We start from the raw sequence: 72,089 nt of genomic DNA, 5'->3' as shown, positions 1-72,089 counted from the left end.
GAGGAGGAAGAGGAAGAGGAAGAGAAAGTGGAAGAAGGAGGAAAAGGAGGAGGAGGAGGAGGAGGAGGAGGAGGAGGAGGAGGAGGAGGAGGAGGAGGAGGCTGTAGTCCACAAGCACCATACCATTTTTGTTTCACACAATATTATTCAGCACTGAGTGAATGTCTGAGCAGTGCCAACCCCTGGCTTGCTTACTTCCAATGTGTCAGAAAGAGTATTATGTGACTTTACACTGCACTAAGAATGCTTGAGAAATTCAGTCTGTGCAAACTCTGATATAAACTATGCAAACGTAATATATACTCTCTTGAACTAACATGGAAATCAGAAATAATTTAGCCTACTATAGACTTCCTGAATGTGCTGATGGTGAATTCTGCCCAAGAGATGCAGGAGGTTATGTTTTCAAATGTTTTTAAAAACAGTAATAGCTATAGATGTATTATTTTGATAGAAAATGTTTTTGATGTGTGTATTTCAGTGTGAACTCTCTATTATAACTTTTTATTTTTTATTGCATTTATTTATGGCAGAAAGGGAAAGGAATGGATTTCATGGATAAAGAATAAGTCTGGGCAAAGCAGAATATTTGGGATCCTTGTCAGCTTCACATACAGTATTCTCCATCAAAGGTCTGTTCTGTCCAACCATGGCATCTGTCTGCCAATCCAAAGTTATATGCATATAAATTTGCATTTATTTTCAGGAGAAAAGTATGGGTAGTTCCTATCCATATAAACAACTGAAAACATTTTTTTTCCATCCAGACCTTTGTAACTTATCAATTGCTCCAAGCACAGCCTTCTTTCAGATTGCATTTTGACATTTGTATGGTTATTTTAATTGTTCTGATTTAAAATAGACACTTTTACTGTCCATTGTTCTTCTTTTGGACACCATTTTCAGCAGGAGATAGTATAATAAACATAGTATTACCTAACATTATAATGTTAGATAATGCTAAGAGAATGTGCTACTTTTATATATTCTCAGGCAATTTAGTTCCTTAACATTTGCACTGTATACTAGTTAACCTAATATATGCATTTGAGGATATATATTTTTTTGTACACAACATTCTCTAATACCCAGCTCCTTCCATTCAGCTTTCTAATCAAGAGCTACATCACAAACATTGATAGGATTGTTGATTCTGATAAATAATTTACATGTTTGCATAGCAATCTAGGACTCCTATTAAATATGTTCAATTAAAATTGAAGAAATAATAAAAATCTCTCCAAGTCAGAAATGAAACCGGACCCAAACCAACTTTTTCCAATCTAGCCTTTGCATCTAGGTGCATTGGTGCATTCCAGGAGAATCCTAATTTATTAATATTTATGTATCACACAAGGAAGATTTTCAAATGTGCTTCAGTGTTACCTTCGGGCATAATTCACTGACAGTCCAAGGATGGACTGAGCAGCTGTGAGAAAAGTAGTTGATTTTAGCAAAATTCTTTTGGCTTCTCTTGAAAGTTCACAGGTGTTTTGCCCAAGGAGACCTTTTTCTGTTCATCTCCTCAAAATTGGATCCTATCAAATTTCACTTCGGTTGAATGTTTTACGGCAATGTTATTCAAAGCCAATACATCATTCTAGGCAGGGACTAATCCTATATACCAAAAGAATCCTCTCTTTTTTTGCCTGTTAAATGAAACGCTTCAAATTAGCAGCTGTTCCCATACCAAAGACAAAATCTAGCATATTACATCTGGCAATTACTTTCTTCCTTCTTTGATAAAAATGAATTAAGATAAATCAAATGAAAGCAAATTGGGTGGAGAACCACTTCCCGGAAGGGTCTATGACAGTGGTTCTCAACCTTTGGGTTATGACCCCTTTGGGGGTCGAACGACCCTTTCACAGGGGTCGCCTAAGACCATCGGAAAACACATATTTCCGATGGTCTTAGGAACTGAGACACCGCTCCTCTATCCATCTCTGCACAGCTTTGAGCTGGGGGCCGTTGCAGTGCCGGATTCATTTCTGTCGACATCTCCTAAGGGAGGCTGCGCTGCTTCACGACCCTTTCCGCGGAACTAAGCTCTGCCGGTGCTGTCGCCCTCTTGGCTCTCTCTCTCGCTCGCTCTTTCTCTCCCTCTCCCCGCCTGGGTGCTTCTCCAACCAGGCTGGGCAGAGCCGGCGGAGTGGTCTTCCTGCACCCCCTCCCCAGCCAGCTGGAGCCGGGCAGGCCGGTAACCTTTTGGAAGTGAGGCGAGGACAGGCAAGGCATGCTGAGCCCTGGGGGGCAGTGGGTGAGTGGGCGGCATCGGTGCGCACTTGGAGAGCCCTTAGGGTTGGGGGTCACCACAACATGAGGAACTGTATTAAAGGGTCGCGGCATTAGGAAGGTTGAAAACCACTGGTCTGTGACAACCTGCCATGGCCAACTCCCCACAGCCAACTCACCAAAACCAACTCCCTACAGACAACCCCCCACAGACAACTCCCCACAGCCTATTCCCCACAGCCAACTCACCAAAACCAACTCACCACAGCCAACTCATCACAGACAACTCCCCACAGATAACTTTCTGTGACAAACTTGTCATGGCCAACTCACTGCAGGACAACTTGCCACAGGACAAGAGTTACACTAATATCGAAGAAATAGTGGAATAGAATCATTAAAGAAAGGATGCCAAAGGAGGGACAAAATTAAATGTGAATGACAAAAATTTAAATATTTTTTAAATTATTTTAAAGAATTAAATTAAATTGTTGAATTGTCCCACAGTGAGTTGCCCCAAGGTGAGTTGGCCGTGGCGAGTTGTCCCACAATGAATTGGGCAGGGTGTGTTGGCGGCGGCAAATTGGCTGTAGCAAGCTGACTGTGGTGAATTGGTTGTGATGAATCAGCTGCAGCAAATTGGCCCATTCCATTTCCAGAAGTCTCCAAAGGAACGAGGTTAAAAAAAAAAAAATCAAGATTGTGGCCACAATCACATGATTGCTTGTTCTTATCTGTGTTGCACATAAAAAAGGACTGAAGGTCTGAATGTATGATTTGCAACTGCCATCTTGTAAAAGGAAGTAGGAATAACCTTGAGGAACAGGAGGAAGAGCTGCAATCAAGGCATCAGTCAAATAAAGGAATCTGAATCTGGGACAAAAATGTAACCTAAGAAAGACAGTCAGACAAGACCCTCCCTAGTCCTCATGGATAAAACGAGGAGGGGAAAACTGCATTCAGACTTGGAAGATTCCATGACTATAACTTTACAGTAGAATAGTATTAGCATTAGAGCGGCGTGGTGGCCTAGTGGTGAAGATGCTTGCCTCTCACTCAGAAGGTTGAGAGTTCAATCCTAGGTAGCGGCACATGTTTCTGTCTCCTAGGGAGCAAAGAAAAAATATCTGCTGCGAACTCCCTGTAGGTGTCAGGAAGGGCATCCAGCCAGTAAAATGCTCAGCTCCATCCAGTTGCCCTGACTCTACCCCAAATTAAGGGATTACACAGTTAGGAAAAAGAGAGCTTTTAGAGTAGTATTGGCATTAAAACTAGTGGTTGTATTAATTCTGGCATCTTAGTATGGTCTCTCTTAGGGACGTCCAACCTTGGCAACTTTAAGACTTGTGGATTTCAACTTCCAGAATTTCCCAACCAGCACAGGTGTTAAAGTTGTCAAGGATGGACAACCCTGGTCTACCTTGAAAGGTTGACATCAGTCTTATAAGTCTGAATGTGTCTCCCCTCTCCCTCTCTTTATCTTCATGAGAAGTAGGGAGAAGTGTAAATCCTAATTCAGTTATATGCAGTGGTGGGATACAAATATGTGAACAACTGGTTCTCTGTGTGGATGCCACTTCCAGGAGTCCATTCTGGGCCTGGGCAACAAAAAATTAGCTACTGGTTTTGCCGAAGTGGTGCGACCTGGCTGAATCCCACCACTGGTTATATGCATTTATACATATACAAGACAGAATTACTGTTGGGAGAAAATTACAAAGTAGTTCCAAGAGGTTCTTTCCATTGACTGTGGCTGTTGCTTACTAGCGCATCATCCAGAATATTTATGTTATATATTGAAGAGGCTGGAAAATGGGGAGGGTAGAGAGAGGAGGAAGGTGGGAGGAAGGGAAAGAGGAGTGGGAGGAGGAGGGTGGGGGGGAGTGGGAGAGGGGGAGAGAGAGGGGGAAATACAACAGAAATAATTGTCAAAAATACAAGCTGATGTCCCTGACATTTAAAGGGTTCTTATCCCTTTTGTGACATTTAACTTCCTGGCTCATAATCAAGTGTCACAAGCACAATGTTACCATTTCTGAGAAAACAGTAGGAGTGAAAAAGTAGCTTCTATTCTTTGCAAACGTGCACATATATACATATACAAATTGCAAGTGGGAATAATAAATTCACCAGTACCATACTGTAAGTACTCTGCTAGCCTAAATGGTTGCAGGTGCCTCTGGGTATGTTTGTATGTGCGTATTTGTATATATTCCTATTATTCTTATTCCTTCTAAGCAGTATAACCCTTCTGATCCTTTTCACAGCAACACCTACGAGGCCTGTTTATTTGCAACTCCAGTATCAGCTGCCTCTTCTATTTCGGCACAAGGACGTACCATCTGCCAAGTGCAGACTCCCAGCCTGCCAAGGCTGAGCTCTTTATGCCTCTACGAGCTGCATTATCCCCCACTTTTACTCAATGGTGCTCTCTATTTTTTGTTTGTGTGTGTGTGTGTATGTTTTGTTTTTTAAAAAATACTTTTGTTTCCTCTGCAAAATGAGATCAAATAAATCCACTTTATTCCCAAGGAAAAGTTCAGGGCTTTGGATCCTTAAAAGCGTGAACATTTAAAGCGTAGGGATAAAAATCTATTTATATTCAATCTTTATGCCTGCTATCGTACACATCCATCAGGGGCCAAAGCTTGCCTTCTCATCAAAGATTGTTTTCCATTCAGCCATGGAGATTGTGGCAGTTGTTTTGTGAATGCACAAGCCTGTCATATTGTAATGTGCCCGTGACAAGCTCTCAAAACTCCTGAACTTGTCCACTGGTGCCAAATGGTTGCCTGCCTTTAGAGTAGAATACCAAGCGATGCAAAAAAAAAAAAAAAAATCCAGGCCCTAAGCAAAGCTAGATAAAGGAAGAGAGCTAGCTTCTTTAGCTGGCTAGAGAGAAATTCCCGGAAGATGGGCTACAGCATGTGTATGAATACTCCGAAGACTAAACCTCTGGTCCCAGTGACTGACCCAGATCGGATCCTGCAGCATTATCCTGGGACGTGTATATTCACCTTCATTCTTAAGCAAAACTCATTCTTTTTCAGCTATGTTCTCAGTATATAGAGCCATCATTATGTTGTAATAGTAATAGTAATAGTAGTAAAATTGGAAGGGATCTTGGAGGTCATCTAGTCCAACCCCCTGCTCAGGCAGGAAACCCTACACCATTTCGGACAAGTGGCTGTCCAGTCTCTTCTTAAAAACTTCCGGTGTTGGAGCATTTACTGCTTCTGGAGGCAGGCTGTTCCACTGATTAATTGTTCTCACTGTCAGGAAGTTTCTCCTTAGTTCTAGGTTGCTTCTCTCCTTGATTAGTTTCCACCCGTTGCTTCTTGTCCTGCCTTCAGGTGCTTTGGAAAATAGCTTCATTCCCTCTTCTTTATGGCAGTTCCCAATTCGGATCTGAGCCTGGTGCCGAAGCTAATGAAGAACACCAGATACAAGGTGCAGGTTTTGTTTTCTTTTATTGGAGCACTTCAGCAAAAGGGGTCCCAGCTAGCAAAATGCCAGGACAAAGGTTTCAACAAGCTTTTATACAGTTTTTCAAGGCGGGATAAAGAAACATTGTCTAATAGGCATTCTGAAAGAAAGGGTCCTCTATTGGCTCCATGCCATCCCTGTTTCTAAGTCTTAACTAATAAACACTTCAAAAGTTATCTAACTAGTATTCTACTGGCTCTATTTCAATCCTATTCCTAAAAGTTAACCAATAAGCATACTAGAAGACTTTTAGCAAGTCTTCTGTTGGTTCTGTCTTAGCATTATTCCTTATCTTAGCAGTGTATCTTGTATATGCCTGACAATCAGCTCTTGTTTTTTACATTGAAAGGGGGCCCCACTTGTCCACACTCCCTTTCCCTTTATCTTTGTTATGCAGGCCTTACAAATACGCATCTCCTCCCTTCCTTCTGAGTTCATACTATAAGTTCATACTTTTTACAGCAAATGGCCCATCAGTTGCATAGCCCAGGATTCTAGCCACCTTATGAATGGAGGAGACTGTCTTCTGTTTATTAAATTGAGCTCCAGATCTTTGTCCATGAAGTTGAGCCCTGATCCAGAGAATCAGCAATGGGAGGGGGTCAAAAGATCAAAATGATGGCTGTGTATGTAAAAAGGAGAATGGAGTTTGGAACGTGAGGTTGTGGTTGACCTTCCAGACATTGTAAAATGTTGCACTGTCCCCTCCTATTGTGGTCACATGATTGCTGATGCTTGGCAACCAGCTCGCATTTACAGCTGGTTGAAGCATCCTGGGTCATATGACTACAATTTGTTTTTGGCCAGTTTCCGGCCAAAAAGTGCCAACTTGGGAGAATGGGTTCAACCTTACAACTGCACGATTCACTTAACAACCATATGAGTCAGACCTATGACTGGATGATTATTTTAACAATCACCTTAGGTCAGGGCTGTCAAGCTGCCGGCCCGTGGGCCGGATGCGTCATGGCAAAACCATGCCCACCCCATTGCCAGCAATGGAAAAAAAGTTGCGATACATCGCGACACATCACATGACGTTGCGAGTTTGACACCCCTGCCTTAGGTCAGGGGTAGGCAACCTTGGCTCTTTTATGACTCATGGACTTCAACTCCCAGACTTCCTGAGCCAGCATAGCCTACTCCTGCCTTAGGCCATAAAATTGGGTCCACAATCACATGGGTCATGACTTACAGCTGAAATTCTGGTTCCCAGTTGCGATCATAAGTTGAGGACTCCCTGTATGTTTTTATGTCCTAGAGATACATAGAGATACAGAGTCTGAGTCCAAACAGCAAGGCTTGTTTTGCAGATATTTATTATTCTAGATTAAACTATCTAGCGTTAGATGCATCATCCCCATCCATCAGATTATTCTGTTCTTGGTGCAGAACAGAGAAGAGATCATATGGTGTCATCTCTGTTGTCTGTTAAACCTGGAGAAACCAAAGGCCCTTCCTTTTGGGCCTGGCCCTGTTAATTACCCACGGTTTTGTTTCTAGCAGCTCTGGGAAGTTCTGTGTCTTTTGATAGAGATATATTGAGGATGTAGATCATTGTTAATTAAGCCTCATACCTTTCATCTCATGCCTGTTGTTCCTGTCTCCCTCCCTGCCTGCTTTCATCTGTTTTTTTGTCCCATTTTGCCAATTAACTGTTTTTGATGTTTACTCATGTTCAATAAATAAACATCAAACTGTTTTTTTGTGTTTTTTTTTGTTTTTTTTTTTTGCTAGCTAAATTGACTGATGTTTGCGCTTGCTCTGATCTGGATCTGAGGATTGACTGGGAGTGCGCCGGATGCAAACTAAACTCAATTAGACACCGGGGTTTTCTAACATTTAGCAAAATCAGGTCTTCCAAGACATCAGCTTACTTTGATTCAGGATTTCTGGGTCCAAAGCACAACTTAGGCTGTGTAGTTATGGTCATCTCCCTACATTGAACGAGGACAACACAGCTTTCATGTTGAAAATGGCAGGACAACATAACATCATCATCATCATCATCATCATCATCATCATCGTAAAGTTGGAAGGGACCTTGGAGGTCATCTAGTCCAACTCCCTGTTTAAAGGTGGGGGAGAGCAAATTCACTCAATCTTTTAATCCACTGAATTATTTAATTGTTAAGTTCAAACTCATATGCAAATAGTCCTAGACTCACAACAGTTCATTTAGTAACTGTTTGAAGTTAGAATGGCACTGAAAAAAAGTGACTTCTGACCATTTTTCATATATACAACCATTGTAGAATCCCCGTGGTCACATGATCAAAATTTGGATGCTTGGCAAGTGGTTCATATTTATGACGGTTGCAGTGTCCTGGGGGCATGTGATCACTTTTTTGTGACCGTCTGACAAGCAAAGTCAATGAGGAAGCCAGATTCACTTAACAACTGTGGTACTAACATAACAACTTCAAATGGTCAGTAAACAAACTGTTGTAAGTTGAGGACTACATGTATAGTGAATGTGTCCAGTTTTTTGGATCCGATTTGTAAAATGCTACTTGTGGTTTGCCAAGGTGCCAAGCCATGGAGTAGCCAAACTCAATCCAGTTGGAATGGTTAGTATTGCACAGGAGTGTATTTGCAAAGGAGTCAAAAATGTCAAGATGATGGCCACAACATTTTGATCAAAGTCGTTTTAGACCACCATATTGATTTTTTTTTAACTCACTCCCTGTGGACACCCTTGCCAGTCTGAAAACTATCAGCTGGGATATTTGAGAAAAACATAGTTCATTTAAAACTATGGGTTAATACAATGTACAAACTTAACCATGGATGGGAACTAACTTTAAAAGCTATGCGTACACAGCACCTTAGGCAAGAATAGGGTTGGCTATATGACCATTAGGTTGTGTGAATACATGCAGTGTGTTTAGTTAGACAAACTCAGACATAAAAGTTCAACTTGCCATGTTTTTAATCAGAATGTAAAGAGGGAAAATGCTTGCCTTTATAATTACCTATTTCAGTTCTGTAATGACTTTGTTCCATTGTGGTAGAAATGACTGTAAACATTAGGTAGAAGATATTACATTTCTGTTCTGAAAGAATTTCTATAAATCCTATATTTTCTGAGCCTTTGTCAATACTTCTCTAGTCTTCACAACATTTTTCAGCAGTTATTTTCTTCCAGCTTTGGAAAAACAGGGAAGAGAGAATCACAGTGTATTTGCTTTCTCATATTTATAGCACACACCAAATTTTGCCTTTTGCAGATTATTTTTCTGATTGTGCTGGGCAACTCTGGTTAGGAAGAAGGATAAATTGCCTTCTGAAAATGAAAATATTTGGATGGAGGATGGTGGACAAGTATTGGTTGGTTTTGTTTTTATGGGGAAAAGTAGTCAGAGTGCCTTTGGAAGAAAAAAAAGAGTTTTGTCTGTTGAAGGAAAAATCTTCATTAGGGTCCAGTCCAAGCCGGGAATAAACATGGAGACTGCTTTAGAAAGAAGATAGTAATTTACTGAAGAGGAAAACCAGACAGAAAGATGGCTCTGGAAAAAAAGAATGGCCATATGTAGCAGGGAGTGGGTTTTTATGCCTTTTGGAGCTCTTGAGGTTGTTTCCTGTTCCTGCTTGAGGCTTTGTATTTCCCGGGTCATGTACTTTGACCCGAGTCTGAGTGTGCCCTTCTGGTATTCTGATGGTGGTGGGTTAATCCTATTATGTCCCAAAGGTCATATCCTGCTTCCCTGGGGTGGTGGCTGATGAGTGTTGGAATTTTTGGTGTGAGGGATTGTTTATTCTGGGGATCTTTCTTCCTAATCCCAGCTTCCTGACTCTAATCTTTTTGACAAGATTATCACATCTGCATTTCTGCAGACCTGGTTTCTGTCTGGGGCAGAGATACTTGGGAGGGGGTTGGTTTCTGCCTTTAAAATCTTTTGGGGAAATATATTTTGCCTTTTTAATATTTCCCCAAATATTTCTTTCTCTGGATTCTTCCCACATGTCTTTATCTCTTATCTGTATTGATGATGATGATGATGATGTATAATCAACCTTTGTGCCCATAAAAAAGGAGTCCCAGCAAATTTTACTCGGCTAATCGTTGCCGAATATAGGGAGTGGTGCTTATCTCTGTTTCAAGGCCTTTGAGATAGCACTGTCTGAAGATATTTCTGTGGCCATGTAGCCAGCATGATGTCACAGATTGCTGTTACCTTCCAACCAAAGTGGTACCTATTTATCTACTCATATTTGCATGCTTTTGTTAGGCAGGAGCTAGGACAAGGATGGGATTTCACCTTGTCACATGGTCTCGAACTGGGGCTGCAAGCTTTCCAGCCAACAAGCCCAGTATCTTAACAGCTGAGTCACTGCACCATCTTTTTGTGCCTATAAGAACCTCAAATCAATTAACAATAGCATTAAACAAAATGTAAAACAATTTAAATTCTGGGGAAATAAGGTAAAATTACTGTTCAAATTCAGCAAGCACCAGCTGAAGAGGAAGATCTCAACGTACATCTGCAGACAATCTTCTAAATGTGTACAAGGCATGGGCCAGGCCTTTTGTGGCAATTCGCAATCCTTGGCCATAGCAGCTTGTTCATATGACCCACTATATTGTGCTGTAGCTGCCCAAAATGCCAACACAGTCTTGAGTTGCCTCAACATAGTATCAACATCAAGATCATGGGAAGTCCTACTACTATTTTATAACATGCTGGTGAGGCCACATTTGGAATACTTCATCCACAAGACTTAACCACAAGATTTAAAAGATGCTGAGGTCCTAGAAAGAATGCAGAGAAGAGAAACAATAATAAGGAATCTGGAGGCTAAACCATAGTTAAGGGAACTAGGTATGTTCAGCCCAGGGGTCTTCAAACATGGCCCTTTTATGACTTGTGGACTTCAACTCCAACTCCCAGAATTCCTCAGCCAGGCACACTGGCTAGGAATTCTGAGAGTTGAAGTCCACAATTGATAAAAGGGCCAAGTTTGAAGATCCCTGATCTAAGATGATATGAGGACTCTTGCCTTCAAGGTCCCTTCCAGTCCTATAATTTTATATGATTCTATAAACTACCAACTAGTGACCTCCTCTTCTTTGTGACAACCCCTCAAGTACTGGAATACTGCTATCATGTCTCCCTTATTTTTTCTTTTCTTTAGACCAGCCAGACCCAGGTCCTGCAGCCATTCTTCGTATGTTTTAGTCTCCAGGCCTTTGATCATCTTAGTTGCTCTTTTCTGAATTTTTTCCAAACTCTCAACATCTTTTTTGAGATATCGTGACCAAAATTGGCTGCAGTATTCCAAGTGTGGTCTTACTAAGGTTTTATAAAGCGGTACTAATACCTCACGTGATCTTGATTCTATTCCTCTGTTTATACAACCCAGGATTTTATTAACTTTTTTTGGCTGCTGCTGCACACTGCTGGCTCATGATCAAGTGATCGTCCACTAGGACTCCAAAGACTCTCTCATGGTTCCTGTTTTTAAGCCAGATCTTGCCCAATCTGTATTTGTACCTTTGATTTTTTTCTGCCTAAATATAAAAATTTGCTTTTCTCCACATTGAAACTCATTTTGTTGGACAGTCCCATTGTTCAAGTTGTCAAGATCTTTTTGAATCCTGAGTTTATCTTCTGGGGTGTTGGCTACTCCTGCCAGTTTGGTGTCATCTGAAAATTTGATGAATTCTCCTTCAATGCCCTCATCTAAGTCATTGATGAAGATATTGAAGAGTACTGGGCCTAAGACGGAACCTTGTGGTACCCCACTGCTTACTTCTCTCCATGTGGATATAGATCCTTTTCCTTGCTTACCAAGGAGTGGATTGTGGTCCACTTTGTCAAATGCCTTACTGAAATCTAGGTATACTATGTCCACTGTGTTTCGCTGGTCTATTAGTTTAGTAATGTAAATTCAATTATTCTAGCTTCTAAATTATGATTGCAAGTAGCATGTGAACCCAGCCAACTGTTCCTTCTGCAATCAAGCATGCTCAAGGAAGCCATGACTTTCTGTGAAGTGCATGCCCAGCTGCTCAGTCTAACGTCTCAAAGGAATTCTTGAGATGCAGAGACTGAATACATGAGACTAGTCTGAAGCTGCCCTGCCTAAAGATGAAGCAGACATGTAAGCTGGGTGGACAAAAAACCAGGCGTCTTGTCTAAGGATCTCTCCGGGAGGGAGATAAGAAGAAACCAAGTTCTTAAGGAAACAAAGGAAAAAAATGTCACCTGAACCAGACAAAAGAAGTTGGGCCTGAACACAGAGAATAATCCCCCCCAAATCCCATCAACAGCTACCAGACATGAAAATCAAGAAGCTGTCAGTCCTATGAATCAACAAAGCAAGAATGTGGGGGATTGAAGGGGTCATTGAGTCATCTTTGGATCTAGACTTGGAAGATGATATATTTTTATCTAGTCGTGCCTAGTAGCCTAGTTAAGAAGAATGTGGATAAGAGTGGATGAGTGTGTGCATGAGTATGAGGATGAGCAAATATTCATTGGAACTAGTAAAGTTTTGCTACTAAATCAGGACAAACCTATGACATGTGTGTCATAGGTGACATGCCATGCCATTTTTGGTGACATGCCAGACCCCCAGACCCTCTGGAATTTGTGCGAGAAGGCCTTCCTCTCAAACAGCCTCTGAGGCATCCAAAAATCATGCAAGCATTCTCACGTAATTTTTGGAAGCTCCAGAAATCCTGCAAGAGCAGGTCCCTCTTAGACCAGAGGTCCCCAACCTTTTGAGCATCAGGGACCAGTTCTGTGAAGAGAGATTTTTCAGTGGACTGGAGAGTGCTTGGTTTTGTGTGCTGCCTGCATCTTGCGGATGGAGCTTTGCTTGTTTGTGTGGACCGATTGCTGGTATGCCATGGCCCGGTACTGGTCCATGGACTGGGGGTTGGGGACCCCTGTCTTAGACAACTTCCAGAGGTTCTGAAGAGGAGAGCCTAAAAGGCTTCTTTTGTCTGGGGTGGGTGGGGCTGTGACACACCAGCAGAGTGAAGGCAGGCATTTTCTGAATTTCACACACCAAGCCACAAAGATTCACCATCACTGCTTTAAATTCTCTGGGTCTTTGTTTATTTCAAAGAATCGTTTGTGCCATAATGCTTTGATTTGATGTGGTTGTTGTCCAGGGCGCTCTCTCTCTCTCTCTCTCTCTCTCTCTCTCTCTCTCTCTCTCTCTCTCTCTCTCTCTCTCTCTCCCTCTCTCCCTCCCTCTCTCCCTCTCTCCCTCTCCCCCTCTCCCTCTCTCTCTCTCTCTCTCTCTCTCTCTGTGTGTGTGCGTGTGTGTGTGTGTGTCTGTTTGAGAGAGAGAGAAAAGAATAACTAACAGAATAACAGAGTTGGAAGGGATCTTGTAGGTCTTCTAATCCAACCCCGTGGACAAGTAGGAGATCCTATACTATTCTGGATAAATGGCTATTCAATCTCTTTTTTAAAACCTCCAGTGATAGAAACCTGGGAATGTGTGTAACACAGCCAGGTTTAAAGAAGGCATGGATGCTGTCCACTTCTGCAAGACAGGGCTGAAATATATTCCTTCCAAAGGGCAGCATTTCGAACCACAAAGAACTCTGAAAGATTGGAAGCAACCAAACTGAAAAAAAAAAAAATCTCCTAGAGGGAATTTATGACTTCTCAGACGTTTGTTTTCCTGGCTGGTATAGTAATGGCATCATTTTATATAGAACAGTTTGAACAGCCTCACATTCAGCCATTCCAGATGATGTCGCGGCTCTTACTGATGTGATAAAGTGCACCAGGCACTGGGGACATCCATAATGCACTGATTATTATTATATACCTGTCTGGCAAAAAAAAAAAAAAACCTTTCTCGGTTTCATTACTTTGACAGGCAGATTCCATTCAAACTTTTATAATAATGGAGTGTTTGGATTGACTGGCTTGTTCAGAAGGATGGGGATTTTTTTTTTTTTCAAGATAAAAGAGAAGAAAATGAGATGCGGTCAAGAGAATTCCCTCTTTCTCAGCCATGCACCTTGTCTTCTCAGTAGCTTTTAGCCTGGAGATATTAGATCTTCTCAAAACAGCCATGGAAGCTGCAAGAAGGCTAGCTGTTTATGGATTGTGTTACTTTAGGCCACAAGGGAACAGCTGTGTCACAAGTGAATGCCCCTTTTGCCTAACCGGGCGGAGGGGAGAGGGAAATCCCTGTGCATAGGAGGAATACATATTATTCAGTACATATTTGGGATGTCAGAAAAATCCATCATGGATTTTTCCACCAGCAAAAGTGTGTGATACGCTAAAGCAGATTTTGTGAGAGTCTAAAGAGGCTGCTTAGGAAAAATATGAGAAAACTGTGTGCAAAAGTCCCATATGTGTGAGAAAACTTTGGATTCATGCAAGTATGCAAGATTTACTCAATAGGCATTTCTGTGAAGGATCCCAGACTAATTCATTCCATACAGAAATATACAAGTATTTTCTACATGCTATAGAATTACTCCTCTTTGCTTTCAAGTGGTGTGCTTCAGAGACAGGCTCCCTGTTGTATCTCTAGCCTGTGGAACTTCACTACAAAGCAACAGATTGGAGCCAGGAAATATACACAGCCTATCAAATCAAAACTGACCTAGGTTGAATTATTGATGGTTGGCTTGAGCATTGAGCACTAGCAGAGAAGCTAGGAGGATTCACTGTATTTTCCCTGTCTACTTCATACAAAATATATGATTGCAAGAAACTCAACTCCTGAATGGGAAAAGAAAATAAAGTGATGGTATCCCACTGATGTGTATATAGAAAGGGATGACACCCCACACAAGACTACATTGAAGTAAAGTTGGGTCATTTGTACTTCAGCAAGTTGTGGACACAGGCTGTCACATTAAGTTGTTATGTGGTTTCAATAGAAGATAATATTTGTAGCTTGAGGTTGAACCGTGGGGTCCTTGTCAACAACAGCCGAATCAAGGAACTGCCAAGAAGAAAACAACACTCCCACAAACACTTGATAGGGCAAGCTTCTGTATATAAAAAGAGAGGAAACCCTGCTCCCTTCTAGCACTGATGATGTTACCTAGTTGGGTAATGAGAGGTCGGCAAGAAAGCCAAGCTCAGAAAGCACCAAGGACTCCAGTGTACTATGGTTTATATGATACAATATGCGAGTGGCAGAGATGGTGTGTGGTTTTGCCTGAGCTTGGAAACTAAAGAGGGAAAGGGATGGTTAAAACTTGGATGGGAGGAACCATGGGAGGGCTACAGGCCAAATGAGAAAATCTGAAATGCATTTCAGAAGAAGATAGTTTGCTTGACCAGATGGTCCTAGAACAGGGGTCCCGCCACGGCATGCCAAAAACTGGTCCGCGCAAACAAGCAAAGCCCTATCCGCGGGATGCAGGCAGCACATGAAACCACGCCCCCTCTGGTCCATGGAAAAACTTCTCTCCATGGAACTGGTCCCTGGTGCCCAAAAGATTGGGGACCTCTGTCCTAGAAGGTGGCCCTGCAAGAATACAGGAGCTAAACTATAAAGGGTTTTGAAGGTTAAAACCAGCAGGCTGAATTAAAGTTAGAAGCACTATCTGAAATAGCGGCATTCACAGGAATTCATGACACAAGCTCCATCTATTTGGGATGCGCCTGTGACATCATGATGCATGTAGCAAAAGGGGTGGGGTTTGTGGAGCATTTAAAACATTCTCAACCTCGTACATTTTCAGATGTGTACAGGTAGCCTTCGACTTATTGCCACAATTGAGCCCAAACATTCTATTGCTAAGTGAGACTTTTGTTAAGTGAGTTTTGACCCATTTTACAAACTTCCTTGCCACGGTTGTTAAGTGGATCACTTCCATTTTTAAGTTAGCAAAACAGTTGTAAAATAAACCTGGCTTCCCCATTGACTTTGCTTGTCAGAAGGTTGCAAAAGGTGATCGCGTGACCCCAGGACACTGCAACACCCAACCGGTTTTTCTGCTGAAGGAGGAACTAGAACTTACAGACTCTTGGTGATTGCCTAAAAGTCACCCAACTAGCTTTCATGTCTAAAGCAGGACTATAGCTCACGGTTTCCTGGTGATTGGCCCAAAATCACCCAGTCAGCTTTCATGCCTAAGGTGGGTCTCTTGGTTTCTAGCCTGATTATCTTAACTACTAGAGCAAATTAGAATAGAATAGAGCTGGAGGGAACCTTGGAGGTCTTCTAGTCCAGTCCCCCACTCAAGCAGGAGAACCTATACTATCTCAGATAAGTGACTGTCTAGCCTCTTCTTAAAAATCTCCAGTAATAGAGCACCCATGATTTCTGGAGGCAAGCTATTCCACTGGTTAATTGTCCTCACTGTCAGTAGTTTAAATCCAGTTAAGAGAGAAATACCTGAATAACCAGTGAATAATAAATTGGATTGGTAGTCCATTCATGAGCAAACCTAAGTGGTTGTTTTAGTACAGTTTTTGACATTGTAGAATAACCAATTGTATGTACTTTGTCATAGGCCTAGGCAAGAAGTTCAGAATAGAATAGAATAGAATAGAATAGAATAGAATAGAATAGAACAGAACAGAGTAGAGCAGAGCAGAACAGAACAGAACAGAACAGAACAGAACAGAACAGAACAGAACAGAACAGAACAGAATAGAATAGAATAGAATAGAATAGAATAGAATAGAATAGAATAGAATAGAATAGAATAGAATAGAATCTGGAAGGGACTTTGGAGGTCTTCTAGTCCAGCCCCCTGCTCAAGCAGGTGAACCTACACCATTTCAGACAAGTGACTGTCTAGTCTCTTCTTAAAAAATCTCCAGTGATGGAGTGCCACACTTTCTGGAGGCAAGCTGTTCTACTGGTTAATTGTCCTCACTGTCAGGAAGTTCCTCCTTAATTCTAGATTGTTTCTCTCTTTGTTCAGTTTCCAACCACTGTTTCTTGTTCTGCCCTCTGGTGCTTTGGAGAATAACATGACCCCCTCTTCTTTGTGGCAGCCCCTCAAATACTGGAATACTGCTATCATGTCTCCCTTATTTCTTCTTTCCTTTAGATTAGCCAAAACCAAGTCCTGTAGCCGTTCTTTGTATATTTTAGTCTCCAAGCCTTTGATTAACTTAGTTCTATTTTGCACAGCTGCAGCTTCCAACCCTTGTCGAGCACATTGCAGTACTTCATTCTACAGCCAATAGTACACCACTGGATTTTGGTATATGTGCAGCTGGACTTTGAACCATTTGCATCAGAGAGAAAGCTCGGATACAATCTGTTCCTCATGCTCCTGCAGAACTAGCAAATGTCCATCCTCACACCTGATTTCCATCTTTACACACTGCTAAAGCATGTCGGATCCCGGCATATGGACACTGGTTAGAAAGGGTGACTGCATATGTTGACAGGACACTAATTAAATGCATGCACACTTTGTGATTACCGGTTTGGGATGACTAATTTTGGAAGAGTTGATAAGATGCTTTTATTCCCCTAATGACAAACAAAAAAACAGAGAGAGCCTTGTGAATCTGCAAGGAATGAGTGCCATCTACTGGGCAGCAAATGTGCCTCAATTTAGTAAACTAAATAAATTTTGCAAAATGATACACTATTAACTTATCTAACAACCCAAGCATCCCATTTCCCATTGTAATCAAAGCAGCTGCCATCTTGACTTTTTCACACACACACACACACACAAACAAACACACACACCATTCCTGTATGGGGTAATAGCAATTTTTTTCTCTCCCTTCTCAGAAAAACTAAAAACTTCCTATGCAAATAGGACAGTTGCATAATGCATTTATTCATTACCAATAAAGGAGAATATTTGTAGCTCAGGGTTGAAATGAGGGGTGCTAGGTGCTTTCTGAATTTGAAAAATGAAACATCTGCAAGAAATCAACCAAGCTCAGGCAGCACCAAGGACCCCGCATTTATTCATATTAAATTGTATCGTGCCTCACATCCTGCTCTCCCCAAATCCACCAAAATAGAGATTTTGGACTTCACACAGGCAGATTTAAGCAAACCAATTCAAAACAGTAAATAGAGTCAATCAAATAAAAATAAATAGGTTACAAGGACTGTTCTGTTAACATGAAACAAATCAGGAAAACTGAATATTGGACTAAAAAGGGCTTAAGAAAGATTGTGTAGCAAATAAAGAAAAATTTGATGGAAAGAAGTCAGTGAAAAATCAAGCACCCATCATATCCAGCTTGATTAATTTTAATCTTGTTGCTTGTTTTACGGCTTACCTTGTTGTATGAGCCCAGATCTTTGGGCCATTTAAATAAAAACTAAGAAGATTTTGCCCCAGTAAAAATCTGAATCATGAAAAAAAAACAGGAAGAGAAAGAATGTGATTCATTCCATACATTATTTTCTTTCCTAAATCCTTTTTTCTTCTAATTTGTAAATTGTACAATGAAAATCAGAGAAATGAGAATTCTGAAGGTGAATTGTGTAGGTAATCTTCAAATTATAACTCTAATTGAGTCTAGCAGTTATGATCGTAAGTTGTGACAGTCATAAAACGGGTCACCGCATGACTAGACTGGTTTTATTACTTTTTTTTATTGCAGTCATTAAGCAAACACAATAGTCAATAAAGCAAATGATGCAGTCATTAAGTGAATGCCACAGTCATTAAACAAACACCACGGTCATTAAGCAAACCCATTGTTGGCTGTAAGCTAGTTTTTGCCAAAAACTGGAATTAAATGCCTGTTTTCTGGCCCAGCCTGCTGTAAATCACGCTCACATGACTACAAAGCACCATAAATGACCATAAAGGCTGGTCAATTGCAAGTGCCCAAAATATGATCACATGACCATGGAGTGGGGGCCATCATCACAACTTTAAAACTGGCCCCTAAGTACCTTTGGAGGTATCCATTATAACTTTGACCGGTTGCTAGGCAACCAGTCATAAGTTAAGGATTACCTGCATAGTTCCTGCAGTGGTACAAAATATCAAATGCAATAAGCTCATATTCAAATGTAAATTAAATGAATTTCTCCCACAATCCTAGTCAGCAGCTGAGTGGAAACTGGAATTAAAGCTATGCCAACTCTTCTTCTATTAATTCATAGATGATTGCACCAAATTGGAGAGGGCTAGAAATGAAGGTTAAGCTACACACAGGAAGAATTTCTTCCAAGCAGCAGTCCTTTGGTGATTAATGTCACTACTCGGTGTAGGTTTCCCCACCTCATAATTAAACAGGAGGCATTTCGCTACACAACAGCAGAGCATTGCAACAGATGATGCCTTAGCTCTTTTTACCCTGCAATTTCTTATCCTGTTTGCATATTTTTGTTGTGGTTGGGAAGCGATCACGCAATCGCATAGTTGATAGCAAGAACTTGAGTAATGAAGTCCAAATGTTCCAGGAAGAAAGTAACTCTGTTCCTACTTATTGTTGCTTCGATCAACTTGATAAATTGAAATCACATTCTAGGAGTAAATTTTCAGTAGAGCATTATCCGTGAAATTCCCATTAGCAATGGCAGAAAGCTAGAAATTGTGCACTTTTCATTCTCCCCCTGTCCTTTGGACACAGGGTGCCAAAAAACACTCCGAGTTCCCACGTGAGCCATGAAAAATACTATAATAAAAGGAAGCTGGGTCAAGGAGTGGAATATAAAGGACTTGCTAAGTCTTTTCCCTATATGCCCTTGTAATTGCATAATTACAGGTAATTATTGACTTACAACCACAATGGGACCAAAATTTCCATTGCTAAACAAGGTGGTTGTTAAGTGAATCATGCCCACATTTATGCCTTTTTTACCATGGTTGTTAAGCAGATCATTGCTGTTGTTAAGTGAATCACAGGATCATTAAATGAATCCAGCTTTCCCAATTGACTTTGTTTATTGGAAGCTGGCTGGCAAAGTCACAAATGGTACAATCTGTCAGGTCCACCATCATTCTCTAGTGTCCTGCCATCATGTTTGAGGGGGAAGGGGGAATGGCATGCTTGGGATTTTTGCTTCTGCTGTTCACTTGGGAATTAGGGAGAGGGACTGTCTTTGGAGATGGGGTGGACTCCTTCTCAGCTGGTTTTTGCCAGATTCCAAGGCTGTCACACCCTGAGGGTGAACTGCTATCTGCCTAGCACCTCAGCTTTCTCAAAACATCAGCATCATATTGGCTGCCAGTGGACTGGTCGGGGCGGGGGGGGGATTGGGAAACTGAAAGAATTGCTTTATGCTTTGCACAGACCTTCAGATTCCACCTGACTTTTCTGTGTTCCAGTTTCTCTCAGTAAAAGTTATTTTGATTCAACTCAATGGATTCAAGAGTCTTACCTTCCTTAGGGAGCTGACTGTGGCAGGTCTGATACAGCCATCATAAGTACATGCTGGTTGCAGGTAACCAAATTTTGATCAGGTGACTGTGGGGATACTGGGATGGTATAAGTCATAAGTCACTTTTTTCACTGTTGTTGCAATTTGGAATGGTTGCTAAATGAATTATTCTAAGTCAGGGATTATGTGTAAAGCCATATTGATAGACTCATTCCAATGTCTATGGAGATTCTCTGTTATCCAGATCATGGTTGTCCCAAAGGTGCCATTCAAAACAAACAACAAACTCATCAGGACAGGATTCAGCAGTCCATCTTCATCTGAAAGACAAAAGTCACTCCTTTGAAGCCAGCAAAGTGCACATTCTGGACACAGAGGACCACTGGCTTGAAAGAGGGGTCAAAGAGCCCATCTATATTCAAACTGAACAGCCCTCTCAACAGAGGAGGAGAGATATGACACCACCTGTTGTCATGGTTCTGACAGATGAAACTCTTTAAAAGAACTTTGAGGTATTGTTTACCTTAAAGAATCTTTTATTTGAGAAACAGAGCATCGGCACTACATAGTTGAACCCAAAAACTGAATTCCCCCACCCTGGGCACAAAGTATCAAAGCACAATTCCCTCCTCCAATTAACAGTCATAAATCACATTCTCCAATTAGCTTGAAGTGCGGGCTTTCTCCCCAGCTCTCCAGCCCACCAAATCTTTATCAGCTCTGGGCCGCAATAACCTTGATTTCCACGGCTGAGTTATTGTTGTTATGACTAACTGGACTCTCATCCACATTCCCCCTCTCAGCATCATCTAATTCTAAAAGCGAAAGAGAAAAGATGGCTACATTTCCATCTGTTGTCAAAGCAAGAACATCCAATGTTAGCAGCATTGACACCTATCTCTTATCTACAAGACAGACCTACAGCAATACTAAGAAGGTTCCACACCCATTTGCAGTTTGATTCAGGTGACCCAGAGGATACAGATAAACCACCAAAGGTGGTTTATCAAATGACCTTCTGAGTGCTAATGATGGCTAAGAACATAAATCTTTCCATTCCCTACCAATCAGCCAGATTGGAAGACGATTCTTGGATGAGAAGCGAAACATTTTCAGGGAAAGAAACCAAGAAAGTCCAGTTGCCTTTTGGAAAAGCACCTTTGGGACAATCATTCCAATGTATAGTATTCAGAGGCAATATTGGGAAAAATGCACAGTCGTTAGGACTTCAGTGGTTCAAATACAATGTGCCTTCTCCAACCTTTCCCAGATATGTGGAGTTGCAATACCCATAATTCTATAATGCATAGAAATTAGCTGGGGAGGGTAGAAAGAAGATACCAGAATGTAAAAGGAAGATGATATTATTTGGCTGTCACTAGTAATTTTACTCTTAGAGGCTATAGAAATTCTGGCTGCTGCTTCTAAATGGATTTCAGGGGCTGATATAGCAGAAACACAAAATGTTAGGAATAACAGAGATATGCCTTTTCTTTGCATTTTAATGCAAACTTGCCCAATTGACACTTTCGAAGTGGAGATAGAGTGATGCTTCAATAGTTGCCATTTTCTAAATTGTGCAATTGTCATTCCCCTTTTAAAAAAAAATGTATGACAAATGCCTACATTATAAAGAAAAGCTGACAAAAAATGCCTGTGTTCCTGAAAACAAAATACAAAAATGTGTTTGCAAATTGGGTGATGCAATAGAAAAAATATAATACCCCCAAAAGGGATAATTAGGAAGGGACTCTAAAAGATAGAGACCTTTTCATATCTAAACTGTTTCTTGTTTTTAGGGAAAAAAATGCAAACAACAATGGAAAATCTATCCATTGTGCCTGAAAGGAATTCTAAATTTAGTGCTGGTTGTCACCTATTATTATTATGGGGCCACTTCTCCCCACTTGTTTCTACCCATCTCACAAAGTCCAACCAAATGGGCATGCTCCAGATCTCTTCAATTAAAGAATGTTGTCTTAAGTGAATTTGGAAGTGCGCCATTCTCTTTCAGCAGAGGTCCCCAACCTTTTGGGCACCAGGGACCGGTTCTGCGGAGAGAGGTTTTTCCGTGGACTGAGGGGGCATGGTTTTGTGTGCTGCCTGCACCCTGCAGATAAGGCTTTGCTTGTTTGTGCAGACCAGTTGCTGGTATGCCACGGCTCGGTACTGGTCCACAGACCAGGGGTTGGGGACCCCTGTCTTACAGCATTTCCCCTGTAGAACATCATGCACCCACCCACACACCAAGATCAAGTTGCCCCTGACTCTGTTTTTGCAAAGCATTTGGACCTGCAATGTGCTCCAAAACCTAGGGATAGACTCTCTTGAGTTTATCCTCAGTGACCTTTTTTTTTTTAATTCTTGCTAATATTGATTTTTTATTGTTTCAGAATCAGAATCAGAATAGAATTGGAAAGGACCTTTGAGGTCTTCTAATCCAGCCCCTTACTCAAGCAGGAGACCCTATATCATTTCAGAAAAGTGGTTGTCCAGTCTTTTGTTAAAAACTTCAAGTGATGAAACACCCACGACGTCTGAAGGCAGACTGTTCCACTGGTTAATTGTCCTCACTGACTCCAGCCAGAAGACCCCTGGTGGTGCACAGGTTAAAGTGCAGTATTTCAGGCAAACTCTGCCCACAGCCTGGAGTTCAATCCTAATGGGGCTCAAAATTGATTCAGCCTTCCATCCTTCAGAGGTCAGTAAAATGAGGATCCAGATTGTTGTGGACAATACGCTGCCATTGTAAACCACCCAGAGAGTGCAGTATATAAGCCTAAATATTATTGCTATTGTGTGCACAGTGATACAAGTGTCCCATTTGATTTAATTGTATTAATTTTTCAAATAAACCTCGAATGCACATTCATATATTTCTTCTCTCTCTCTCCATCTATCTGTGTGTGTGTGTGTGTGTGTGTGTGTGTGTGAGAGAGAGAGAGAGAGAGAGAGAGAGAGAGAGAGAGAGAGAATGTGTGTGTGTGTGTGTGTGTGTGTGTATAGACAGATAAAAATAAAAGTAAACATTCCTGTAATTACATTGTCATTTTAGTTTCCAGCTTTTAACTTGGCTGTTATTCATAGGTGGAAAGTATTTTGTCTTCCAGTTAAATGATTTGCTTTTGGCAACAGGCAGAAGGGTGGGTTGGTGTCTGCTGTAGGATTTAAAATGAAGTTCTTCTTCATCCTGTCTCTCCAGACTTGTCCCTGTGCTCTCATCCCCAAAATACCCTCATCTGCAATTTCATTTGCAAAGCTTCCAAACAACCAGGGAGAAACAGACTGGGGGAGATAGAGAATTTATTCTTTCCTCTATTTTCCCTGGGAGACTTCACAAAGCATTCTGGGGTATCACAAAAGGTTACTGGGAGGGCAAGTATCCCCCTGGAGTACATGAAATTCTGGACTCATCTGGAAGTCAAATAAATTAGTAGCATCCCGTGGACCCATAGGGAGTTTGGTTGAAGATTTAGCAATGGGATGCTAAATAATGGCTGAAAGCAAGAAGTCTATATAAATAACAGCTTAAATGTTCAGGTTCAGACAATTAAAATAATAGCAGAAAAGGGGCTGAAATAGCACCAGCTCACCAATTCAATATACAATTGCATCTTCCTAAAGCTGATCTCCTTAGCAACAGAGAACAGCATCCCATTCTTTCTTTTCTTTCCCTAAGGTCATCTTGTTCCCAAATGATACAAAATGGTTTGTTTGAAGTCAAAGCTTCAAGTTTATAGCCTGGTAACTATTTCACAATATGTAAGGCAGGTGAACTATCTTTGAACTCGTACAGCTGCCTGCAGATGCAATTCACAATGAATTGAATTCCATCCTGAGAAACTTGAGCCAAAGATCACTGAAGTCAATGGAACCAGATCCATTATAATCCAGCGCATAGATGATCATCATGTTTCCCAGGGAGAGCTGGTGGGTTAGAGAAGAAATTTGATTGGGCTGGGAGTTTTCCAATTAGCTGAGCAGCGCAAATATTGACTTGTGTATCTTTTCTCCTGCAGCCGGGTAGATGGCCTCCAGTGTGTGGTTTAAAAGAGATCAAAGGGAATTGAGCGAGTGGGATTTTGAACTGCAATCCAGCTGCTCCTCTTTATGAATTTTCCTCTCTGCCTCATTACATAGCAGCAGCATCCTGCTTCCTTGACAACTCCTGCCTTTCCTGGGTTAAAAAAAGAAACCACATATCTTTTCAGTTTGGAAACAGCCAACATCCATAATACGTATTCAGTAATTGGAAGCAAGAGAAAATATCATTTTATTTGATTCATAAACATTAATATTCCAAGAATGTGCAGAATCAGTACTTTGAACTGAGATACTCCCAGCAAGCCACTGAGTGTGGAGAAACTTCTTGAGAAGGTGTATATGGTTGCCAGGAGACTAGTAGACTTCTCTTTGACCCCAGATAAGGCTCTGGCCTTGATTTAAGAGCAAGTCTCCCACCAGGAAGAACAGATTGAAGAAGCATCATTTTTGCCACAAAGTTTCTAAGCATATGGTTAGCTGAAGAACAGAACAAAATCCCGAACATAAACAGGCTATTTTCAGAAGTAGCAAAATTATTGTTTTCGGCTTTTTATTGATAACAAGATCAGAAAAAGCAAATATCTCTGAACTAGGTTCTGAGAAAACAGGTTTCACAAATGAAATGCAGGTTTTAGAACTGGGGAAAACAAATATTTGTTCTGTGAGGAATCGATCCTAAAGATGGTTAAGTTTGCAGAAATACCTAAATTAATGTGATTGATCATTTGATTAAGGAACTATAATAACTTTTATAAAAGACTGGAAAGTATGGGATTTTTGCTGGAAAAGGATAAAAAATCAACTGATGATTTCAGGATTTATTAGTTAGAAAGATTTGTTTACGAGAATAAGAGAACCATGATATGCAATTTGAGAGAGGGAAGATAGTAATTTCTAAAGCTACTTTCTTTACTTTTTCTTTCTTTCTTTTTTGTTAACTTTTTATACTTTTTCCTTTTGCCTACCTTAGCTTTTAAAGTCTATATAAAATCTTATAATAAAATTACTTTAAAAGAACCAAATATTTGATCTGCAACATCTAATTGTCATTGATAAATCTATTTTTTATAGAAACATCGTCTGGGCTTTGTCTGGTCTCATATCCATCTCCTATTAACTATGGCCTGACGTTGACCCATTAAATGTTTTTAGAAATAGAGTCCTCATTACAGCTTTTCTCTCATTCCCGACCATTTGTCTCTAGTTGCTCTTTTTTAAGTGATGTTTTTCTTCTACAAAGAAAAGTCTCATCGTAGAAACAAGTCTCAACTGAGACCCACTTTGGTCTTGTGCTTGAGATACCAGGCTAGAAACCAGGAGACTGTGAATTCTTGTTGTTGTTAGTTGCGAAGTTGTGTCTGACCCATCGCGACCCCATGGACAACGTTCCTCCAGGCCTTCCTGTCCTCTACCATCTTCTGGAGTCCATTTAAGCTCACGCCTACTGCTTCAGTGACTCCCTCCAGCCACCTCATTCTCTGTCGTCCCCTTCTTCTATTGCCCTCAATCTTTCCTACATCCAGCCACCTCTGTCATCCCCTTCTTCTATTGCCCTCCATCTTTCCCAGCATCAGGCTCTTCTCCAGTGAGTCCTTCCTTCTCATTAGGTGGCCAAAGTACTTGAGTTTCAACTTCAGGATCTGGTCTTCTAAAGAGCAGTCAGGGCTGATCTCCTCTAGGACTGACCAGTTTGATCGACTTGCAGTCCATGTGAGTTCTAGTCCTGCCTTAGACACGAAAGGCAACTGGATGACTTTGGGCAGTCACCAGCAGGTACTGTGAATTCTAGTCCTACCTTGGGCACGAAAAACCAGCTGAGTGACTTTGGGCCCGTCACTCTCTCTCTCAGTCCAACCCACCTCACAGGGTTGCTGATGTAGGGGGAAACAACAGGAGAAAGGATAAGTAATTAGTTACAATTACCCTCTTGAGTTATTTATAACAAAATAATAAAGGTGGGATAAAAAAAATCTAAAAGTGAAATGAATGAATGAATGAATGAATTGATGATGTTCTATGATGACTTACTGAGTATGTTGGTGATGATGTGGTTGGGGATTGGGATCTGTTCAGCTCCCATTCAGCTATTTTGGACCACACAGGGATTTCTGCCTGCATTTCTTCTCTGTGCTCTATTTTCCATAGTTTAGCTTGGGCTGTAAGAGAAACTATATACCTAGGAAGCCTCTACCCATGGAGTGCCTGATGGGAACTGACAGAGTGCCAGTCAAACTTTATGCATGTTCCTTATATATATATAAAAACTCACATTCTTCTGGAAGGTCATTAGGAGAGAGATGTTCTGTATTCCTCTAAGTCTGGTCCCTCACAGAGAGCACTCATATGTTCAGATGCAACCATTGTCAAGGAAAATGTAGGCTATCAAAACTCTCTGAGAACATATTCACATAACTGTTTCCTTCAAAAATCAAATTAATCCATCAGTGCCTAGCAAGGGGCTTGCTAACACAAGGAACCACAGAGGTCAATCCTCACTGGAAATTACCTGGCCCAATATGGGGCTCCTTTTACAATTATTAATATTGCTGTTTCAAGCAGCCAGCACAAACCTACTCCTGAGATGCAGTTCCAGTCACAAATTGTTGAGAATGCATTCTCAGTTCGCTGAAGATCAACAATTTGCATCACTTCCTAGTTTCACTCTGAGCCACGCAGAACTTCAGTTCCTAAAGTAGCCCCAGCTGAGTTTCATCTTAAATTATTTAAAATCAAGTTACAGTCATTAAATACAGATAGCACAATTAAAATCCCATGCATTTAACAACCCCTTCTTTCTATCCCTTTGCAAAGGACTCTTTCGAGGCAACTTTGGGAGAACTCCTGTAGATGGAGGGGGTGGAGAATTGCTTCAAGATAGCAGATTGTGTGTCTTGATTTAAATCCATCCTCTCCTGAAGCTCCTCTTCTCAGCCACATTTCCCTGCGAAGATATTTCCTTTCAGCAAAACTCCATGCAGAGGCAAGAGTCTACCTGTTCATTTCTCATCAGCTGTAACAATGTGGTTGACAGTGAATGGGACAATCCTCAGAGGAGCTCTTTGAAAATGATGGTCATTTAGAAAAGCAGAGAGAACAATAGTTGAATTTCCACAAAGCAGTAGCTCCCCTCCCTTCCCCTCCATCTTTAGTAAATTAATGGCTGCCATCTTCTGGTCTAATGGTAGCATTGTCTAAACTCATGAAGTTGCCAGCTCAATCATTCTCTAGCAGGCAGTGTTTTCTCATTATGTAAAGGCACATTATAAATACTATGGTAGGATTTTCTCCACCTGTAAATATCTGTCTACTAGATGACCTACTATCCTTCTTCACCAACCAGTTCAGATATTCTGCTAGCACTGGTTGAGTCTGAGCTTTCTGAATTTCCTAGATCGATTTGTGTGACATCCTGAATTGCATGCCTATGAATCTATCCCATTTATCACTTGCATAAACCAAGGCTGATTATTTCTTCCCTTCTCAGAATTCTCTTCCTCCTTTGTGTTGAATTGAAATAATTTCATAATTATTTGAATAGGATTATATAATATTATTTAATAACTAGTTTTAGTAACAGTCATCATTTTATTTATTAAGCACTTATAACTAAGTGCAGTATGAATGTGGAATTATAGTGGGATGCTGTTATATCCTGTGTTTAATTCTAGGAGTTTGAAGTAGAATAGATACGGCAGCACTCCCCACAATAACAGCCTTGTGAGGTAACGTAGTTTGAACTGAAGGAAAGTTGCTGGTCTTAAGTGACAAACATTGCATATATGTGTGACTGAAGGGGACATGTGTTGTACTTGGATCTCCTAAGCAGTGGTGGGATTCAACCAGTTCGCACCACTTTGGCAGAACCGGTAGCTAATTTTTTGTTGCCTAAGCCCAGAATGGACTTCCGGAAGCGGCATCCACACAGAGATGTTGTTCACATATTTGAATCCCACCACTGCTCCTAAGTCTCAACCCAGTAACTAAGCCACGCTGCAACCCCCAGTGAATGAGGCACAGATGGATTGTTCAACAGAAATAATCTAATAGCCAGGACTTTGAGGTATTTTTCAACACAAGGCTCCAGACAACATTTCTGATGATCACATACAGAAGCCCACCAGAATGTTTGGAATGGATCATCTTTTGAAACAACTCCACATCTTAACCCATGACCTTATGCAAATGCAAGATCCAGACCCTCTTGCACAAATAAAATGTGTCATAAAGATTGAGTTCATAACACATGCTTAACCAGGTCAACTAAAGACTTTGTGGCTGCCAAAGATTGGCTTCCAGAGGCTCTATAACATCCAGGATGTTTCAGCATTGACCATGCTTCCCAGGTACACTGTCATTGGCGGCTTCATTTATACAACTTGCTAAGCTTGGTTAATGCTAACTTTGATTACTTGGTTTATAGTTCAGCAGGCAGTAGCAACCCAGTCTCTTGGTTCGGTTTATAGATTCAGTAGTGCAGTTTCTCAACTTTGGCAACTTTGTGATAAGTGGACTTCACTTCTCAGAATTTCACAGCCAGCTGGAGAATTTGGGTAGTTGAAGTCCACACATCATAAAGATATCAAGCTGAGAAACAAAATGTAGTGGGTGAACTCAGAAAATGGGTTTATTCTGAAATCATACTAAATGTGTTATAATAATAATAATAATGATAATAAAGTTGGAAGGGACCTTGGAGGTCATCTAGTCCAATCCCCTGCTCAGGCAGGAAACCCAATACCATTTTGGACAAATGGCTGTCAAGTTTCTTCTTACAAACTTCCAGTGTTGGTGCATTCACTGCTTCTGGAGGCAGGTTGTTCCACTGGTTAATTGTTCTAACTGTCAGGAAGTTTCTCCTTAGTTCTAAGTTGCTTCTCTCTTTGGTTAGTTTCCATCCATTGCTTCTTGTCCTGCCTTCAGGCACTTGGAAAATAGCTTGACTCCCTCTTCTTTGTGGCAGCCCCTGAGATATTGGAACACTGTTATCATGTCCCCCCTCATCCTTCTCTTTGTTAAACTAGACATACCCAATTCCAGCAGTCGCTCCTTATATGTTTTAGCCTCCAGTCCCCTAATCATCTTTGTTGCTCTTCTCTGTACTCTTTCTAGAGTCTCAACATCTTTTTTACATCGTGGTGACCAAAACTGGATGCAGTATTCCAAGTGTGGCCTTACCAAGGCATTGTAAAGTGGTATTAATACTTCACGTGATCTTGATTCTATCCCTCTGTTAATGCAGCCTAGCACTGTGTTGGCCTTTTTGGCAGCTGCAGCACACTGCTGGCTCATATTTAAATGATTGTCTACTAGGACTCCGAGATCCCTCTCACAGTTACTACTATTGTGTATACTATACCTGTACATTTGGTTTTTCTTGCCTAAATGTAGAACCTTACTTTTTTCACCATTGAATTTCATTTTGTTAGATAGCGCCCAGTGTTCAAGTCTGTCCAGATCTTCCTGTATCCTAAGCCTGTCTTCTGGAGTGTTGGCTATTCCTGCCAGTTTGGTGTCATCTGCAAATGTGATGATTTCCCCATCTATCCCCTTGTCCAAATCATTGATGAACATGTTGAAGAGCACTGGGCCCAGAACAGAGCCCTAGGGTACCCCACTACACACTTCCCTCCATGTAGATGCGGTTCCATTGAGGACCACAAGCTGAGTACGGCCAGTCAGCCAGCTACAAATCCATCTGGTGGTGATGTTGTCTAACCTGATTTTTTCTATCTTATCAAGTAGTAGGTTGTGGTCTACTTTGTCAAATGCCTTACTGAAGTCTAATGACAACAGCCCCAAAGTTACAGTGAAGCAATTATTTTTATTTTATATCCTCTTAAGTCCTAGATGAATGAGGTCATCTTTCCATCAAGGTTCCCATTCTGCCTTGGCATTCAACTATTCCAATGTGTTATTAAAAATAATTTGTTATCTGCCCCATTCATATTTGGAAGTACTAAGGGTTTTTTAGCCAATCAGCCTTTCTCTGTGAGGCATGATTATCATTTTCAACAAAATTATGTGGAGAAAAGCACTTGGAAAGCCACTTCTTTAACAAGGATACCCAAGTTATTTGCAAAGAGGGAGTAGCTACCCAAAGCTAAGACTAGCTACAATGATACTGCAGCATTAAAAGATAAATAAATGGTCCCATACATTCAATAGATTGAAAGTCTGATTATATTTATGAATAGATTGCATACAGAAATAGACTTTGTGTGGATAAATATAATGAAATATGGGACTCATTTATATAAAATTCAGTGGGTTAAAAAAAGCATGATTGTTATACAAGTGATATAGAGATGATAGATGGTAGAGATAGATGATGGAGAGAGAGAGAGAGAGAGAGAGAGAGAGAGAGAGAGAGAGAGAGAGAGAGAGAATGTTTGCATTAGATAATTGGCTATAGAATTGTAACTGTTTACTGTTGTAATGACTTATATTGTACATTTTTATTTTGTATTTTTCACTTTTTAAGGAGGTATGTGGTTTTTAAATAGCGTATGTATCTGTGTTTGTTCCTTTTTGTTTTTGTTATTATTTTAAAAGCAACAGAATATTAATTTTAAAAAGGTGACTAGTTAAATGTGCCACACGGAGGCAGCATAACACACTGCTAACTTGCCATCCTTATGGTCAGTCGTGGGAGTATGTTTTTCAAATAAACTAAGTGAATGAATGATTAATCCAACAGAGTTCTAAAAATGATTTGTTGGGGCTTTTTACTGCTGTTTTGTTTATTCTTCTTGGAAGGATGGCAGCTGAATTTCAGAACGTTTACCTTTTGTGCAAATTATACTAAACCAAAGCAATCATACATTTGCTTATTTTACAAACACATTCTGCTGCTTAAAATCTGGTGCAGGCAGCTGCTCACAATAAGAAAGAATGCTGTGAAACTTGAGAATGGTGCCAGAAAAAGACTAGTAACGGTAGTTTGCAATAAAACGGATGCCCTTTTACACATTTCCGCAATGACATAAAATTAGGAACAACCCATGGTGATGATGTTATCCATTCAGTGTGTCTGACTCTTGGTGATTTTATGGGCCAGGTCTCTCCACATCTTCCAATCTTGCACTACTTCTTTGAGTTTGTTCTATGCTCTGGCTGGTGTCAGCTTTGATGGTATCCAGACACTGTGTTTTTTGGCACTCTAGTTTCCTTTTACCACTAACTCTTCTAAATACAATTGCTTTCTCCAGTGAATTCCCCCCATCCCAGATGACATGGCCATAATAAGTGAGACAAACCCATAATATGCAACAACCCAAATCACAGAAGTGTAATATTGGAAGGGTCAACTAAGCCATTGGATCCAATACCTGCTTAATGTTAAATCAAAATCAAGACATTCCAGAGACATGGCTATTTAGCACCAGCCTGAACGTGCAAAGGGGAGCTTCCCAATTCTCTGGTTTGTTTCCACTTATCCAATCTACTCTTATGGTTCAATTGGGTTCTGTCTTTCTGTAACATCAATCCATGATTCTATGCCTGCATGCAGAATAAGATATTCATTTGTTCGTTCATTCATTCATTCGATTTCTATTCTGCCTTTATTACTTTATAAGTAACCCAAGGCAGCAAACATATCTAATACTCCTTTCCCCACAACTACAACCCTGTGAGGAAGGTTGAGCTAAGAGAGAAAGAGAGAGGGAGAGGGGGAGGAGGAGGGAGATGAAGAGGGAGAGGGAGAGAGAGGGAGAAAGAGAGAGGGAGAGAGGGAGGGGGAGGGGGATGAAGAGGGAGAGGGAGAGGGAGAGAGAGGGGGGATGAAGAAGGAGAGGGAGAGAGAGAGAGAGGAAGGGAGGGAGAGGGGGAGGGGAGGGGGAGGGGGATGAAGAGGGAGAGGGAGAGAGAGGGAGAAAGAGAGAGGGAGAAAGGGAGGGGGAGGGGAATGAAGAGGGAGAGGGAGAGGGAGAGAGAGGGGGGATGAAGAAGGAGAGGGAGAGAGAGAGGGAGAGGGGAGGGGGAGGGGATGAAGAGGGAGAGGGAGATGGAGAGGGAGAGGGAGAAAGAGAGAGGGGGAGGGGAGGGGGATGAAGAGGGAGATGGAGAGAGAAAGAGAGGGGGAGGGGAGGAGGAGGGGATGAAGAGGGAGAGGCAGAGAGAGACTGGCCCAAAGTCACCCAGCAAGTTTTCTAAGGAAACTTCTAATCAAAAAAGTCTTCTGCATAAATTAGAGCAATTCAAGGAACGGACATAATCACATCTCCTCAAAGATACTGCTACAGTTGCCATTCCTGATTTTAACATATAGAATTATTTATGTATTGACAGCACATTCATTTTTTAAAAAAATATTTATTAAAATTTATTTTAGGAGAAAAAGAAAGAATAGATCAAGTTCAGAAGCTAAGAGAAGGAAGAAGGCTGCAGAGAGAAAGGAAGAAAAAATGTATCTATGGAGATTCTCAATCATCCAGGCCTTTGGCAGAAAAAAATAGTAACTGTTGACGTTTTTCAGTGCAGTAAAATAATAAAAAAAAATTCAATCTTTTGTTTTACATTTCTCAACATTCCAAGCCATTTTTAAAACAACAAAGTCATTCTAACCATCAAAACCTAAAATCAAAGTAACCTTCTCCTCAAATTTGAAGGTAAAAGTCCAGAAGCGGTTTCCAAATAGAAATGAAACTAAATAAATTCTTCTCTTTAATCAAAACAGTCTCACCATCTCTGCCTACTTCCTCACCTTTACCATTCTATTTTTTAATGTAAGAACTGGTGCATACTTCCATCTTTTTGCTTATAAGATTCTCACTGCTGGTGTTGTCAGCACATAAATAATAGCACAAGATGTTTATGGGAAGTGACCAGACATGGAGGAGAAATGAAGGATGCAGCAACTGAACGGTCAAAACTGGAATTTATCTGCCTGTCCATAGACTCTTATCTGGCCTCAAGGAAATAAAAAAAGTTTTCTAATGACCTGAACTTGATAACCCCCCACAATGACCTTATTCTTTCACAGAAGGAGCCATAGACAGTACAATCTGAACCTTTCTAGAGCATTTTTTAATCATATAAAAGAAGTCCCAAAGGCAAATTAATTTAGGAAACTCTGCTAAGAACAGGCCAAAAATCATCCTCATTTACTGCAAATTTTTGCAAGGGGAATAAAGCTAGGTTCCAAGACACCCAGGAAATCCTCAGGCAGGCTGTTTTTGTCATCTTCCAGGATGGAAAGGGACCATAGAGATTCATTTTTTTCCAATACTCCTTCCTCTGCGTAAACACGTGGCACATAAGAAGCTACATTATCCTCTAGGTTGGCCATGTCTTCACATTTCTGCCAAAGAAAGGAAGAAAACATTTAGATGGTCACTTGTTTAGTGACCATTTGAATTTACAACAGCACTGAAAAAAGTGATTTATGATCATTTTTTCACACTTATGATCACTGCAGCATCCCCATGGTCACGTGACCAAAATTCAGATGCTTGCAACTGGCATGTATTTATGACAGTTGCAGTGTCCCGGGATCAGGTGGTCCCCTTTTGCTGCGAACTCTGCATAGGCGTCAGGAAGGACATCCAGCCAGTAAACGCTCAGCTTCACTCAGCCACCCCAACTCCAGCCCGAAACAAAGGGAATAAGGCGTGGTAAAAAGAAAAAAATGCTTTCAGAGTGGGGCCAGGGACGGTGCTGAGTGGCATTTCATATGGAGAACTGCAGATGGAAAGGAGTGAGCTCTGTAGGGCTCTACAGAAATTTTCTTATCTAGCAGCTGGAATCCTAACCTCCAAGCCCTGAATTTCTTCATGTGATAAATGAGCACTTCATTTCCAAAATAGCTATCTACTTTTACTTTTCACAACCTGAAAGAAATCACTCGTAATTTTATTGGGCAATGAAACCACTAGGAAATCTTAAATCTGTTGGTTGAGCCCATGCTCAAAATGTATCCTACATTTTATCATTCAAAGGATTTGGAAAAAGAAAGCCTCTGTTTGCCCTGCAGTTGCTTACTTGTTTCAAAGCAACAGCTACTATTTCTGAAATCTTCTCCTGTGGATTTTTCTGGTATGCTTTAATGTTCTGATGATTCACAGGCTCCAGCTACAGAAAGAAGGAAAAAAGGATGCTTCACAGTCAGAGCTTCACAGTCAACTCCAACTTAAAACCCATCCATCCATTTTATCACTTTGCTTTCAAACACATCTTTGTCTAGCCACCTGTTCTAAACTGATGCATTCAAAGCTATTAGAAATAGTGACAGGGAAGATTTCATTAATTGGGTAATACAGAACTGGGCAATTTCTTGGTCACTTGTCCAGCACTTCCAGAATCTGCTCCAACTTGGCAGCCAAATTCCAGTTTCCTCAGTTATGGGCCATTTTGAGGCAAAAAAGTATTTGGATTTGTAGCACAGGCTTACTGTCATTTTAAAAGAGATTGGTTTTTAAGAAGAGACTGGACAACCTTTAATCTGAAATGATAAAGGGTTTCCTGTTTGAACAGGGTGTTGGACTAGAACCGTGGTGGCGAACCTATGGCATACGTGCCACAGGTGGCACGCAGAGCCCTCTCTGTGGCCACGCGCGCCATCGCCCCAGTCCTAGGCCTTCAGCTGGGTTTAAAAAACCTTTTCGCTTTAGGCCTCCAACGCCATGTGCAAAAAAAAAAAAGGTTTAATCAATCAATCAATTTCAACTTCTCGCAAAGTTGGAATTGATTGATTGAACTTTTTAGTCCCACTCAGGCTGCTGTTATCACCGCAGCCACGCCCATCCAATGGGCCATGCCCCCTGCACCCGATGATACATAAGTGGGTTTTGGGTTGCAGTTTGGGCACTCAGTCTCTGAAAGGTTTGCCATCACTGGACTAGAACATCTCCAAGGTCCCTTCTAACTCTGTTATTAAAACAAAGAATCTATTCCACCATTGCACAAAGTGGTATTGCCAGCCCTAGTTCCTGTCTATTATACACTCCCACTTACTTTGCAGTCCACAAAGACTCAGAAAACCATTAACTGCCTACCCCTCTACCAATAAATTTTTAATCCCAATTCACATGATTCATCTAACCCAGTGGTTCTCAACCTGTGGGTCGGGACCGCATTTGGGGTCGAACGACCATTTCACGGGGGTCGCCAAACAACGCAGTCCGCCATTTTTTTCCCCCTTTTCCTTAACTGTGCTACTCCCTTTTATTCTATTGGCTTTTGAAAGCCAATAGAATAGACTCTCTTGAATAGAGTCTAATTCTATTGGCTTTCAAAAGCCAATAGGAATTGTCCAGGCTGTCTCTGCCCCGCTGAGCCCGCCAAAAGTCCTATTCTGCAAACAGTGCTGCACCAGTTGAGTAGTCCTCGACTTACGACCGGTTGAGTAGTCCTCGACTTACGACCGGTTAGGGGGTCGCGGCATTAAAAAGGTTGAGAATCACTGATCTAACCTGATTCCAAGCTTTGATAATATTGAAGGGTGACATTACACTTCCATTAGGATGTTGATGGTTTTCGGTAGATTTCACTTGCATCATTGCAGAGTCATTCTTTAGAGAGCAAGAAGGAACACAGAACATATAAATCATCAAGTTACACCTCACTTTGTATGTTTTGGAAATTTTAGGACAGTGTTTCTCAACCTTGACAATTTTAAGGCATGTGGACTTCAACTCCCAGAATTCCACAGCCAGCATTGCTGGCTGTGTAATTCTGGGAGTTGAAGTCCACATGCCTTAAAATTGTCAAGGTTGAGAAACACTGTTTTAGGATCTAGACTCATTAGAAGAATTCTCAATAAAATCTTTATCTTCCTGAAGCCCACTTTCCCGAGGTCAGTCCTTTCTGACATTTGTCTTCGTCTCACCCTCAGTCATTACCAGTCAGAGGAAAAGACATGGATATCTGCAGATGATACCTCTTAGTCATATCAAATGTTAGAAGCAGTGATACACCACAACATCACAAGCTCCACCACTTTGAGGCATACAAGTGATGTCCGAACCCATGTACCAAAGAATATGTCTTGCATCATGAAGGTATAATCCTAATTTTGTCCTTTTGTCTCTCTCTGACCACTTCTATGGTTACTGCTAAAAACCAAAGAAATTGTGCTTGACTTTGAACTGTCCTACCTCTTCTTGGTAATTAGAAAAGGAAAAAGAGTATAGAAAGAGTTTTGGTGGATAAACTATTCTTAGATAGAATTGCAGAATTAAAGGAATTATTCTACATGAAATAATCCTAATTCTGTCCCAAAGGTGCTTTTTCAAGAGGCAACTGGACTTTCTCATCCAAGCTTCTTGGATGCTTGGATGAGAAGCAAAACATTTTCAAAAAAAAACAAGAAAGTCCAGTTACCTTTTGAAAAAGCACCTTTGGGACAGCCATGATCTGGATGACTGAGAATCTCCATAGACAAAGCTTAATTCTGGTATATCTGTGCCTAATGACAGGTGAATTGAAGCATCTCGCTCACGCCTCTGTACTATATCTGCAAAAAGATTAGAACTACCTATGTCTGGGGCCATAAACCATTTTATTTGGTAAAACAATAATAATATTCAATGCTGTGGAATAGTTCAAGACTTGGTGAAAAATAAAACAGATGTTTCCTGGGTGATCAAATTCTCACAGTCATGTTCCCTACCCTAAAGCACACCAATGCATTTTTAAAGTCAAGATTAGGGGTGGGAAGGAGACACTAGCGTTGGAGTGGAAATCATCTTACTCATTTAATTCTGGCTGCTGAACATCACTCCTTATTGGATAATTTATGCAAGCTTTGGATCACCTGCAGAAAGAGTGACACTTTATTCCAGTTACCTCAAGAACTTGTTGTTTTTTCTTCACATTTTTTGCATGCACTGAGGATGGTGTTGCTTGGTTCCCTGAGTCAGGTGCATCCTAAAAGTGGCAACAAGGCAACAATGGATAAAGTAAAATAAAGTCTTTTGGGATAGTTGCAATTGACAAAATATTAAATCTGGAAGATTTGTACTAGTTTTGACATGTAGTATATTCCAATGAACTCAATGAAATGTCCTTTAGAGTACCTTGCCCAGGCTTATGCTAGAAATCTAGGACCTGTCCCTAAAATGTCACAGAAAGTAGCCAATGATATTATTTCTCACCAAAACACGTTCACTCTCCTCATTGTAGTGGACCAGGGATTGGGTGCCTGCTTCATATGGAATGAATGTAGGCTCTTTTTTCACTTTAGAGATGCAGGAACACAACACCAGGAGAGCCAGACACACTACATAAAAGGAAAGGGGAATCAAGCAACATCACCAACTCTTTTCAATATCCTTCTCAAGCATCTTATTAGCTGCTCACATTTTAGTTAAATCTGCCTGTTTCAGTTAAAGATTTGGGGGGGGGCATCACCTCCCTTTGGCTTCCTGCCTTTTCCTCCGACTTCTCTTCTCACAATAAAATATGCATTATGGTAATACAGGGGGAGAAGGCAGAATAGCAGCCTAAAGTGTTTTGATTGCTAATTCTAAACATTCTTGGAACCACAGAAGAATGATAAACCAAATTATTTCATAAGGAGATGGGACAGCACACTTTTAAATTCAGGCCAAGAGTCTTTGCCAATGGTTGCATCTAAGAAAGATGGCAGAACTGCTTTCACATGGCACAGAGTGAGAACATAGCCCACTCATATGCTTGACCCAAGCACCTAACTGCATAACCAAAATAGATGATTCTCAGATACTTCAAAAATTTCAGTCCAAGGATGTAACTGAACATACTAAAAAGTAAAATTGCCAACAAAAAAGATGATTGAAGAGCCATTTGGCTGTATTCTTTATATATTTGGACTAAATTTATACAACCTGCTTCCCTATCGTATGGTTTATTTGATTTTGCTTAACATGTACGGTGAATCCAAAACCTTATGATTTTTAAATCATAGGTTAAGGCCCAGCATGAGGGTTGGACCCTGCCACATATGGCTTATCTAGCAAACCAGTTAAACAAATTGTGATTTAATATGATCTATGTATCCAGTCACACCCAGACACTCAGTTCAGTGAAGGCCAAATACTTCCGTAAGAAAAAAATACCAGTAGTACTATGGGAACAAATATTGGAACTACAGTGATTTATTAACCATGGCTCGATAGCATTTCCCGTGAGCTGATGGTCTCACTGAAGTTGTGAGAACCAAGTGGAAATGTATCAAATCAGATGTCTTTACTCAAGTGTGGAATTTATACCCAGACCAGAAAGAAAAATATTCCACAAAGTTATGTATGTACAACCAACTGAAAAGAATCCTTAAGAAACATAGGTCAAGGGGAATAATAAAGAAGGGTTCTACCCATCTTGTTCAGTTGTATAGCAAATGATCTTTTTTACCTTTGGAATCAATCAACTTCTGGAAGCAAGTCACTTTCTCATACTACTGACAATCCATATGCAGGCCTGAGTTAAGCCATAATAGGTTTGTTTGCATTTAGCTTTGTATGGGTATCAACCCACTCTGTTCATCTATTATACTAGAATTATGTAAACTTTAATCAAGGTCATTACTGTTTGCTCAAAAGCCTAGGTTTCAAAACTGCCAGTTTACCATGACATGAGCTCAGCCAAGATTTATTTAACAGTTCATACGAACTCTGCATAGCACTACAACAATTCAAAAGCAGACTATAAAGTGATTTTAAGAACCATGTAGGACACAAAAGTTGGTCTATAGCAGTGGTTCTTAACCTTTTTGAACGAATTGCCCCCTTGAGCCAATGAGGAAGTTGTCATCGCCCCCCTCCCCCAACATAACCTCTCAATCACAACATAGGAAATAATTCTTCAATTTATGCAAACACTTTTTTTGTTTTCTTTAAAATTGTCATCAGGACATATCGATGCAAATAATTTCTTTCCAGTCTTTTCCCCATATCTCCCATATTCTGGCCAATGGCGCGCCACTGTATGGGTAGAGGCTGCTGCACAATGCACATGAAGATAAGCGATGCATCTTCACATATGTACGGCATTCTGTACTGAAGTTAGCTGGAGGAACATTTGAAAACATAATTCAATCCACTAATAGCGAGCGATCTGATGTTTTTGTACGACAGATATACAGCAATTCACTGTACGAAAAAGTCTCAAAAGTGTCCCCAAAACTTCTCGCTCCATCACCCCCATATCACCCCCTTTTTGTTCCTTCGCCCCCGTAGTCACCCCTTTTCATTCCATCGCCCCCCTGAAAAATGAAATCGCCCCCTCGGGGGCAATATCGCCCAGGTTAAGAACCACTGGTCTATAGGATTAGAGGGTGAAAATAAATTATAATTAAATAAAAGATGTGGTCCACTTTACATATCATAACCAATTACAATTCCTCTGAAATCTGGCTTAGTAAGATTAAATTTGATGGCAGACGATGACTGATCATTTCCAACTAGTAACTCCCAACAGTGGGAACGGCTAAACAAAGTAGGGAATACTCATCTATGGCTCATCTAGACTTCACACAAACCGTGATCCTTGGCTTTTTGTTCCCCCACGAGTCAAATAAAAATAACTGTCACATTACTCACATAAGAGTAATAAAAATGCAGCCACAATTATGCCAATTGCTCCTTCGCTGAGGCCCAGTGATGCAGTTTTCAATGACTGGCGTGGTTCACAAGTGATCCCATCAGGACAAGAGCATACATGGACATCCAGAATTTGTTGCCTGGAAAACCCTTGCAAATCTCGAATAAGGAGAGGCACAAAGTAATCGCCAGGAGGGAGACTTTTCAGCATAAAAAAATCAACAGAATTATCTACAAAACAGAGAGAAGGAAGAGAAATGGGCACCAATCTCCAACTATTACATCCTTGCTAAGATTGTTATGCTAATATAGGTAGACCTTGACTTGTGGTCTCAGTTGACCCCAAATTTCTGTTGCTAAGTGAGCTAGTTAACGGGTTTTGCCCCATTTTACGACCTTTCTTGACACAGTTGTTAAGTAAACCACTGCAGTTGTTAAGTTAGCAACACAAGTACATAGAGCTGGCTTCCCCCTTGACTTTGCTTCTCAGAAGGTTGCAAATGGCGATCACACATGACCCCGGGATATGTCCATAAATATGAACCAGTTACCAAGTGACCAAATTTTGATCATATGATCAAAATCATATGGAGGTGCTGCAATGGTTGTAAGTGTAAAAAATGGCCATAAGTCACTTTTTTCAGTGCCATTGTAACTTCGAACAGTCACTAAACAAATGGTTGTAAGCCAAGGACTACCTGTTGAAAAGACTAGCAGGTTTAGGCTAGTGCTACCCATTGGTGGAAGAAACCTTTAAATGTTTGCAGCTGGCTAGGTTTTTAATGAAAGATCCAGGAAAGACTTCTACAAGTTGAGTTAGCTGCCCACCTGCCTTGAATGCTTCTGAAGAAATGAAATTTAACACTCACTGCTTAGAAGCCTCCAAAGGAACTGCTGACAATAGCAAGAAAATGAAGGGTCATTATTAAAAAAGTATACTCAGCCTTAATTACTTATTTTTAAAGGGCTTCACCAGCAGGGCCCCGATACTGGATTTTTTTTAATTAAATATGTTGGGTGGGCCCAATATTGGATTTATTTACTGTTTAATGTATTTTATGAATCAAGAGTAGAGTAGAGTAGAGTAGAGTAGAGTAGAGTAGAGTAGAGTAGAGTAGAATAGAATAGAATAGAATAGAATAGAATAGAATAGAATAGAATAGAATAGAATAGAATAGAATAGAATAGAATAGAATAGAATAGAATAGAATAGAACTGGAAGGGACCAGCCCCCCTGCTCAAGCAGAAGAACCTATACCATCTAAGACAGATGATTGACAGATGAATTCATTCCTTAACATGTTGTGTGAATGGAGTTAAACATTCAGTCATGGCTTAGAAAATCCTGAGAATTCCATGAATAACTATGAAAATAAACAAATGGTTTACCACACCACAAAAAAAATCAACCCTGAGTTCTCACTCAAGGCACAAATGATCAGGCTCAAATTAACTAACTGTAAATATTTTATGTGAAGACCAGCTCTCTGAAGAAGATGGTAATGAAAAATAAAGAGATGACCATCAGAAAAGTGAATGGATTCAGTTACAGTGGTGTACTTTTGGGAGACCTGAAAGAAAAGGTTAGGAACATATCGTCTTGGTGAAAATCTATCTATACGGTTATTAGGAGCTGAAAATGATTGAAGGCACATAATCAATCAATTAAGTAATCAAAGGAACTTAAAGATCACCTTGAGGAAATATGCAAGATCTATTAGGAGAGATGTAGAGAAATTATTAAACAGTCCAGAAATTAAACCAAATATGAGAAAGAAACTCAAAATAATCCCACCTTGGTTTCATTCTATAATGGCAGACAGAGAAACTCAAAACAGATTTTCAAGATTCTGTTATTATAGCTTAAACCAGAAGTCCACAACCCCCAGGCCAGAGGTAGGCAACCTTGGCTCTTTTATGACTCATGGACTTCAACTCCCAGAATTCCTGACCCAGCCATGCTGGCTCAGGAATTCTGGGAGTTGAAGTCCACGAGTCAAAGAAGAACCACGGTTGCCTGCCTCTGCCCCAGGCTAAGATCTGGCAATGGTCCATGGCCTGCCAGGAACTGGGCCCTGCAAGCAAGCAAAGCCCCATCCATTCACACACGGGATCCAAGCAGCATGCAAAACCACGCTCCCCCTGGTCTATGGAAAAACCGCCTTCAGTCCTTGGCATCCAAAAGGTTTAGGGCAGCGGTTCTCAACCTGTGGGTTGCGACCCTTTGGGGGGGGGTCAAATGACCCTTTCACAGGGGTTGCCTAAGACCATCAGAAAGCACATATTTCCAATGGTCTTAGGAACCATTGCATCCATCTCCACATGGCCTCCTCTACCATTTGCAGAGACAGAAAGACAGAGAGGCACTTTTGCTTCCCTTCTCTCTCTCTCAGGTGGACTTACCTCCTGCAGGGCTCCTGATTGGCCCTGTGCCCAGTGCCCCACCCCCTGGGAGAAGCGCGGCCAGGGCCTTGTGGCCTTGGAGCCACCCAGGAAGCCCCTTGGAGCTGCCCAGGGAAGCCCCGGGATCCCTGCTGGGAACAGCCCACTGGAGGCTCTACTGAATGGAACAGCCCTCCAAACCGCAGCCCAGGGAGACCAGCCCCTGCAATCCCCAGCCAGTCCGACCATTGGCCCCGCTGGCCAGGAAGGCGTGCCGGAGTCCAGGCTTCCAGGAAGGAAGAAGGAGATGCAGCAATGGTAGGAGAGGAGAACCTCTTCCTGGGGCCCTTGCCCTCCTCTTCCTCCTCCCCTTCTTTCTCCTGCTGCCCCCCAGGTGGCTCAAGCAGGCACCGGGACAAGAGGGGTGCCTGGGGGGAGCAGCCAGGTTGGCAGAGGGGCTGGCAGGGGCCACGTGGCACCATCCCCCACCGCAGCTCCATCGATGGGTGGAGGGCAAGGCCAGGCAGCGCGGAGTCCCAGCTGGGGCAGCTGCTTCCTCGCCCTCCTCTCCTTCTTCCTCCTGCTGCCCCCCAGGTGGCTCAGGCAGGCGCTGTCCCCACCACAGCTCCATCAATGGGCGGAGGGCGAGGCCAGGCAGCACAAAGTCCCAGCAGGGGTGGCGACGGGGACCCCCAACGATGCAGCCGGGCTGCCACCACCACCAGAGCCGCTGCCTCTCGTCCTGCTCCCCCTCCCCGCCTGTTCAGCTGAGGACGCGGTGGAGGCCGGCCCGGGGGTGATGGGGACCCCCGATGATGCTGCCGTAAGAGAGAGAAAGAGAGAGAAACAGAGGAAAAGAGAGAGGAAAGAGAGAGAGAAAGAGAAAGAGAGAGGAAAGAGAGAGAGAAAGAGAAAGAGAGAGGAAAGAGAGAGAAAGAAAAAGTGGGAGGAAACAGAAAGAGAGAAAAAGAGAAAGCGAAAGAGGAAAGAGAGAAAGAGAGAGAAAGAGAGAAAGAGGGGGAGAGGAAATAGAAAAAGAGAGGAAAGAGGGAAAGAGAGGAAAGAGGGAGAGAGAGAAGAGAGATAGGAAAGAGAGAGAAAGACAGGAAAGAGAAAGAGAGAAAGAGAGGAAAGAAAGAGAAAGAGGGGGAGAGGAAAGAGAAAAAGAGAGGAAAGAGGGAAAGAAAGGAAAGAGGGAGAGAAAGAGAGAGAGGAAAGAGAGAAAGAGAAGAGAGAAAAAAAGAGAAAGAGAGGAAAGAGAGATGAAAGAGAGATGAAAGAGAAAGAGGGAGGAAAGAGAGAGAAAGAGAAAGAGGAAAGAGAGAGAAGAGAGAGAGGAAAGAGAAAGAAAGAGAGGAAAGAGAAAAAGAGAGGAAAGAGAGAGAGGAAAGAGAGAGAAAGAGAGAAAGAGGGAGAGGAATGGCATTTCTCCAACCAGGCTGGGCGGAGCTGGGGTGCGGCCTTTCTGCCCCCCTCCCCGGCCAGTTGGATAGGGGGTTGGGGTTCACCACAACATGAGGAACTGTATAAAGGGTCGTGGCATTAGGAAGGTTGAGAACCACTGGTTTAGGGACTGCTGTCTTAAACAATAAAGTATCAATTATGGTATGTGATTTGTTTGTTTTTTACCTGGCCTGCCTTAAAGGGCTGACGACCCTTGAGATTACAGTGCTTCTTCTCCATTCCCAGAAGAAACTTTGCCAAGTGGTGAAATCAAAGGATATGATAATCTCCAATTAGCAGTCATTTACCTGAGCTCTCTCCCAATCTCCATAAGTTTTCGGTACCCTCTAAGGCTTCTTCCAATTGGAACGTAAAAGGTTCTGCATATGGATAGGAATCTTTGTCCTCGGCTTTTATATGAAAAGGACCCAATCCTTTCCCTTCACAGGTGATCAAGGATGTCGTAACTAGCATTGGAGCATTGTCATTGAGGTCAGAAAGGTGAAGTTGGATGGTACCCGTGCCAGTTAATGGTGGAACACCTAGGAGAGAAAACAATATTTTGATTTTTTTTTAAAGAAAAATCTACAAAAGCAGGACAGAATCTTCAAACTAAGACTACATAATTTAGACATTTGGCTTGTATGCAATTCTCAAAAATTCTAGAAGAAGCTGTAGGTTGCCCCTAGTTACAATAAAGTACAAGAAGAAAAAGGTCAAATATATGGAGACATTCATCGTCGTCATCATTTTAGCCGTTGTCTATCCACTACAGCGTTGCTGGCTGTGGAATTCTGGGAGTTGAAGTCCTCATGCCTTAAAATTGTCAACTTTGGGAAACACTGCACTACAGGATGAAGGCCTCTTCCGCATGTTTCCAACCAATATGGTCTTCAGCTTTCCTTTGACATTTGGGCCCACAATACTTGCTGATGTCTTCAATTCATCTTGTTTTAGGTCTTTTTATCATGTGGGATGCTTTTTATCAAATGGGATCCATTCTATGACTGCCATGGTCCATCTGCCATCATTCTTCTTAATGGAGACATTATTCACACTTTAATTAATTTTCTCAGTGTAAATCCAACTATATCTGATACAGTTTCCACACACAGACACAGACACACACACACACACACACACACACACACACACACAAACTTTTTTTTTCTCTTTTGGTCTTATCTGTCTTTTGAAGCACAACCCACCACAAAACCTGAAAGATAAGAGTAGTTCTGAAAAAATGTAATGCACCACTGAATGTAATGATGGATTTTAACAATTACTGTAGACATCTGACCTCCTCAACAAACTTTCCACATCACTGTCTCTAATAGGCCACCTCTATTATCAATATAGAAATCCTAATCCATCATCCCAACTGGACATCTTTCAAAATAAATGGACAGATGAGTGGCTAGAGTTGAACTAGTTTCAGGAAATGGTTTATGACAGAAAAACATTTTAAGACAGATTCTCGTCATCTTAAAAATATATGGAAGAAACCCTTATCGTTTTGTTCATGTTTTCCTTTGTACTGTAGGTATTTAAAGCATCCTATTATTTTTAACAACTGCAATAAAAATAAACTCCTCCGTCATCATAAAAATAAAGTCAAACTGATTAAATGATTCAGATCCAAATAATAGACTAAATTTTAATTTTTTTGATCTATTACATACATTATATAAGGAAACATACATCAACATCGTACAAATAGGATCACAAACATCACAAATATAGTGATGTTTTCTATGGGCTAACTGAAACACTTGTATAATATCAAGAAAAGACTACCTATGAATAAAATACTAGCATTCCAACTTTTACAACACCCCTAGAGAAAAACAGTTCCGAAACTGAATTAGCTTAAAATGACTTTGAATTCTTGCTGAGCCTTTACCTTGCCCAAGCTTGAAAATTCACAACTAAACAAAGATAATGAATTTACCATCATCAATGGCGTGAATCACAATGGTGTACATGCTGTTGTTCACAAATGGGGATTCTCTATCAAGAGTTTTTGCAGCTGTTACAATTCCAGAATTTTCATCGATCGTCACCCAACCACCTGGATCTGACACTACTTTATATCTTTAAAAAAGCAAATGTTTTAAACATGAATGACAAATAAAGAATATAAAGAACAGATCAATAAACTTTTATAGCCTTAAAAAGAACAGATGAAAGTTCTTCTGAACAAGTCTACTGTGTAATTATGAGAGTTAATTTCCCTCACAAGAATTAGGGGAGTAGATTCTAGCAACAGCAAGAACATTTCCAGACTAGATTACAATGTTTGCTGACCTAATCAAATCTGAAATTTTTAGTGAAGTTATAAAGGATCCTTACATCTTACCCCAATATAAAACCGTGTAAGCCTAACAAGGTGGAATTGGCCAAATTCCTCTAGCTTTTAAATTATTAGGTCCACACAATTTGCTTTGAAAAGTTGGGTATCCCCCCCCCAAAAAATGCATTTTGTCTGATGTTTTATTTAAAAAAGTGATGGTGGTAGTGGTAATGATGTTTCTTCTTTCAAAAAGTAAAAAGTTTGGTAAAACTACCTGAAAAATGGATTCTGTGCTTGGATACTATCACTGAAAAAGCTATGATCTAGAACAGGGGTGTCAAACTACCGGCCCACAGGCCGGATGCGTCATGTGGAAGCTGCACCCACCCCAGCTCTGGCAAGGGAAAAAAAGTCATGCTATGTTGCAACACATCACACGGCGCAGAGAGTTTGAAACCCATGATCTAGAAGAAGTTTGTGCTAAGGAGTAAATGTAAGAAAGCTACTTCCAGAGATCTCAAGCAACGTTCACAGAGAAACACCAGCCATAAAGACTTACTTTATCTTGTGTTGTCCTGTGTCTGGATCCTGAGCTGCATACTGTACAAGTCTGGTTCCCGGCATCAACCCTTCTTGTTGTGGAAGATTAAAAATTGGAGGATTGAACTCAGGGGCATCGTTTTCATCTGTGATATTAATACTCACTGACACTTCAGACAATTGTGGAGAAGCATTGAAGCTCACGAAGCCTCTCTGGCATATAAAGAAGGACTCTTCATTCTTCACAACAATGAGAAGTTTCCTCTCAGAAGGTGTACTATAGACCAAAGGCTGAAAAAAACCACAAAGTTTCTATTAATACATTCTGACTTCTCTTCCATTGTCCCAAATCTGATACTATCTAGAGGAGTGGCATTGCAGGTCCCACAGTCAATATAGCCAGTGAAGTGACTCTAGAAATCTTATCTCTGTGTTTGTCAGCCTGCCTTACCTTGATAACACTTAAAACACCTTCATTAGTTTTAGGATCTGTCTCAATGGCAAAGTTTCCTCTTTCATTTCCTCTCTTTATGATATACTTGGCTCTCCAAGCAGTTGTATAAGGACTATCTTTGTCTTCCACCTTGAGGCGAAGGATATCGTTTTTGGTTCTACCTTCTGAGACATCTGCATGATACTTGGAAGACACAGAAAGAGTTTCTGACATAAGAGATAATTTCTGGCACTGTATCTGTTTTGCAATAGCATGTCCAAGAGACAAAAGCTAAATTGGGTTATGCAAGCAGAAGGTACATGGAGCTTCTCTAAAATGATCAAAAGCAAAAAGTAAAACCCAATAATATTTATCACTTTTCTTTTCTGGCACGGACAAATGGTAACATTCCTTTCTGAATGAAATGGATCCCTCTGACTCAGGAAAACCATGTACATGGGAATAATTTTACCAATGGCCTTCGCCCACTGGGAGAACTCAAAAGGACCTCCATGCCCTATGCCTTCATATTTGCATAAGTTAATAATGATGTCCCAGAAAGTTGTTAGTTGTCATTAAACATATGAAGAATGACTGCAGGTCTTGGGTTTGGCTAGTCTAAAGAAAAGAAGAAATAGGGGTGACATGATAGCAGTATTCCAGTATTCAAGGGAGTGCCGCAAAGAAGGAGTCAAATTATTCTCCAAAGCACCAGAAGGCAGGACAAGAAACAATGGTTGGAAACTGACCAAAAAGAGAAGCAATGTGGAATTAAGGAGAAACTTCTTAATAGTGAGGACAATTAACCAGTGGAACAGCTTGCCTTCAGAAATCGTGCACGCTCCATCACTGGAGATTTTTAAGAAGAGACTAGACAGTCACTTGTCTGAAATGTTATAGGTTCTCCTGCTTGAGCTGGGCTGGGCTAGTCCAGCTTGGGCTGGACTAGAAGACCTCCATGGTCCCTTCCAGCTTTATTCTATAGCAGAATTCTTATTCTGCTTAAGGAAGTGACAATAGGGTTACCATGCCTCATTTGTCACTTCCCAATCAAACTAATTCTATGTTCACTAATTATGTAGCATACCAAAGTAAGCAATATATAGCCTAAAAATGTTGCTGAATTATAGATCCCAGGACCTTTTCCCATGCCATATTGGCTGAATTGATGGAAGCTGCACTTTAGCAACATCTCAAAGAATGCAATTGCTCATAATCATCACAAAAAGAAGCACTTCAAAAAGAAAACATGCTTTATTACTAAAAAGCTTGTTCTGTGAACCTGCAAATGTGAGTTAAAGGAAGATACTTTTATTTTCCATGGCTGGGCCAAATAGTCTTTCATGTTGTCAGAAGTCATCTTAAGCATCTTACATTTTGGGGGGTGAATACAGGCAAATTGTTGTTAGAATCCTCCATGACAATATTGACTGTTGCAGTTGATGACAAGGATGGAGATCCACGGTCTGAAGCCCTGATCACAAGTCTGAAATTCCGATTGGCCTGAAAGACAGTAAAGTTTAAAAACAGGATCTTTTTATCAAAATAAATTTGACACTATCTTTAGCCTTTTAAAACATTGTAAAATAAAGGTGTGAATTTGTAATTTCTCCCTAAACATGCAGCCCTCCAAATAATAATAGTGACAGACTGGCAAAATGTAAGATCATGATTAAGTAGGCTGTATGAGATGGCTGAGTTTAATACACAAAATCACTCTTCTCTCAAATAGCTAAGAATCACTTAGATTCATCTATCAAACTATCTGTTTCATCCATTTACTCTGAAATATATCCCGTATCTGCATGATATTCTATAGCCACAAGTTAAAACTCAAATCAAGAACCGTTCTCTTAGGCAAACTGAAATGTTATCTTGTAACATCTGTACAAATAATATGCATTTTAGTCTCTTGTCTTGCGAAGAAATTTATATGCCAGACATTGGTATTTACCTCTTATTTTACCTTCCAACTCACATGTTGTGATGTTGTGTCAGCTAGGAGAAAATAGATCAATATAACTCTGTAATTTGCTAACATGCAGTTAAATTTAGCCAGTTTCCTGTCTCCAAACACCAGCCCTATCCACATTCTTTCAACTTACCATGCCACTAAACTGTTCATTTGCAATACTCCGAAAAGCTAAGATGAGCATTTAGTTTAAAATGATGGATTAAGGTTAGCAATTGACCTACCAGACTAGGAGACAGAATCAACAAGCACTGGTGACAGTCTAATTTTATTGGATGGTTTTACTGGAAAGTATGCATGCCAAGATACAGATCTCATGTAAGCATCATTATAACTTTGTTTTTAATGACGGTACCTCATAATCCAAGCATTGTGTAATGTGTATTAAGCCACTAGTGGAATCAATAGTGAAGAGAGGAGGCTTTAGGTCAGGTGTTTGTGAAACCAGGCAAAATATCACTTGCGAATTTGCAGTGCCTTCTTGGTCCTTATCCACTGCTATAACTTTGAAAACAGGTTCCTCTACAACAGGGAAAATTAAAGCACATTACAACAATATTGTGTATTTCACTGAGATCTAAGGACGGAATATGAATTTCCAAGGACATTACCCATGCCTAGAAAGGGTCACCCTCTACCAGTGGTGAGATTCAAATATGTGAACAACGGGTTCTCTGTGTGGATGCCACTTCCGGAAGTCCATTCTGGGCCTGGGCAACAAAAAATTAGCTGCCAGTTCTGCCAAAGTGGTGCAAACCGGCTGAATCCCACCACTGCCCTCTACCCATATGTGCAACTTACAGGATCACCTAGTCTTAGATTTTACTAGACAAGTACTAGACATATGATGTGAGGAACATAAAACACTAATCTCCTTTTCTCCATCTTTGGAGATGACTGCAAGGACAAATAAGTGGGCTTTATTACAACAAAAGCCCAACAGCTTAAATATATGGACTAAGTGTCCCAGAGGTAATATTCAATAAAATTAATTATAATTCATTTATTTATTTAATACCTTAAAAGAAAAAAAAAGAATGGAAGTAAGGTGCAATAATTGAAGATGGTAAATTCAGAGTATGAAAATTCCAACTAATTCTAGTGGCTTTTGATACCAACAGAAACAGGATTAGCTGTTTTAGCTATTTTCCTGGAAATGTTAAGTGTACTGAACACTTACTAAAAAGTGTGTTGTTGTTTGTTGGTGGCAATATGAATATGTTGCTATCAAAAGGGTTATTCAATTCTACTGTCCGGGGTGATCAATTGGACAAGCTGGGATATATCAGTAACTATCTTAGATTTAGTACTACGGCAGATTTGTACTTGATTGTGGAACCGAATTTGGTTGTGTCTCCTTGTTAAATCAGGAATTAAAATAGATGCATCTTTAAGCATGTATTTATATGATGCATTCAATTGCATATTTCCTACATTGCTTTCAATACTAATCATGTATTATTGTTGCATTTGCAACTGGAAGTGAAATGGGAGAAATACAAATTTCATTAAAAGGGGACTTTAAATTGTACTATGACAGTGAAAAAATCCTGGAAAATAAAAAAAAATGATTGAAGCAACAAAAAAGTTTCAAGAAACTATAAGGCTTGTACAATGGATAATACAGGATAGTAATTTCCTCTTCCAAGGTCTTCTTCCAAAGTGGAGTGGAATGGAGTGGAGTGAGAAGTGGAGAGGGGTGGGGTGCGGTGTATGCGGTGGGGCAGGGCAGAGAGAAGAGGAGAGGAGAGGAGAGGAGAGGAGGGGAGAGGAGAGGAGAGGAGGTTCAAATTGATATAAAGTTTTGTGAAGTGAGGTAAGATGATCTGAGGTGAAAAAAAGAAGAACATATTTTGGTTCTAAGCTGGAAAACTTTGTTCAACCCTCTCTCAGGGCAGCGCCATGACATAAGAAAGGGCTAGATTTATTATAAAACAAGAAGATACATGTAGTATATGTGAGGGTGAATCTATTCATTTATTTATGTATATTATGAGACATCTCCTCAACTTTTGTTCTGTATTTAGATGCCAAAATAACCAAGAAAATAAAAAAGTCTAAAATCTACATAAAGATAAAAACAGTGGACTCAGTTTTGCCTGATACTGCCCAGATTTTCAAGGATACTCACTTTTGTGATGATTTTCTGTTATATTAATGTTAAACTCCTTTTGGAGAAATTCAGGAGCATTGTCATTTATATCCTTAATCTCAATGTTGAAGAACAAGGAACTGTCTAGTATTGCTCCAGTCATTCTATCGTGAACATCAAAACGTATCTAAATAGTAGATAGTTGGTAAGAAAACTAGATTAAAACTGATGAGACAAAGCAAAAATTATTTTGTTGATAATAAAGGCAGACAAGCTGGAAACCATACTAAATAGTTCAAATGGAGGAGAGCCTTATATGTAGGTATGGCCTCGATTTGTTAAATGATGTTGAATTCTGAGGGGAGATTTTCTCTCTTAGGCTTTTAAAAATCTGTGTTAAGCCTCCAAACATGTCAGGTAACTGTACTTTAAAATATAATCAATAAATTAATTGAACTAACCAGTCCTAGCCCTCATGATTAAGTTTACAATCTCAAATACCTTGAAGCCATTAGCTTGGGGAAAACTATAATGAGTTTAAAAGCTCAGCAAACAAGGGCTGAAAGCTATGGGGTATAAACAAGGTATAGAAGGCTATGGGCAAGCTAGCAAGATTTTTCAATAATAGTTCCCATTCTATAGACTCATTATTCAATCAGAGGTATAAGTAACTCTTTCCCTCCTTGCTTTTCAGAAGCAGATAATCTATTATGCCTTTCACCCATCTTTATTAGGCATGTTGTGATGGACTGAAGAGAAAGGTACACTAGTTGGGATTGGTTTTCTTTGGAATCTTTTCACAATTAACTGAAGGATTTTGCTCAGAGTGCTACAAAACTGAACCAGATGAAAAATGCTATAAAATAAATAAGTACTGGAAAAGAGGGCGTCCTCTCCCGATCTATAGAACTATGCACATATACATGTCCGTGGGCATCATCCTTGATTGAAAACAATCCATACTCCGGAAATTCATCCACACCAGGTCCACTAATTGAATATTTTATGGATTTATTTTGGGATGCATTGTTGAAGAGCTACAAACAAAACAGATTGGAAATATTAGATAAGATTTCTAAGTATTCTTAAGTCTTCTAGTTAAAAACCATTATTATTATTATTATCGATCATCGCACAGTCAGCCAGATGTTCAGACTGGATTTGGCATTTTGTCTACCTATCGAGTCCTTACCCAGGACCTGGGATAGGCAGATGTGGATGTTTGATGGTATTACAGATATCGTCGCAGGATGGAAGCAGTTCCTAATAAGGCCGCCTTTTGCAATTGACTAATAGCGAATTTGTCAATGCCAATGGTGTTCAAGTGGTGCTCCAGTTGTTTTGGGATTGCACCCAAGGAGCCTATGACTATTGGTACTACCCTTGCTTGCTTTTGCCACAGTCTTTCTATTTCTATTTGTAGGTCTTTGTATTTTGTTATCTTCTCCAGTTCTTTCTCTTCTATTCTGCTATTGTTATTATTATTATTATTATTATTATTATTATTATTATTATTATTATTATTATTACCTATTGCTACTACTATTACCACCTCTGGGCACATTTAGGACTCAGAAATATTTTTGAAAGTAGAGATTATCCTTTTTGCTTTGCAGCTTGTTACCTTTTTGTTCATTTATTTTTTTAATTGAAAACATGCAAAATAAATGAATAAATCAGGTGAGTTGGATGGTCACAAAGAAAATGCCCACAAATATGCTGGAGATAATATATCCTACATGTGGGACTGAGTCATAAATTCCTATGTGCCTTTATTTGCTGCTTATTTACTTTGGCCTCACTATCAGCAAGGCTCAATAGTAGAGAAAAAAAATGTTGGTAATTCTAAGAAGTTAGCATTTTCGTTTTTACCTCTCCAATCAATTTGGGGAAGGGGCCTCTGCCTTCTTCTTCAAGTTCAAGAGTAGTAATCACCCATCTCCGTTTTGTGCGACGCAACGGACGCAGACTTCTGGAAGGATCCCAATCCTATGAATGATAGGATTCAATTATATGATATCTCTTGTGACATGCCCTTTTAGGCTTAAACACTCCTTTGTGCAACTGGATTCTTGATTTTCTTACCAACAGGCCCCAATATGTGCGAGTTGGAACAAATACCTCTAATACCATTTTCCTGAGCACAGGTTCTCCTCAGGGCTGTGTCTTAAGTTCGCTGCTGTTCACCCTGTTGACCCATGACTGTTGTGCTAGGTTTGCCATCAACCATATTGTGAAGTTTGCGGATGATACAACAGTAGTGGGCCTTATTCAGGATGACAAGGTGGAAGTTTACCGCAAGGAGGTTGAACGGTTGGTGAACTGGTATAAGGAAAACAGCCTAGTTTTAAATATCGGAAAAACCAGAGATCATTGTTGATTTCAGAAAAGGCAGCCACAGCCACACATCTCTGTGCATAAATGATTCACCTGTGGAGATGGTTACCAGCATCAAATTCCTGGGTGTGCAGCTAACAAGTAGGCTGACTTGGTCACTCAACAGTGAGAAACTGGTGAAACAGGCACAGCAGTGCCTGCATTTTCTGCACCACATGAGAAAAGCACATCTTCCTTCCCCTGTCCTGACCACTTTCTACAGGGAGACAATCGAGAGCATCCTGTCATACAGCATCATGGTCTGGTTTGGAGTCATCACTGCTTCAAACAGGAAGGCAGTGCAGAGAGTGGTGAGAATGGCCGAAAAGATCATTGGCAGTTCCCTCCCTCCCATCCAGGACATAGCACAGAAGCGCTGCTTGAGCAGGGTCTGTAAGATTATCTGGGACACTACACATCCTCTTCACGACCTGTTTTCCTTCTTACCTTCTGGGAGAAGGCTTTATGGTATCTGCAGCAGAACATCCAGATTCAGCCAGAGTTTCATTCCATACAGCATTAACCTTGCAAACTCTCAAGCTTCATCCTTCCGTTATATATTCAAGATGGACAATATTTAATATTTATTTGCTACGTATATGTAGGGATGTGGATCTATACATATGTTGTTCATAGTATGTGTGTTATGTATATGTTTCACTTTGAGAGCAAGCAACTAAATTTCATTTTTGATGTGTGCCATTGTGCCCACAGTATAAAAATGACAATAAAGGTTATCTTATCTTATCTTATCTTATCTTATCTTATCTTATCTTTAGAAACAAAGGAGATCTTCACATTATGTTTGGAAGCAATTCTGAAAGTCATCTGTGATACAGTTCTTCAGAGGTGTTATTGAGTCTGTTATTTGCACCTCTATAACTGTTTGGTTTGGCATAGCAATCAAACATACCAGAAACAGACTTCAACAGATAGTTAGAATTGTTAGAAAAAACAATTGCAACCAGCCTGCCTTCCGTTGAGGACCTGTATATTTGTATTTGTATTTTGTATTTAATTTTATTTATATGCCGCCCAATCCCAAAGGACTCAGGGCGGCGTACAGAGTTAAAACCTGTATACTACACAAGCTAGAAAAAGGACTGTGAAAATGTCTACAGACCTCACATATCTTGTTTCAACTTCTTCCTCAAGACAATGTTATAGGGCATTGCATGCAAAAACAAGTAGACACAAGGACAATTTTTCCCCCATACCATCACTTTGCTAAACTAATTCCCACAACACTGTCTTATGCCCTGGGGCCTGGGATATCAAACCACATAGTAGGGCTGTATGAATATTACCCATGTTATCTTTCTAATTACCTATTCCTTTAGCATCTTATGACTATAACTTTGTTGTTTGTATTTTGTGATTTATGTTGGTTGTTTTTATTTAGTATCCTATGACTATCACTGAATGTTGTAGCTTATGATTTATGATTATTGTATTTTATGATTATGATAATGATTTACTACTTGTTGCTTGTATGTACACTGAGAGCTTATGCACTGGAGACAAATTCCTTGTGTATCCAATTACACTTGTCCAATAACGAATTTCTATTCTATTCTATTCTATTCTATTCTATTCTATTCTATTCTATTCCATTCCATTCCATTCCATTCCATTCCATTCCATTCTATAAGCAACAGAGAACACGATATCACTCTGGGCAGAATGTCTGCTGCTCAGAAAGAAGGCTGCAGGATAAGTCCTCCACATCACCAGGTAAGGATGGGGAGGATTCTGCCTGTAAACCTGCAGAGATGCTTCCAATAGTGTCCACAGTACTGAGCTAGACAGAACAACCCATCAGTTTCTACACTGATACACAGTCACCATTTCATGATATATTCTAAATTAGTCACGTGATGTCACACGACATATTGCGTCCTTTTCCCCATTGCCGGCAATGGGGTGGGTGCGGTTTTAGTATGATGCATCCAGTCCACGGGCCGGCAGTTTGACATGCCTGCTCTAAATGATCTGTCCATGTATAACTGGGGGTCTGAAACAAGAGCAGGTATGGACAGCCTCCTTCAAATTGAACTTGGAGACATCATTCATGCAGTTTTCCAGGCAACAGTGCAGAAGGCTTCTGTTATTGCCTTCTTCTAGGATAGTTCTTGACTCCCCTGGCTAGCCTAGTCTTGGGATTCCCTGATGACCTCCAGATATTAACTAGGTCCAACCCTTCTCACCACTAAAGCCCAAACAAGGCCAGGCAAGTACAACCACCTCCTAAGAGAGAAAAAGAAATGGTATTGTTCTTTCGGATGAAGGAAAGGAATTTAAAAACAGCTTCCAAGAGTGATAAAAGGGTGTGTCCCTCAGCAAGATGGCATAACTGAGGGATGGAGCTAGCAACATTCAATCTATTTTAAAAAATAAACTCCCAAAGTTTAAAAATGCAAAATAAATATGTGAAATCAGCTAAGCCTCCATTTTTTAACTTTTGTTAGAGAGCAGATGGGATGAAATGAAGACCAAAAAAAAAAAAAAATCAAACTTCCCCAAATCAGTGGGGTTTGACTCTGAATTTTGAAAATAGAAATTAGAGGGTTAGGTGTAAATCACAGATCACAGACCTGAAATCTTCTTAAGCTTATCAGCATACTGCCAGGGATTCACTGGCTGTAGTCACGGTTATGCTAAAACAGGTAGTTTAGAAAGTCATGAGAAATCAGCCATGATTAGTGAACCAACCATCATGTTTGTTTCAGAAGAATAGAACAAATTGCATTTTATTGATCCAAGTTTCAGATTAAGTTCATCTTTGAGTGAATCTAATCCATACTGCACTTCAGACTACAATGAGTATTCCAATTCAAAGAAACAATAATGAAATTTAACTTTACAATGAATTTTATTTTACCTTTCAAATGAATGTGCTTCACTGAAGAATTTAATACCATAGTGTACCCACCTGTTTGCTTCTCTTGGGTTGATCTTTATTTACAATGATGTCATTGCCCATGGCATAATGGAAGTTATGGATGGCAAGAACCTTCATGGACAGGAAAAAGAATTAAGGTAAACATGCTACTATAACAAAGGTGAGTCTAACATTAAGACGAATGAGAAAATAAACAAGCCAAGACCATACATGACACTACATCACAAGTGTATCTCTATTTCTCTCTTCAATTGAGTCTCCTTACTGAACCAACCCAGGATATTTTACTTGTAATTTGTTGTTCTAGTAACTCATCACCATATGAAGTCAAACATAATACAGCTTTCACACATAGTAAAACAAAAGGATGCAAACTATGTTATCATTTAACACCATGCTGTTTATATGAAGACTAAAGCTTCTGGCTAAATATTACATGAGAATTCAACCACAATCCTGTAACCCACAGTTGCCTAGTGTTTGATTAAATATTCATTTAATAAAGATAATGGCCACTCTTGGGTTGAATTGGACTCCTAGAGATTACATGGATACGACCATATAGTATTATGGAGCTTGTTTGATTGCCAGTGTTGGAATTTATTGTTGGAATGTATTTCTATGCAGCAACTACAGTAGTATTCAGCCAGTAGATTGCAATGTTTATAAATTTGGATCTATCGTAGATACTCTATGCTCTATTGTTCTAAGTAGAGTTTCCTGTAACAGTTGAGCAGTAAAACACATGGTGACTGTACTCTTTGTTTGCTCTGTGGTGCTATATACAAACAGAATTTCTATCAGCTAGGATGTCTTTCAGAATTCCCAGTCCCACCTATAGCCCTACTATACCCCAGTGTCTCCTAGACTATTATTAACTACGCCAAACTGCTTAGGATCCAATCTGAATCGGTCACTGGGACCAGAGGTTTGTTCTTCCAAGCTTTTGGACCTGTGCCAGAGCCCATCCTCAGGGAACTTCTCAGTCTCCAGGATGTGTGCACTGAGCTGTTCTATATGTAATATTTATGTGATGCCTTGATAGCCCAGTGCACTTTGGTGGGAACTTTCCATACTTTCATGCAGGTCACATGATTGGTAAGCCACTCTCGGACAACACAGGCTCCCAAGGCTGAGAATCAGAGATGAGCACCACCCTCTTGAGTTGGTCACAACTGGACAGGGGAAACCTTTAACCTTTAATTACCTTCACATGTCTACTAACCATAATAAATGCTTGAATACTTTCAAGCTTTGGCTTAAAATCCTCATTGCAAGGATATGGTTGATTAGTGGCATTAATTTTAACTTGTACCACTGAAGACTCAATGTTATACTACCATCAAATGAATGCATAGAAGGAGATAAGAAGGGGAAAGAGGTAGAAGATAGAAGAAGCAAGGTGATTCATTCTATTTCCCTAAACTCAAACATGTTATAAATTGACACCCAACTTCCTTGTAAATGTAATGCCCTAAGCACTTCACAGGAAAAAAATTACTTTAGAAATAACCTATAATCAAGTATTGTATTACCCAACAGGACCTACAACATGACACAACAGAGCTTGTTGAAAAAAAGAAAACAAATCTGCTTCAGATCATTGATTATTATGTATTTTATTTATTTAACTCAAAGCAGAAATGATGTTTAAAAGACTGGAATCCTTATTTCTCAACCATGAATAAGAACAAAACCTATTTATTTACTTCCTTCTCAATATTTGTGGCATGTATTGTGTTTCTATTATTTTAGCAAGTAGCGTCAGGTCTGTTCACATTTCCAGCTTTTCCTGTTCTGCGTCAGTCCCCCAACAATCTCCCTTGGCATGAAAGGCTTAGTTAGGACTATACATTTCTTAAAAGGATTATATAAACTAAAATGTAATTGTTAATTAGCAACGAACTCTGTCTAACTGAGCACAATAAGCTTGTTTAACTTGTTGTATTACTACACCGTTGACCTTGTACTTCTAAATCAGATGTTGAAGCACTTATCTACTTGTTTCTAAAATATTAATAAGAAAGAAAGACACTGTACACAATTTAGCACCCATTCCAGTGAAAGAAAGGCTAAGAATAGTTATTTAATGTATTTTGGTAGACAATTAAGTTATATTTTTAATGGAAAATGTTTGGTACATTTCTATTTCCCATATAATGTTTTTCCCAATAGATAATTGAGGTGTATTTTCCTTCAGCTGTTTTCCCACCAGTGACTTATAGAAACTTTACACATCATCCAACCATTGTTGACATTTTATCAAACTATCACCATTACTGATAACTCTAAAATATGCTGTAAGCCACTGGTAAGAAAATGATTTTAATCATTTTTATAGGTAGATGTTGCTTAGTCCTTTAAATACTGTACCACCTGCCCGATCTAACAATTTAAGGGGGGCAAGAATCCTATCACAAATCTCTACATTAAATTTTCTGAAAGCCCAAGGAACAGACTGAATTGTTGACAAATGTGTTTAACCAAATATTGAGATTTGAATTCTCAGAGCAACAACTGAATAATTACAAAAGAACTAATCCCTTTGAAAAATTGATGATTGTACCCTCTCCCTTGATTCAAGTGATAAGTGTAGGAATGAAGGGAGACCTATTTGATGATCTAGAGGCTCTGTTATGGAAACCCGCTTGGCACAAAAAGAAAGCCAGAGTCAGATTTAAGGGATTTAAAATTCTACTTAATGGGTTAAAAAGGCTTTTAAGAAATATTGACTGATTTAATACTTGGGATTAAGATTTATAATTGAGATGAAAACTATTGGTTAGATTATAGTTCGAAATTGTAATATGGAAAAGGTTTTAAATGAGGAATTATTAGGATAAGAAATATAATATATATGTGAAATAGAGTAAGAATATTTTTGGAACAATATGTTTATTTTAGAAATGATAATCACTCTGTAATGGAATGAGAACAAGGGACAGGATTGTGATAATGGAAGATATGGTATTAGCATATTATTATTAGGATAAGAAATAGAACATAGTTGGGAAAAGTAAGAATTTTTGGAACAATATAATTACTTTAGATATCTTAATTATTATGTCACAAAATGAGGGAAATGAGGAATACCCAAAGTATAAACAACATGATTATTCAAGGCTAAACTGGAATATGGTAATTGGAATTAAGCAAAGCGTAAAAACAGGATTTGGATTTGGATTAGTAAAATTTTCTTGATAATTGCATTGATTGACTGAACTCTATTTAGAAATGTATTAATTGGAATATGTCATATTAACTGAGGGAAACAGAGAGGGAACTTTTAAGAAGTTAATCTGAACTATATACATATGACTTTGTTTTGGGGTAATTGATTACCCCATCACCACGTTGTTTCCTAAGCACCTTGATGTAAATATTGAAAAGTTAATAAAACTTGATTAAAAAAAAAGAATAAGGAACCATCCCCAACTAAAACAGGGGTGATAACTTACTCCATGGAATTACTATCTTTTAGCTCCCAACAAAAGGATTTTCCCCTAGGTGAAAGATTTCCAGAAACAGCACTTAACCGAGGTTCTATATGCTTTCTTAGACTTTCCAAACATCTCCAGGTTTCTATACTTATGGCTGAAAATCCCTATGAATTGGGATTTACATATTTAACAAAGCACTTATGTTCATCAGGGTGACCTTGAACATGTCCCCTATCTTGTACCAAACCAGTCCCATTTTACCCACCTGAGGCCTAAAGTCAAACTGAGTAACCAGGTCATTGGCTATCTTAGCTTTCTTCTCAAGGCTCAGTATGCAGTTCCGAGTTCCTTGGATGGAAAATAAAGTTTTGAAAAAGGACATGGATAAATAATTCTTAGCCATTTAACATAAAGTTAATGGCAATAGATTTAGGTTCTCACCACTGACCTTTTTTGTGAAACAGAAAAAGTGAAGTCTCTCTTGAGTTAATGCTCCCCTCTAGTATTAGGTTTCATTCATTCATTCATTCATTCATTCATTCATTCATTCATTCGGCTATGGTATGGAAGTGCCACAGCCTTCTTCCAATATGTCAACTTCCTACTAGTCCTAGTATAGCCTTAGTTTTTTTTTTAGATTTATTATTTTTATAAGAAAATGAGGTGGCTGGATGGAGTCACTGAAGCAGTAGGTGTGAGCTTAAATGGACTCCAGAAGATGGTAGAGGACAGGAAGGCCTGGAGGAACGTTGTCCATGGGGTTGCAATGGGTCGGACACAACTTCGCAACTAACAACAACAATACTCATTCCTCCTCCTATTTTCCCTCTAACAATCCTATGAGGTAGTTTGGGTTGAGAAACAATGACAGGCCCAAAGTCACCCAACTGACTTTCATGCCTAAGGCCAGACTACAATACTTCTGGTTTCTAGGCTAGTATCTTAACCACAACACTAAACTAGCTCTCATTTATTTTATTTTCCTGGTGTTTTTCATCCAAGTACTCACCTGCTCAGTATTTTCAAGCTCAATCAAGGAAAAACAACTCACTTCTCTTAAGGCCCTGGACATATTCTACAATGTTCTTTTTTCTGAGTTTTAAAAAGGAATGGTTGTTTATATGAGATAAATCCTGGGTTGATACCAAATGATGAAATGGAGGTGCTGAGGTGCATTTAAAACCTTAGGAATGTAAGATTTCATCATGCCAAACAGAAACAGAACAGAAAACTGCATGACCAAAGTTCCTGAAACTTAATCCAAGCATCAGTCCTCTCCCAAGAAGGAATGTAAAATCACTTACAGCAACTTTTTGATATAGCTTGAAAAACTGAGCTCACTGATACATAATAATAATATAATAATACAATAAAGGTCATATCTGATTGTATCTTCGCTCTGTCCAGACATTATCTTCCTACTGTGTAATTAATCCCCAAATAGGAAGAGCAGATCCTTCCCACTTTTAGTTGAGCCGTTGATATAAAGGAATACTTTCATTTCTTGTTTAAAGTCTCTGTTTTAATTCAGTATGAAGAACTGCAATGCGCTCTACATGGGGCTACCCTTGAAAAGTGTTCAGAGACTGCAGTTGGTCCAGAATGCAGCCGCGCGAGTGATAGTGGGTGCTCCTCGATACACCCACGTTACACCTATCCTCCATGAGCTGCACGGGTTGCCTATTGGTCTCCGGGTCCAATTCAAGGTGTTGGTCATTACCTTTAAAGCCCTATATGGCTCAGGGCCAGGCTATTTGTGAGACCGCCTACTACCTCATAGTTCTCTACGTCTGGTTAGATCCCACAGGCTGGGAGTCCTTCAGTCCCGTCGGCCAAGCAGTGCTATTTGGCAGGGCCGCGGAGGAGGGCTTTCTCTGTGATGGCGCCCATGTTTTGGAACCAGCTCCCCCTGGAGATTAGGACCGCTCCCACCCTGTTGGTTTTCCGTAAGCTGCTTAAGACCTGGCTTTTCCGGCAGGCCTGGGGTTTATAAAATCTGACCCCTGGATGACTGTTCTTGTACTGTTTGTTTTGTTATGTTTTATGTGTTTTTTATTGTTAGCCGCCCAGAGTCCTCCGGGAGTGGGGCGGCTTATAAATTTTAAAAATTAAATAAATAAATAAATAAATAAATAAATAAACTCTTGAATAAAAAAAATCAGTATTCCAATATTACAATATTATGTTGATAATGCTAGCTTTTAGGCATTTTTAAATGTTTCATGGGTTTCATTGTTATTATTGAAATGGTTATAATTCTTACGGATGTTATTTTATACTGATTTATGATAGAAATAAAGACCTGCACGTGGAGATGTAAAAGAACAGGTGACCTTCTTGCTTACAACAGCAGAGGATCTACAGGTAGTCCTCAACATACAATCATTCATTGAGTGACTGTTCAAAGTTAGAACAGCGCTGAAAAAAGTGACATGGCTATTGTTCACACTTGCAACTGTTTATGTGGAAAGCAGAAGACAGAAACATTGACTATGTATGTTGACTTGAGGTGAACAAAATAAAAACGAGAATATAAAAATACATTCTTTTTAGTTCTTTTTAGTTCATTTTAGTTCATTTTACTCTCTTACCAGTTAATATTTATCTTAATTTCTCTCTTTTTTGTTTTGGTTTTATTATTAAGATTACCCTTTATTATTATGACCTGTTACCTCGGATATTTTCTTGTATGTCCTCTTTTATTTCCTTTAATCCTATAGGTAGCCTTCAATTTATATGATCCCACAATGGGATCACAATTTCCATTGCTAAGCAAGGCAGTTGTTAAGTGATGTTTGCCTTGTCATAAAACAGGAAGCGAATGTTGAGTAATGTATTAATATTTATTCTCTGGAGCCTTTTCCTGCAAGTTGCCATCATTTTCTAGCTAGTGTTAGGTAGTTCAGGTAATCCTCAATTTACAATCCCAATTGGGAGCAGAAATTCTGCTGTTAAGCAAGTCAGTTGTTAAGTGAGTTGTGCCTGATTTTACAACCTTTTTTCTCACGGTTGTTAACTGAATGACATGGTCACTAAGCAAATATGGTGTGCTTATTGGAAGCTGGCTGGGAAGGTCGCAAATGATGATAACAGGATCCCCAGATGTTGCAACCATGCCGATTGCTAAATTCCTGAATTTTGATCACTTGGCCATCGGGACACTACAATGGTTGTAAATGTGAGCACTGGTTGTAAGTCACTTCTTTCAGTGCCAATGTAACTTTGAACAGTCACTAAACAAATGGCTGTAAATTGAGGATTACCGCTAGTCCAAGATTTCATGAAAGCATCAGATCATGGATTAAGGCTGAGATCTGCACCACTCAACAGGCTACACAAAGCTTGGTAAACTCCTACTCTGGTTCCACTTCAAATGCCCTAGTGGTATGAATTGGGGTCAATAATTGGCAGAAAGTGAAGAGGAACTAAAGAGCCTCTTGATGCGGGTGAAGAAGGAGAGTGCAAAAGTTAGCTTGAAACTCAACATTAAGAAAACCAAAATCATGGCATCCGGCCCTCTCAATTCCTGGCAAATAGATGGGGAAGAAATGGAGGTAGTGACAGATTTTATTTTTCTGGGCTCCAAGATCACCTCAGATGGGGACTGCAGCCAAGAAATTAAAAGACGCTTGCTCCTGGGGAGGAAAACTATGGCAAATCTAGACAGCATACTAAAAAGCAGAGACATCACCCTGCCAACAAAAGTGCGTATAGTCCAGGCCATGGTTTTCCCAGTTGCAATGTATGGCTGTGAAAGTTGGACCATAAGAAAGGCTGAGCGCCAAAGAATTGAGGCCTTTGAACTATGGTGCTGGAGAAGACTCCTGCGAGTCCCTTGGACTGCAAGGCGTTCAAACCGGTCAGTCCTAGAAGAGATCAACCCCGACTGCTCTTTAGAAGGCCAGATCCTGAAGTTGAAACTCAAATACTTTGGCCACCTAATGAGAAGGAAGGACTCACTGGAGAAGGGCCTAATGCTGGGAAAGATTGAGGGCAATAGAAGAAGGGGACGACAGAGAATGAGATGGCTGGATGGAGTCACTGAAGCAGTAGGTGTGAACTTAAATGGACTCCAGAAGATGGTAGAGGACAGGAAGACCTGGAGGAACATTGTCCATGGGGTCGCGATGGGTCGGACACAACTTCGCAATTAACAACAATTATGAACTCTGACATCATAAGAACTTAGTTGTTCTTATCCATTTTTCCACTTATAGTGTCAGTGTACAATTTTTAATCTGGCTGATCTTGCAAGATTGACCATCATGAATTGCCCTAATATTTCAAGAAGAATTCTGCTGCATAAGAAGACTACAAAATCCTATTTTGATCATCACCACATCACCCAAATTTGCCAGCGTTGACCTCTGTGAAATAAAATGCAAACCATGTTCAAGAACAACAGGACAAGGACCTTATCAAACACTCTCATTCCAGGTTGCCAAGGTCAACAGCGCACAATCTGAAAGAAGAGACGCCACCTACAGGTAGCTGGGATTTTTGCCTAGAAAACGGGGACAAAGTCTGGTGTGTCCCACAGGGGAACCCCAGGCTGTTGTTGCTGCTGCTCCTGCCCATAACACAACCGGCTGCGGTGGGCAAACTGCCAATCATGGAGGTCCAGCATCAGCACCAGCTCTCCGGTTCCCTCCCCGCCTCCCCATCCCTTTCCCTTCCATACCGCCAGGAGGAAACGGGCGGCGATAGAGCCCCTCTTGCGCCCGGGCGAAGCCGGCATCGTGGTCCCGCTCGGCTTTGGCTGGCTGCTGAGGCTCCCGCCGGTCTGTTTACGGAGCTTGGGAGGACGATCCCGCCGCCTTCTCCCCGACAGAGGCTGGCGGATGCTCCGGGGCAGCGCGTTCGACTGGAGAGCCGCCGAAGGTGCGCTGAGATTATAAACTAGCCACCTGCTAAACAGAGGGCGGGGAAGAAAGAGAGAGAGCAAACGCTGCTAAACAGAGGCTCGAGGATCGTGCGTAACTCCACCCTGCCCTTTCGCCGAATTGCCTTGACATCAGCTACGGTTTGCAGTGTTTCCCAAACTTGACAATTTTAAGGCATGTGGACTTCAACTCCCAGAATTCCACAGCCAGCATTGTCAAGTTTGGGAAACACTGGAAGGAAACATTTTTACCCCGCCTTCCCATTCAGGAATCCACTACGGCTGTTGTCTACTGTGTTTAAAGCAAGAATAAAAGTAAAATTTGAAAGTAAGTAAAAGCAAGTTTTTTTTTTAAAAAAAAGTATCTTCTTTTTCTTTAATCTTAAGCGTAAATCTATCCATTTCTGCACAATCCAGTATTTTCTTGAAGATACAGCATATTTTCAAATATGGGACATATTGTATCAACGGCTGGAGAAACGGGATAGAAATTAGGAATTTAATGTGTATTATTAAGTAAAACAAATGGACCCAGACAACACGTTGTTTACCATGAATTGTAAATATAGAAAACTAATAAAATATATATTTTTTTAAAAAAAAAAGAAAAAAGAAAAACCAAAGTGGAAATTAGCAAATTATTGGGAACAGCTTTTTTGGGTTTTTTTTACAGGGAAAAAAAGCATGCAGTCTTTCCATACTACTAAACAGTAGTAATTTAGTTCTCAGGTACTTATCCACGCAAGACTGAACTTTTTTTGGTTGATTGATTATATGCCATCAAGTCATTTTTGACTCCTAGCGACCACGTAAAATAGATTGATGCTCTACAAATGCTCTATTCCCAACTTGGTTTTTCATGTCTTCCAGTGGTGTATTCATCACCACTGTAACATGTTGCTGCAGTCATCTTCTCTCTTTTCCTTCATCTTTGGCATCATTACAGCCTTTTCCGGAGATTTTGGGTCTTCTCCAATACCAAGTTAAAACTGTCAATACTATAGTCTAACGTTTGCTTCCATAAAGTGATACAGAGATGGCTTGCACAGTTTTGATTTTTGTAAGCATAAATACATCAAGGCATTTGAATATCTTTTCCAAGGCCTTTGTGGCTGCAGTACTAGGTGCTGGCTTGCAATGTATTTCTTGACTACTTGTTCCTTCACTGTTGATGGTTGATCCTAATTATAAAAAATAACATCTCATTACAGTTGCAGTATACAGTACTGTAATGTCACATAACAAATAACTCTGTTGAGAAACACCTTGTTTTTAATATTCTTAAAAAGTGTCTTGTGTCATTCTTCAAACAAAATGGGATAATTTTATATATTGAACTAAGTAAAATGATTTTGGGAATGGGGGAAATAAAGCAGGGTTCCGTCTCTTTTGTAATTTGTCTTCACTGCTTCTATAAAAAATAATAAATCTATTCAGAAGATTTAAGGTAAGACAAATGCAACCAATTCATTCAATTGCTTGGATAAAATCTGGATTACTCAAGATAAGGAGGATACAGCTATTTAACTGGAATAAGCAATAAATGTAATACAACTCAAACCTTCACAGTTAGGCTGAGAGAAGTAAACAAGACACACACACACACACACACAGAGAGAGAGAGAGAGAGAGAGAGAGAGAGAGAGAGAGAGAGAGAGAGAGAGAGACAGACCATAGATCAAATGTAAGATTAATTGTGGATTCAAAGCAGCCATAAGGAAAAACCAGATACAGTGATTAGGTGTTAGTATGTTAGCACAACAGATTTTTGAAAGCTTGTGAACACCAAGTAAAACAGTCACATCTGAACTCATCTGTTACAAACCTGTGTATTCATATAATTCTGGCTGGTCCCTGTCTCTTTCTCCAGTGTACCAGCAATCTCATCCAAATTTAGGATTGAACATTAAGTAGAAAAAAAGTGGAAATATTTGTTCCCAAATCAGAATGACTCTAAGGGCCAGGCTGTTTTGAACACCATATGTTGGAAAGATAGATTATATACTTTACTGGAATTTATATCTGTTATTTTCAGTGTATAGCATAGGTATTTTGGGTTGTTTATGTTGATCATTTTATCTTTACAGATGAATTACTCATGTAAAATTTAAAGACTGTCACTCCAATCACAGGGTGGAGTTGAAAGATGAAAAGAGAAACTCTTAGTTTTACCAATTGCCTCACTTCATTGTTTTCTAGTGGCTCATCCTAAACCATTTTGTGGTGATTTGCTAAACAAGGTAGATCACATCTCTTTGTAGTGCTAAGTAGTTTGCCAAGTTGAATGGTGCCAAAATCTGGCAGCACAGGCTTTGGGTCTTTTTTCAGGCACCAAGAGTAGTCTACCTATAATTTATCATAAATACCATACTCAAACTTGTCACTCTAGCCTTCTCAAAGCAATGGCTGACATTAGCAATTAGAAAGTAATAATTTTCCACTCCAGACTAAATAATAATAATAATAATAATAATAATAATAATAATAATAATAATAGGCGCCTTGGGTGCAATCCCAAAAGAACTGGAGGACCATTGGCATTGACAAATCTGAACACCATTGACATTGACAAATCTGCCATTAGTCAATTGCAAAAGGCGGTCTTACTAGGAACTGCTTCCATCCTGCGACGATATCTGTAATAACATCAAACATCCACATCTGCCTATCCCAGGTCCTAGGTAAGGACTCGATAGGAAGACAAAATGCCAAATCCAGTCTGAACATCTGGCTGACTGTGTGATGATCCATAATAATAATAATAATAATAATAATAATAATAATAATAATAATAATAATACCTGTAATACCATCAAACATCCACATCTGCCTATCCCAGGTCCTGGGTAAGAACTCAATAGGTAGAGAAAATGCCAAATCCAGTCTGAACATCTGGCTGACTGTGCGATGATCCATAATAATAATAATAATAAAGTTGGAAGCGATCTTGGAGTCATCTAGTCCAACCCCCTGCTCAGGAAGGAAACCCTACACCATTTCGGTCAAATGGCTGTCCAGTCTCTTCTTAACAGTGCGGGAGCATTCACCACTTCTGGAGGCAGGTTGTTCCACTAGTTAATTGTACTAATTGTCAGGAAGTTTCTCCTTAGTTCTAGGTTGCTTCTCTCCTTGATTAGTTTCCATCCGTTGCTTCTTGTCCTGCCTTCAGGCGCCTTGGAAAATAGCTTGACTCCCTCTTCTTTGTGGCAGCCCCTGAGATATTGGAACAATGCTATCATGTCCCCCCTCGCACTTCTCTTCATTAAACTAGACATACCCAATTCCAGCAACCGTTCCTTATATGTTTTAGCTTCCAGTCCCCTGATTGTCTTTGTTACTCTTCTCTGTACTCTTTCTAGACTCTCAACATCTTTTTTACATCGTGGTGATCAAAACTGGATGCAGTATTTCAAGGGTGGCCTTACGAAGGCATTGTAAAGTGGTATTAATACTTCACATGATCTTGATTCTCTCTGTTAATGCAGCCTAGTACTATGTTGGCTTTTTTGGCAGCTGCAGCACACTGCTGGCTCATATTTAAGTGATTGTCCACTAGGACTCTGAGGTCCCTCTCATAGTTACTACTATTGAGCAAGTACCCACTATACTATACTGTACATTTGGTTTTTCTTGCCTAAATGTAGAACCTTAGAAAAAATCAAAATTGTTTGATTAGATGTCCCCAACTTGAGGTTGAAAGTAAAATGGCCTGTTGGTTTTTCAAATTATTGTTATTCCTTTCTTCTGTTGTTATCATCACTAATCTTCTTTATTAGTGTAAAAATTCCTTAAGTCTGTAAGGCTACATAACTGAGTAGAACGTGAAGATAGAGACCTTTGGTTTAGCATAGAAACCAAGGGACAAATTGACGTATTTAATAACATAACATGAATTCTGAACAGATTCACTTAATTTCACAAATTGGCTAAATCCCTTCAATTCAAGCATATCCAAATATTCTTCATCTGGCTCCCTGAGAAGGAAAAGACAGTGTTCTGAACCTCCCTTGGACCTATCCTTCCACCTACATGTTCAAAATCCATTTCCTTGGGGGTTTTTTTCTCCTGGAATTTAATTGAGAGGAGATTCTCTCATTGCCATCTTTTAATAGGTGGCTCCACCACTTAAGTATCATGCAGCTAAAATTCCATTGATTTAAAAGGATGGAAGAAAACACTTAAGAAAACACCTAGGTGAGGGGTCTTCAAACTTGGTCCTTTTATGACTTGTAGACTTCAACTCCCAGAATTCCTCAGCCAGGTATGCTTGGGTCCCATGTTCTGCACTCAGAAGGTCTTCTGTCTATAGAAGACTTCATTCCTGACTTCAGAAAAGCAACAAATCTAGCAGTGCTGAACCAAAGAAGCTTCTGCTGCTATTTAGTTCCTAAATGTTGAATTGAGTTTTTGGAATAATATTGGTTTGCAAACATGCCTGGCCCGAATAACTGAATAATAGTAGTAGTTGTAATATTTACCATGGGAAGAGTTGCAGTCCAAATGCATCTGAAAACAGCTAACATGGTGTAACTTGCTATAGGGTGGTACATTCCCCAAGCATTGAGATAGTAAGGTTGGACTTTGGGGAGACCATAGAGGGGTTGATGAAGATGATGGATTAAGCACCTGAATTGTTTTGATTTGTTTTGGGAGCCACTCAGAGTTCTATTTTACAAGATGAGTGGCAATAAAAATGTTTAAATAACTAAATGAATAGATACCTGTATAGTCAATAACAGGTATTTTAGTAGTTGAGTTCTCCATATATCTCAGTTGTCCAAAAAGGCATCCTATCAATCTAAGCAGATAAGAAGCAATATGTTCTACCCACCCTGGATGGAGCGTAACACTTTCTTAGAAAAGGGTTTAAAATTCTAGATCACTTAAAACATGCTTTTCATAAATTCAACATGTATGCCTGTGTTGAAAATAAACCAAGTAGAGGAAAACACAATAATATATAAATAATACACAGGTCATTCAAAAGGAGAAGTCAGGAAAATCTTTCCCAGATAAATTGTTGCTCTTTAGATATGGAAAACTATTGCCATTTCCCCATTCCTTTTCAATATATTCATAGCCCGAAATTACAAACCCAAGTAACATAATCGCCATAAAAGAATGTTTATCTAATGCAGAGCAAAGCTGAACATGAAAATGAATTTGATATCTATTCAATGTAATTGCACTTAGTCACTACCAGTTAAAAGCTTGATTAAAGTTTCATTTTTGCAGCAAACTGCCAGGTCATGTAAGATTTGTTGGGGATGGGAGGGTGAGTGAGTTGTCCAAAGCACTCAAAAAGCTTCCATGGCTGAAGATGGACTAAAACCTGAGTCTTCCCTTGCCTAGTCCACTGCCTTAACCACTGCATCACATGGGAGTATTAGTTAAATTTCACTATGCCTAAAAGTATTAGAGTTACACAAACATGGTATTCCCAGTGATGCTGTATGGAAGCAACAGTTGGACTTTGAAGAAGCAAGATAGGAAAAGTTTTGAACTTTTATCCCGGAGAGGTCTCCTGAGAATATGGTACTTTGGACAGCAAAAAGAACAAATAGATGAATCTTCAAGTTTTCATTCAAGGCACAAGTGAGGGTCAAATTATCCTGCTCAAGTCATAGGTAAAGACCTGGCTCTCTAGAAAAGTCTCTAAAACTCAGAAAGGTGGAAGGAAAGACAACAGCAAGATGGACAGATTCTGTTGAAAGCACTGGAAGACCAGTTTAGGGACAGATCATCATGAAGAAAAGCTATCCGTGTTGAAAATAACTTGATGGCATGCAATCATCATCAATCATGTCTGCAATCAGCATTTGTAAAATTTTCCATATAATTCAAATACATCTGTTGTCATCACATGCATTGAAATCTCTTCACATTGAAGCTTTGTATAGCCCTTTTCAAAATTTCTCCAGGTAGATGATGTTCAAAAATCCATCTTTTTTGCTCTAGGATTATCAAAGTTGTTAACTTACATCTATCAACATGTTTACATTTCAATTTAACATTTTCTTCATATTCCGGAATATATTTATGGGAGATAAAATGCTGCTTTTCAGCTAATTTTTTTCAGGTGAGTACATTTTTATCACCTCTAATCATATAATTCTTTTAGGTAAAGAATGCTCAATGGAGCATAGAAATGATGTGGATGTTAAATTATGTGGAGGCTAAAACATATGAAGAACGGTTGCAGAAATTGGGTATGTCTAATTTAATGAAAAGAAGAACTAAGGGTGACATAATAACAGTGTACCAATATCTTAGGGGCTGTCACAATGAAGAGGGGGTAAATCTATTTTCCAGAGCACCTAAAGGCAGGACAAGAAGCAAGGGATGAAGACTAATCAAGTAGAGAAGCAACCTAGAACTAAGGAGAAACTTCCTGATATTTAGAACAATTAATCTGTGGGTCACCTTGCCTCCAGAAGTTGTGGATGCTCCAACACTGGAAGTTTTTAAGAAGAGATTGTACAACCATTTGTCTGAAATGTATAGGGTTTCCTAATTGAACAGGAGGCTGGACTAGATTACTTCCAAGGTCCCTTCCAACTCTTAATTCTGTTATAAATCACTCAGTATTAAATACAGTATATGCTCCCCAGTTCCTAGAGTTGAAGAATTCCCTTCCTCTGTTAGATATTCAAGGTCAACTGAAACAAAAGTGACCACATTGAGGAGAATTGGGTATTTCAGTATTCGATTACCGTTTTAAAAGATGAATGTTTCCTAGGAATATCCCTTTTCTGTCAAGTTGTGCCAAACTTCTAAAAAACACACAACATGTACATATCTGATGAGGGATTATTAAAGCTCTGGGGAAATCATGTGAAACAAAGTGTCAATATATAGAGTGTCCAAAATTGAAATTATATGTTACACAAAAAAAATGTAAGAACTACACTCAAAGCATAGTAGAGCAATGTGCAATGTTTGATGAGTGAAGGCCAAAATTCAGATTTTGAAGAACTGTGGGAAATCATCTACTGATGCTATGCAGTGGCCACAAAGGGGCATGGCTACAGTGACCATATTTTCTTGGAAAAAGTAAAAATCAAATCTGAAAAAAAAGGGTACAAATCTGGAAGAGGTCGATAAGATTCTTTTAAAAATTAAGTAATAATGTTTTTAACTTTGGTTTCCAAAGGAAAATTCAAGAGCAAAACCAAGAAAATCAATCAATCAATATGAAGAAATTATGACTGATAAGAATTGGATTGAATATAAGAGAATCTAAGCGAACAAAAATTATAAAAATAGGATGTATGCTGAACTAATGAGATGATGATTATGAGAATAATATAAGCTGAAAAAATGTTATATAGAGAGATCATTATTATTTGTATAAATATAAAAAATGCCTATATCTAATCATTTATATATTGAAAATATTAAGAATTATATTTTGGCTAAGGTTGAAGAAGGAAAATACAAATGGGAAAAGGGAAGATCAAATAAATGTATTATTAATTAATATATTAATTATGGAATTATCAAATTTAATCATTATTGACTGTTAATTAATTATTACTGTTCTTTTTTTCTTGTTAAAATATAAATGAAGACAACATGCCCTACACCAGGCACTGGAGATTGTTATAGTTAAAAACCAATAAAATATCTATTAAAAAAAAAAAAGAAATGTTCCTTGAGCCGCTATTTTTAACACTGTTTTCCTCCAAATACATATTTCAAAGTGAATTGTTTTCAATGAGTATTCAAACTTAAGTCAACACTGGTTGCAACTGCTCTCCTTGACTTGTTGGAGCAGATTTTCTACAAA

The 72,089-nt window shown here is 39.8% G+C and overlaps 1 protein-coding gene and 1 long non-coding RNA gene across 3 annotated transcripts; one reads left to right on the top strand and one right to left on the bottom strand.

Annotated features, from left to right (window-relative positions):
• Window positions 1-33,035: 33,035 nt before the first annotated feature.
• CDH26 (cadherin 26) lies at window positions 33,036-64,302 on the bottom strand. 2 transcript variants are annotated; one of them, XM_039357108.1, is made up of 17 exons: window positions 64,100-64,302; window positions 56,009-56,089; window positions 52,573-52,689; window positions 51,576-51,737; window positions 50,740-50,887; window positions 48,964-49,130; window positions 48,011-48,139; window positions 46,655-46,840; window positions 46,223-46,494; window positions 45,322-45,464; window positions 43,679-43,912; window positions 39,546-39,776; window positions 37,122-37,246; window positions 36,814-36,894; window positions 35,439-35,537; window positions 34,009-34,098; window positions 33,036-33,328 (listed from the first exon to the last, which is right to left on the bottom strand). In XM_039357108.1, the coding sequence occupies exons 1-17, from the start codon at window positions 64,154-64,156 to the stop codon at window positions 33,128-33,130; spliced, it is 2,523 nt and encodes an 840-aa protein (XP_039213042.1). In that variant the 5' UTR covers window positions 64,157-64,302; the 3' UTR covers window positions 33,036-33,127. The 2 variants fall into 2 exon arrangements, with proteins under 2 accessions (XP_039213042.1, XP_039213033.1); XM_039357099.1 differs by lacking the exon at window positions 64,100-64,302 and adding an exon at window positions 59,684-60,103.
• Window positions 64,303-64,524: 222 nt separating this feature from the next.
• On the top strand, window positions 64,525-71,489 carry LOC120314242. The gene is made up of 3 exons (XR_005558383.1): window positions 64,525-64,628; window positions 70,259-70,379; window positions 71,454-71,489. It is a non-coding gene; the product is annotated as an uncharacterized LOC120314242 (long non-coding RNA).
• The last annotated feature ends 600 nt before the right edge of the window (window positions 71,490-72,089 follow it).

This window comes from Crotalus tigris, unplaced genomic scaffold, assembly GCF_016545835.1.
Source record: "Crotalus tigris isolate CLP2741 ecotype Arizona unplaced genomic scaffold, ASM1654583v1 scf7180000017575.500234, whole genome shotgun sequence".
Taxonomy (NCBI): domain Eukaryota; kingdom Metazoa; phylum Chordata; class Lepidosauria; order Squamata; family Viperidae; genus Crotalus; species Crotalus tigris.
This window is presented reverse-complemented; position numbering and strand designations above follow the sequence as displayed.

What these genes read in the sequence shown, in the direction of transcription:
- CDH26 (XM_039357099.1), bottom strand. Translation starts at nt 59,821, where the DNA reads ATGGCTAAGAATTATTTATCCATGTCCTTTTTCAAAACTTTATTTTCC. An exon ending in AACCCAAGAGAAGCAAACAG is followed by an intron (nt 52,690 to 56,008) that starts GTGGGTACACTA and finishes TATCATTCATAG; the next exon opens with GATTGGGATCCTTCCAGAAG. An exon ending in AGGAGAGTGAACGTGTTTTG is followed by an intron (nt 36,895 to 37,121) that starts GTGAGAAATAAT and finishes TGCCACTTTTAG; the next exon opens with GATGCACCTGACTCAGGGAA.